This window comes from Trachypithecus francoisi, unplaced genomic scaffold (assembly GCF_009764315.1).
Source record: "Trachypithecus francoisi isolate TF-2019V2 unplaced genomic scaffold, Tfra_2.0 Lachesis_group10, whole genome shotgun sequence".
Classification (NCBI taxonomy): domain Eukaryota; kingdom Metazoa; phylum Chordata; class Mammalia; order Primates; family Cercopithecidae; genus Trachypithecus; species Trachypithecus francoisi.
Genome location: NW_022681455.1, coordinates 73,801,158 through 73,858,003, shown reverse-complemented (window position 1 = coordinate 73,858,003; position 56,846 = coordinate 73,801,158). Strand labels below are relative to the sequence as shown.

Here is a 56,846-nt window from a genome sequence, read left to right as displayed (position 1 = left end):
TTTTTGTTTTGTTTTATTTATTTATTTATTTATTTTGAGACAGAGTCTTGCTATGTCACCCAGGCTGAAGTGCAGTGGGGCAGAGTCTCAGCTCACTGCAGCCTCCACTTCCTGGGTTCAGCACCTAACCAGAAGAAAGAGGACCACAGGATAAGGTCATCATCAAAAACATGAGCTTTACAGATATCCCCCAGGATGGCCAATACAGGTAATTGAGGGACCTGTGTGGCACTTGTATAGGAATAGTGGGTCTCCACTGTGGTGATAGGGAAACAGGGATGGAGGTGTGAAGGGATGATGTGCATTTTCCACTTTGTCACTTAAATAAAGGTTCTTCCAGGAGCACATATGCCTCTCAAGCCTGCTGTTTGGGGATATCAGAGAAGTGGAAGATTCTATTAATGCCTTCTCCAAGAGCCCATGGGGCACTGTGGATTCTGAAATATGAAATGAGTACCCTGATCACTACAGTAATGTGTAGGACTTCCAAGAGTACACAGAATGCCATAGTGAGGACTTATATTATGGCCTTAGTGTATGTAGATGTAGAGATATCTTTTTTTTTTTTTTTAATTGAGACAGAGTCTTGCTCTGTCGCCCAGGCTGGAGTGCAGTGATATAAACTCAGCTCACTGCAACCTCCGCCTCCTGGGTTCAAGTGATTCTCAGGCCTCAGCCTCCCAGGTAGCCAGCTAATTTTTGTATTCTCAGTAGAGACTGCCACGTTGACCAGGTTGGTCTTGAACTCCTGACTTCAAGTGATCCTCCCGCCTTGACCTCACAAAATGCTGAGATTACAGGCGTAAGCCACCACACCTGACCATTTTAGAAACATGAGTTGTCTATTACCTTGGTTTATATTTTCAGTATTTATGAGGCAAGAGATTCCCAAAGTTCTTTATTAGCACAAAGGGAACAATTCTTAGACAATGGCCCAAGGGTTTGTTATTAATATGGAGATGGAGTCATTTGTTGGCTAGGGCATTGCTGTGGTCTGAATGTTTCTGTCTCCCTGAAACTCAAATGTTGAAATTTTAACTCCCAAGGTATTAGGATGTGGGGCTCTTGTGACGTGATCAGGGCACAAGGGCAGAGTTATCATGAATGTGATTAGCGTTCTTATAGGAAAGACCTGAGAGAGACACCTTGCTCCTTTGACCAAGTGAGGATACAGCAAGACAGCACCATCTGTGAGTCAGAAAGTAGGCCCTCACCAGACACAGAGTCTGCCTTGACCTTGGACTTGCCAGCCTGCAGAACCATGATAAATAAATTTCTGTGGTTTATTTTTATGTATGTATGTGTTTATTTTTTGAGACAGGATCTCTCTCTGTCACCCAGGCTAGAGTGCAGTGGCGCAATCATAGCCCACTGTAGTCTTGAACTCCTGGACTCAAGTGATCCTCCCCATCTCAGCCCAGTCCCAAGGCTGGGACTACAGGCACACTCCACCATACCCAGTTAGTTTTTAAATTTTTTTTTGGAGATGGGGTTTCGCCACATTGCCCAGACTGGTCTTGAATTCCTGAGCTACAGTGATCTTCCCACCTTAGTCTCCCAAAGTGCTGGGATTAAAGGTATTAGCCACTGTGCCCAGCCATTCTTTCGTTTATAAGTATAAACTTAGTTTACGGTATTTTGTTATAGCAGCCAAAATGGACTAAGATAGCCATTCAGTGCTTACTGCCTGAAGTGTAGCCACTTGTGCTGACATCTGGGTTTCATTCTTTATAAGAAACATGCTGGTTAAGGGACCGAAAACAGCAACATCGTGCTGAGCAACATTGCACTATTGTATAATGGTGGCAATGACATCCACAAAGAATATGGACTTTTGGCTGGGTGCAATGGTTCACGCCTGTAATCCCAGCATTTTGGGAAGCTGAGATGGGCAGATTACCTGAGGTCAGGAGTTTGAGACCAGCCTGGCCAATATGGCGAAACCCTGGCTCTGCTAAAAATACAAAAATTAGCCGGGCGTGGTGGCAGGTGCCTGTAATCGCAGCTACTTGGGGGGCTGAGACCTGGGAGGCGGAGGTTGCAGTGAGCCGAGATCGTGCCATTGCACTCCAGCCTGGGCAACAAGAGCGAGACTCTGTCTCAAAAAACAAAACAAAACAAAAAATTTCCTCAAAGGAGGACGCCATAAATGTAATGTTATACCTGTACTCTTGGAGAAGGGTGGATGCCATCAAGATCCTGCCTGCAAAGATTGTGTGTGATGGCAGAGGTGTTTAGATATCCTGTGGGAATGGTAGCAAAGTAAAGATATATTGGATCCCTTTGGAGGTCAAGGAAAACTGTGACTGAGAGGCCCTTGAAATAGACATAGCCAAAACTATACGATAGCAAAATATGTACCATATTTCAATTTGGTGGGATTCCAGGTGTCCAGGTGGTTTCTTCTTCTTCTTCTTTTTTTTTTTTTGAAATGGAGTTCCACTCTTGTCATCCAGGCTAGAGTCTAATGGCATGGTCTCGGCTCAGTGCAACCTCCGCCTCCTGGATTCAAGTGATTCTCCTGCCTCAACCTCCTGAGTACCTGGGATTACAGGTGCCCGCCACCATGCCTGGCTAATTTTTGTATTTTTAGTAGAGATGGTGTTTCATCATGTTGGCCAGGCTGGTCTCGAACTCGTCACCTCAGGTGAGCTACCCACCTCGGCCTCCCAAAGTGCTGGGATTACAGGCATAAGTCACCACGCCTGGCCGGATTCCAGGTGTTGTAAGGGTCTCCCCACCCCTATCCAAATTCTCTCAAGTTACAGGGGTTTTTTTTGTCATCAGATCACATGTGGTGTGAATCTTCTCAGAGGTTATGAGGAAAGGGAGACCAGCAGCCTGCTCTGTGGGTAGCCATCCTCCTCCTCCAGGGAATGCTAGTCAATCTATTAGTGTTGTGGTCCACACCCAGTAAATTCACTTTGTCTAGAGTCCAAGTAACCAAATTTCCCTGAATTACTAGCTGTTTTGAATCAAAGGCTCACCCAACAACAAAGGTGTGCCAATACATCTGCCTCCATCTTCTTCTAGTCACCTTCAGTCTCACCATCCAGACCTATGGGATTAACACCTTGTACTACTTACTGTTTGACGTTATCCACTAACACCCATGGAATGTAGACACTGCCAAGCTGGGAGATGATGCTTGCGCGTGGTTTGTATTACCTTTTTGGCAGGGGATGACTCCAAGAAAATGGTGTATTCAGCCCATTACCAATAGCCCTGGCAAAACTTCCTAACCTCAGCCATTCCCCACTGTCATTTCTGCCTTGACTATCAATGAGATCTTGTGCCGCCACTGAATACTAAGCAAGCATTTGCTATCTGATCTCACCCCAAGGTGTGTATTCTGGGTTTCTGTTATGTTGCTTTTTTTTTTTTTTAATTTATATAGAAAGCCAGTTTCATTGGCTTGTGGTTCTGCAGGCTTTACAGGAAGCATGGTGCTGGCGTCTGCTCAGCTTGTAAGCAGGGAAGCGAGAACACGCATATTTTACTTTGTGTTTCTGAGTCGTTTCACTTAAGATAATGGCCCCCAGTTGCAACCATGTTGAGTTCTGCATGGCTGGGGGCCTCAGGAAACTTACAGTTATGGTGGAAGGGGAAGCAGGCACATCTTATATGGCGGCAGAAGAGAGAGAGCTATTTTGCTTTTTTAAATGGGTGTGCGTGTGATTCAAAGTTCTTTTTTTTTGAGACTGAGTCTCGCTGTGTCTCCCAGACTGGAGTGCAGTGGCGCGATCACGGCTCACTGCAAGCTCCACCTCCCGGGTTCACGCCATTCTCCTGCCTCAGCCTCCCGAGTAGCTGGGACTACAGGCGCCCACCACCACGCCCGGCTAATTTTTTGTATTTTTAGTAGAGACAGGGTTTCACCATGTTAGCCAGGATGGTCTCGATCTCCTGACCTCATGATCCACCCGCCTTGGCCTCCCAAAGTGCTGGGATTACAGGCGTGAGCCACCACGCCCAGACTTTAAGAATAGATATTCTTAAAGTATATCCATTGCCTGTGTCCAACACCTGACAGATAATCAAATGGAATACAGAAGCATAGTTCTTCTTTCATTTATAAAATATTTTATAACAAAACTAGTAAAAAATATATGCATCTTGAATATGCATCATAATGGAACAGACACAGGTGAACTCACTCCCACCTGAGAAACTGAGAACGTGTCTATGTGCTCCTTCCCTGCCTCTCCCTACCTTCTCGTGTGCTACCGTCCCCACTCCCTAGAGGTCATCAATGTCCTGACTTTTTTTTTTTTCTCAAGTCTTGGCTTTTCTGTACAGTATTTTACCGTATATGTATGTTTCTCTAAACAACGTTAGTTTTACTTGGTTTGAACTTCACAAAAGTGTTGTTAGACTTCCTTCTTTCACTGAACATCACGTTTCTGAAATTCAGCCCTTGATGCTACCTGAGAGTTCGACTTCATTGATTTTTACTGCCACGTGGTTTCCCATTGTATTACTTTTCCACAGGCTACTCCCTTCACTACATTTCAAAGGCGATCATGTGTCCAAAGCTCTTAGCACAGTCCCTGGCATGGGTAGCACTTAACAAAGTTTTGCTAAACTGTTGAGTGACAACGAGTCCAGACTGAACGTAACAACTGACATTTGCTTCTGGCTGGATTCTCTGCCCTTAAAATTTCGTGACGAGTCAGAAGAAACCTGGTGGCCTCTCCAGGTACCTAAGACTACACTTCCCAGAAAGCATCGCGGTACTCTGCTACTGACTTTTAGTTTCCTTTTTCCATCAGCAAACTTCCGGGATGGGTGGGCGGGGCCAAAGGACTTACCCAATGAGTACCTTTGTAGGCTGAGAGGGCGGGATAAATGCCCAATGAGCGACTCGGAAGAGGAGCCAATAAGCGGAGAGGTTGCTGGGGCAGCCGGCGTGGGCGGTGTCACTGAACTGCGCCACCTGAGCCAGGTGGAGTCTTAACCTCCTCTCCTGCTTTCTGCCTGTGACTAGTGCCGTCCCCCGCCGCCCGTTGACCCCGCTTCCATGTCCCTGGCGGACACATCGCCCTGGGACCTCCATGCCCATGGCCACTAGGCAGAGGGAGTCGTCCTTCACCTCCTGCTCTTACACCTCGAGCTGCAACGCGGACGACGAGGGCATGCGCAGCACCTGCGAAGCTGCTTCCCGGTGCAAGAAGTGACTGCCAGGCGCGGAGTTCGGGGCCGGCATCGGGAGCGCGGGCCTGCGTCTGAAGAATGCGCTTGGAGGCTGGCAGGTTGCAGCCCCCGCCTCGCACGACCCTCGCTTCCCAATTGTGAAATGCACAGAACAGGGCTTCATTTATTTAACGAATCGTTTCTGAGCTCCTGCTGTGAGCCGGGCATGGAACAAGCCCCTGAACCAGGGAGATGGGGTCTTGGCGTTCTCGGAGCTAAACGCTGCTAGAAAAACAAACATGATGCACCTAACTACTGTCCCGGTAGATTATGAGGATAAGAGGTGCAGGTTCTCTCTCTTGTAGGTATGATCCCCGTTGTGCACCTGAAACTCAGGCGATGAATTTCAGTGAAGGAAATGACCTGTCTAGGGCCACATAATACTGTTTGAAAAGCCAGTACCACACTGAGTCTCCACTGTTAAGGGTGTGGTGGTGAGGGTGGGGTTGTAGGGAGCACAGGTGTCAGAGAAAGAGAAAACATGAAGCTTGAGTGTCCTCCATTTATTCACTCATTCATTCTACAAAAATTGAGAGCTTACTTGGTGCCAGGGTCTTATTTGGGCTAGTTGGTGGGGATTCAATAATGGGAATACGCCAAGAACAAGACAGACATGCTGCCTGACATACTGGAATGCACGGTTTAGTTGGGAAAGACTGACAGGAAATAATTATCCATGAGATACATAATTAAAATTTGGTGTTGTGCACTGAGAAATACCGCGGTGTCATTAGAGTTTGTAATTTAGTAATGTTTAAGCTGAGAGCAAAAGGCTTAATAGGGTTGTAGGCCGGGCGCGGTGGCCCACGCTTGTAATCCCGGCACTTTAGAAGGCTAAGGCGGGCGGATCACCTGAGGTCAGGAGTTTGGGACCAGCCTGATCAACATGGTGAAACCCCGTCGCTACTAAAAATACAAAAACTAGCCAAGCATGGTGGCGGGTGCCTGTAATCCCAGCTACTCAGAAGGCTGAGGCAGGAGAATCGCTTGAACCCAGGAGGCAGAGGTTGCAGTGAGCTGAGACTGCGCCTTTGGACTCCAGCCTGGGGCAGCAAGAGCAAAACTCCATCTCAATGATAATATAATAATAATAATGTAGGAGAGTGCTCAGACAGCACAAGGGAGGAGTATGAACTGTTAGAGGATCTCAAAGAATGCCTTCTAGGTGAGAGATGTAGGCTTGCCACATAGGGATTATAGAGTGGGGAAAACCAAAGTTTTGAACTAAGCCTTGCACTTTCTGTAGGTTCCTGGAGACTAAGTGTTGTCATTCAGAGCATGGATTCTGGAACCAAAGTCTGTCAAACTTAGTGCCACTCACTAGCTGTGTAAAATAGGGGAAGTTACAGCCCAGGTGCGGTGGCTCACGCCTGTAATCCCAACACTTTGGGAGGCTGAGGCGGGTGGATGACAAGGTCAGGAGATCGAGACCATCCTGGCTAACACAGTGAAACCCTATCTCTACTAAAAATACAAAAAAATTAGCCAGGCGTGGTGGCGAGCGCCTGTAGTACCAGCTTGGGAGGCTGAGGCAGGAGAATGGCGTGAACCCGGGAGGCGGAGCTTGCAGTGAGCCTGAGATCTCGTCGCTGCACTCCAGCCTGAGGATAGAGCGAGATTCCGTCCAGCAAAAGAGGGGAAAGTCACTAAACCATTCTGCGTCTCAGTTTTCTGATCTGTAAAATGGGGATGATGATACTACCTACTTCATAGGTGGTTGTGAAGGTTAAATGATATTTAATGTTAGTACAGCACTGCAGTAGTATCTGGCATGTTGTAGGCAGTGGTTGATTAAATAGATAAATACACAAATATTAAAGACAGTCCCTGGTGAAATTTGTGACCTTAAATGGATTACAATCAGCGTTATCTCTTCTCTAGTTTTCATTTATTATTGGCCACATCTATAGCACTGTTTATTTTATTTCAATTAATTAATTTATTTTTTGAGACAGGGTTTAGCTCTTTTGCCCAGGCTGGAATGCAGTGGCGTGATCATGACTCACTACAGCCTCAACCTCCTGGGCTCAAGTGATCTTCCAGCCTAAGCCCTCCAAGTAGCTGGGACTATTGGCTCATGCCACCACACCTGGCTAATTTTTTTATTTTTTTGTAGAGACGGGGTCTCACTTTGTTGCCCAGGTTGGTCTCCAACTCCTGGGCCCAAGCTGTCCTCCTGTGTCAGCCTCCCAAAGTGCTGGGACTACAGGCATGAGCTACTGCACCTGGCCTATACCACTGATTAATTAGAAATGATTTTTTTCCTGGCCATGTGCAGTGTCACATACCTGAAATCCCAGCACTTTGGGTGGCCGAGATGGGTGCATCACTTGAAGCCAGGAGTTCAAGACCAGCCTAGCCAACATGGTGAAACCCTGTCTCTACTAAAAATACAAAAATTAGCCATGCATGGTGGCACTCTCCTGTGATCCCAGCTATTTGGGAGGCTGAGACATGAGAATCGCTTGCACCCTGGAGATGGAGATTGCAGTGAACTGAGATTGTGCCACTGCACTCCAGCCGGGGTGATAGAGTGAGACCCTGTCTCCAAAAAATATAATAATAATAAAAGTAACAATTTTTCTCATATTGACTGCTATTTGTGAAGAGAATCTGAAGTGACATCAAAATTGTCAGAAATAAAATTCTGTTTAGTAGCACATTAGGGTTAGCACATTTGTTGGTAATATTTTTTGCAAACTTGCTTATATAAAAATAGTAAGTTATAAAATAGTTTAAACAGAAAGAAAAGTACAGAGAAACAGAGCATGCCCCTCCTTGACTCTCTGTTGGATAGTTTTGATAATTTCAGGTTTTCTCTGCATCAGTTTCTGATGCCCTCTGGGTCTACAAACATCTAAACATAATAGGGGAAGGTTTGGTTTGAAGCTGCAGAGAATATAAAGCAGCCCTTCCTAACCTGAACAGCATAGCCTGGGAGGCCTAAGAAAAATTCAGATATTCAGGGCCTACTGTAGCCCAGTGAATCAGAATCTTCTGGGTCGAGTCCAGGATAATAAAGACCACAGGTGTTTACCATCTTGGTGCATTTTACAACAGCTTTTTTTTTTTTTTTTTGAGACAAAGTCTTGCTCTGCTGCCCAGGCTGGAGTGCAGTGGCGCGATCTCAGCTCATTGTAACCTCCGCCTCCCTAGTTCAAGCGATTCCTCTGCCTTAGCCTCCCAAGTAGATGGGACTACAGGCGCATGCCACCACGCCCAGCTAATTTTTGTGTTTTTAGTAGAGACGGGGTTTCACCATATTGGCCAGGCTGGTTGGGAACTCCTGCACTCAAGTGACCCGTCCGCCTCAGCCTCCCAAAGTGCTGGGATTACAGGTGTGAGCCACCAAGCCTGGCTTTTTTTTTTTTCACTAGGTTTTCCCTCGCCTGAAAAAACATGCAAAGAGATTGTAAGAAGTTAATGGTTTAAGATATTCTGCAGGACTCCGTGTCTTTCAGGTTCTGTAATGTATTAAACCTTTAGATCTTGTCCAAAAGACATGATGTGAAATAAGGATTGCTTGCACGAATCACGGGCAAATTACTCTTTCTGCCTCTTAATCTTTAAGATGGGGATTATTAGAGTAACCTGCTTTTTGGGTATGAAGGTTAAAAGAGATAATTGATGCAGAGCAGTTAGCACAGGATCTGGCCCGAAGTGAAGCCCCCAGTAAATGATGGCATGTTTTCGTTCTCCTCCAGACCGAATATTATTTTGTTGAAGTTGCTGAATGTGCAGTAGATATGAGTCAGGCTGGTTCCTGCTGTCCTGAGGGAGTTACAACCATAAAATTTCTAAGATAACATTTTAAAAGCCAGTCAGTCTCTGAGGGCACTGATATTTCTGTTTAGTTTGCTTCCTCCTTTGGTACAGAGTCCTTCTGGGGATAAGGAGGGTGTTACCTGTCTCAGAGGGTTACTGCGAAGGTGAAACGTGGAGTGCTGGTTCCAGCAGTGCTTAGCATATAGAAAGTGTTCAGAATTGGTAGTTACTGTCATCACCACACCCATTGTCATCAAACCATTAGCAGCAGCAGCAGCAGCAGCAGCAGCAGCATTATGAACTTATGTGATGAGGTCGAGTTTTTCTCATTAGATACATTAGGTTTATATCCATATGACTCAGCAGATATCAGTAGAGTACTTCCCATGGTAGCTGACTTCCCCACCCTCCTCTCCTCTCCTTATGATGTCCATCATGCTGTGCCCCAGAGTTTTTTCTCCTCACTTTTGTTTACCTGTGACCCAACCATCCCACCACTCCCTCACTATGTCCTCTGCAATTACCACTCCATAATCAATAGCCGCCTCTGTTTCCTCAGCCTCTCCTTAGCCATTCCCTCCCTCCCTTTGCTGTCACCCTGACCCTTCCCCAGGAATATCCCGTTCTTGAAGCCCTCTCCTGTGGCTCCTCCTTCTTCTCATCCCTTGTGTATCTCAGGATCAGGGGTTTGAGCTTTGTGTCTCCCATCTCATTCCATGGAGATCCTTCCTGCCCAGCTGGAGCCCTCCTGGTTGCTGTTGTTCACCTTCTCCTGATCATTCACCTCATTCATGGAAGACTGGGGTGCCTGGTCCCTAGTGTCCTCTACCGCAATTCATGACATCACCCTAGGTGACCTCAGTGTCCACATGGAGCCTGTGCACAGGGCACTCGCTTTCTTGAAGGCCTGGTCTGCCGTGATAACCTCTCCACATCTGATTCTGTCACCCATTTTTTCCTTGACACCTGTGCTTTTATCCTGATGCTGCACTGCCTCACAGATGAGAGTGCAACACTCTCCAGCCCTGACCCCTTCTTCCAAGTTGCTTGACCAGTTCTTTCCCATTTCCCATGCTGTGCCCATTTCTCCTTAGCATCTTCTCGGTTTTCTGTGTTCTAATCCCAGCACTTTGGGAGGCCGAGGTGAGCGGATCACAAGGTCAAGAGATCAAGACCATCCTGGCCAACATGGTGAAACCCCGTCTCTACTAAAAATACAAAAATTAGCTGGGCGTGGTGACGCATGCCTGTAGTCCCAGCTACTCAGGAAGCTGAGGCAAGAGAATTGCTTGAACCCGGGAGGTGTTAAGCTCAGCTCAGTTGCAGTGAGCTGAGATCATGCCACTGCAGTCCAGCCTGGTGACAGAGCAAGGCTCTGTTTAAAGAAAAAAAAAAAAAAAAGGAATAAAAGCGTGGCTACTCGATAGGCAGAGCAGCTCTGCAAGATTATGTCCAACAGGAAAACACCCAGGCCTCACTGTGGGTGCCAGAACAAGGGCTTGCCAGGCAGAAGACAACAGCATGAGCAGAGGCATGGAGCCTGCAGCGGAACTGTGTGTTAGGTGAACCTGACCCAGGGTGGGGAGTGGGCACCAGGAGAGAGTTCCGGACAGGTTGTCACACTCTGAATCCCCAAGTGGAAGGTCCCAAGGAGTACAGGTTTTATCCTGAGGGATTTTAAGTGGGGAACTGACATGATCTAGATTGTGTTAGAAAAATCCCCAGCAGCTGTGTGAGAGAAGGGCTGGTGACAAAGGGGAAGCCTCCTTTTCTTTCTCACACCCACAGCCCCTGCACCTGCTGTCCTTGCTCATCTGATCTGCAACACATCCATATTCTACCTGCAGTGGGGGTGATTTTTCAGAATCACAAATCTTATCTCGTCACGTACTAAAACCTTTCAGTTCCCTATCAGCTACCAGTTAAAAATCTGTATTTTGTTACGTGACGTACATACTGTGCCTTTCATGATCTGGTCCCTCCAGCCTGATATCTGGCCACCAACTTGAAATCTCCACTTGGATGTCTCTGAATTATATCAAATTTACTACTTGCAAAACTATGCTTACCATCACCTCCCCATGTTCTACTGCCCCGTCCGAGCCCCAACTCAGTGAATGGTTCCATAGTTCATTCAGTTGGGAAGTTTAAAACGTAGGTGCCATCTTGGAACTGCCTTTTTTTTTTTTTTTTTTTTTTTGAGACAAGGCCTCGCTCTGTCGCCCAGACTGGAGTGCAGTGGTACAATCATAGCAGCCTCGACTTCCTAGACTCAAGTGATCCTCCCACCTCAGCTTCCACAGGTGCGCGCCACCTTGCCTGGCTAATTTTTGTATTTTTTTGTAGAGGCAGGGTTTTGCCATGTTGCACAGACTGGTCTTGAACTCATGGACTGAAGTGATCCACCTGCCTCAGCTTCTCAGAGTTCTGGGATTACAGGCATGAGCCACCGTGCCTGCCCAGGAACTGCCCTTTTAATTTCCGCCTTGTGCAATCGGTGACCCAGACTACTTATTTTATTTTATTATTTTATTTTATTTTTTTGAGTCAGAGTCTTGCTTTGTCGCCAAGGCTGGAGTGCAGTGGCACAATCTCCACTCACTGCAACCTCCGTCTCCCAGGTTCAAGCAATTCTCGAGCCTCAGCCTCCCGTTAGCTGGGATTAAAGGCACGTGCCACCATGCCCAGCTAATTTTTGTATTTTTAGTAGAGATGGGGTTTCACCGTGTTGGCTAGGGTGAACTGAAGAGCAAGGTGGCCTGACCTGATTTTAACAGCATCGCTTCAGCCTGTGTTAGGAGCAGACTGCAGGGGTAAGGACGGAGGCAGGATCAGTTAGTTGGCTATGGGGGTGTCTCCTGCGAGACAGGCTGGTGCTTGGATCAGGATAGTGGTGATGGAGGTGCTGAGATTGTGTCAGATTCTGGGTGCATTTTGAAGGTAGAGCTGATAGACTATTCTGGCAGAGTGGGTATGGGGTGAGACTGATGAGACCAAGATGACTCCAAGGTTTTTGGCTTAGCTGACATGTGGCTCACTCCAAGAGGCCTTCTGACACCCACAGACAAGACCTAGCTTCTCATAATACCTGTGAGTCTCCTTGGTGGTCGTTGGCCCAGTCGTAATTTAGAAAGTGCCTAGTGGGCTGAGCGCAGTGGCTCATGCCTATAATCCCAGCACTCTGGGAGGCCGAGATGGGCAGATCACCTGAGGTCGGGAGTTCGAGACCAGCCTGACCAACAAGGAGAAACCTCCCCCCATCTCTACTAAAAATACAAAATTAGCCGGGCGTGGTGGAGGGCGCCTGTAATCCCAGCTACTTGGGAGGCTGAGGAGGGAGAATCGCTTGCACCTGGAAGTTGGAGGTGGTTGTGGTTGCCGTGAGCCGAGATCCTGCCATTGCACTCCAGCATGGGCAACAAGAGCGAAAGTCCGTCACACACACACACATACACACACACACAATAAATAAATAAAAAGGAAAGCGCCTGCTGTTCATTTCTGCCACTGGAAGAGACACAATATTGAGCACAGACCATGCCTACCTTTGTGCCAAGTGCGCAAATAAATATTTGTCAGCTGGCCACAGTGACAGGAACTGAGCACACATGTTCAAGATTGTATTTCCTGATGAGGTCTTAACATTCTGGCTTTCTGTTTCATTGGTTCTGAATGGTCTATGTGTTCTAGAACGCAGACCAGGGCTTATAAGGCTGAAATTTCATTGTGAAAATTATGGTGCTTAATCTGATTTCTCAACTGAATGGAAAAATGTTCCCCCTTGACATAGAAGCAGGTCACAGGGTCACCTCTGGGGAAAACCGGCTTTTCCCCGAGGGCTTAGCCCGGGGCCTTTCCGGCACCCAGATCGCATCTTCTTAGCTGTGCTCCAGAGAATGAGGTCGAGATTGTGATCTGAAATATTTTCAAGGCAGGTGCTGCTTTTCATGCCCAGAAAAAGCCTGCCACTTCAGAGCTAGAACATTCTGTTGCACATAAATTAGCTGTGAAACTTGCTCATCAATAAAGTCAGATAAATCGTGGGGTTGTGCTTGTGTTTTTCTTTTTAAGGATCAAATTAAAGTTTGGAAAACATTCGCTAAAGATAATGATTTTATATCTGGACTATCAATCTGACATCTTTTTTTCCCTTAAATGCTTAATTTTTTAATGACAAAAATAACTTTTCCCTCCACTTATTAACTTAAACATATGTCCCATAGATCTGTCTCATTCTTTTTAGTGGCTACGGGGTGTTCTGCAGCATGGTAGTATTAATACTTTGTTTGGCCATTCTTCTATTGTTCATCATGTATGTGGCTGTGGTTTTGCTGTTGAGAATGCAAGGCTGGGTGTGATGGCTCATGCCTGTAATAGTCCTGGAAAGAAGTTGTGTCAGTTCCCATCGCCACCCACAGTGAATGCGATGCCAGTGTCGAGTATTCTCAATCTCTTTAATTGTTTATCACCTAGCAGGTGGAAAATAATCTCTCTTTAATTTTATCCTATAATCACTCTGGAGGCCGAACACTGTTTTAAAAAAAATTTAGGGCAGGGCGTGGTAGCTCACACCTATAATCCAAGCACTTTGGGAAGCCGAGGCAGGTGGATAACTTGAGGTTAGGAGTTTTAGATCAGCCTGGCCAACATGGTGAAACCCCGTCTCTACTAAAAATACAAAAATTAGCCCGGCATGGTGGGAGGTGCCTGTAATGCTGGCTACTCGGGAGGCTGAGGCAGGAGAATCGCTTGAACCTGGGAGGCGGAGGTTGCATTGAGCCAAGGTTGTGCTGCTGCACTCCAGCCTGGGCAACAGACCGAGACTCTATCTTTAAAAAAAAAAAAAAAAAAAGGCAAAAAACTTTTACGGGTACATGCACAGCTTTGTTGAATAGGTAAATTCGGGTCGTGGGGTTTGTTGTATGATTTTGTCACCCAAGTACTAAGCCTAGTACCCATTAGTTATTTTTTCTGATCCTCTCCCTCCTGCCACCCTCCAGAAGGCCCCAGAGTGTATTGTTCCCCTTTCGGTGTCCATGTGTTCTCATCATTTAGCTTCCACTTATAAGTGAGAACATGCAGTATTTGGTTTTCTGTTGCTGCATTAGTTTGCTAAGGATAATGGCCTCCAGCTCCATCCGTATCCCTGCAAAGGACATGATCTTGTTCTTTTTTATGGCTGCATAGTATTCCATGGTGTATATGTACCACATTGTCTTTATCTAGTCAGTCACTGATTGGCGTGTAGGTTGATTTCGTGATTTTACTATCGTGAATAGTGCTGCAATGAACATACACATGCATGTGTTTTAATGGTAGAATGATTTATATTTTGGGGTGTATGTTCCCACTAATGGGATTTCTGGATCAAATGGTATTTCTGTCTTTAGGTCTTTGAGGAATTGCCACACACTGCTTTCGACAATGGTTGAACTAATTTACACTCCCACCAACAGTGTGTATAAGTGTTCCCTTTTCTCCACAACCTCATCAAAGGCTGACCATTTTCAGTATGCTCACTGTCACTGATTTTTTTTTTTTTTTTTTGAGACAGGGTCTTGTTCTGTTGCCCTGGCTGGAGTGCAGAGACATGATCACGGCTCATTGAAGCCTCAATTTCCTGGGCCCAAGTGATCATTCTGTCTCAGTCTCCTGAGTAGCTGGGACTACAGGCACAGGCCCCCATGCCTGGCTTATTTTTAAGTTTTTTGTAGAGGCGGGGTATCACCATTTTGCCTAGGTGGATCTCAAACTCTTGAGCTCAAATGATCCTCCCTTCTCAGCCTCCCCAAGTGCTATGATTACAGGCATGAACCACCACACCAGCCTGATATTTTTTATGTGAACCCTCTCTTTATATCATTTCCCGTTGGGCTGTATGTCTTTTTCTTGTTTGGTTATTTATATTTTTATTACTAATTTGTAGGAAGTTTTTATGTTAGCATAGTATCCTTGGTCTTTGTATTTGTTGTAGTTTTTTTTTTTTTTTGTCAAACTGGTGATTGTCTCTTGGTTTAACTTCTGCAGTACGTTTCATAAGTCAGAAACTATGAATCTGTTTTTTTGAGTTGGGGTTTCACTGTGTTGTCCAGGCTGGTTCTCTCCTGGACTCAAGTGATCCCCCTGCCTCCACCCCCTGAGTAACTGGAATACAGGTACTTGCCACCACACACGGCTCCAGAAGTTGTACCTCTTTGATGCAAAATCTGACAATTTTTACCTTTATTTTTGTTTTGTTTTGTTTTGTTTTGTTTTGTTTTGAGACAGGGTTTCCCTCTGTCACCTAAGCTGGAGTGCAGTGGCACAATCTCAGCTCAGTGCAGCCTTGACCTCTGAGGCTCAAGTGATCCTCCTAACTCAGACTCCCGAGTAGCTAGGACTACAGGTGCATGCCATCCTGCCTGGCTAATTTTTATTTTTTGTAGAGATGGGGTCTTGCCTTGTTTCTCAGGCTTTTCTTGAGCTCCTGGGCTCCAGCGATCCTCTTGCCTCGGCCTCCCAAAGTGCTGGGATTACAGGCATGAGCCAGCCTCTCTCGTTATCTTTTTCTAGTTAGTCTCCTAACCCTACTTATTGCAGCCATTTCCTGATTTTGTCTACTATAGATTAGATTTGCCTATTCTTGAATGTCATATAAATGGAATCACACAAATGTATTCCTCTGCGTGTCTTTTATTCAAAATGTTCTTTGAGATTCATCTGTATTGTGTGTGTTGTGAAAGATAAAGCTGGACACTGAAGTGGTAAGGACCGATTTTCATCAGTAATAACAATTGCAGTTTAGTCAAATTCAGTCCCGTGTGAACTGAGCTTAACTTCAATTTGCATAGACAGGACTGGGTATTTTAAAAGGAGAATGAGAAAGGGGCTCAGTAGAGTCAGGGAAGTGAAAAATCACAAAAAGTCGGGAGGGAGGGTTGGTCCTGTGAAACCCATCTGGGTTTGGTAAGTGGCCCTTAAGGAAGTTAGGCTCCTGCCCTCCCGCAGAGAGTGGGAGGCAGGCCCTGTCTTCAGTGGTGTTGGCTGAAACACAGTAAATTCTATAGGCAGCCTTGAGTTTTCTCAGACAGGCAGCTTAAGGGGGCTTGGGTCATGCAAAGGATGCAACCTTGAACTCTTAGAAACCATGTTTTTAGGCTGGGCACAGGGGCTCACACCTGTAATCCCAGCACTTTGGGAGGCCAAGGCGAGTGGATTGCTTGAGGTCAGGAGTTGGAGACCAGCCTGGCCAACATGGCAAAACCCTATCTCTACTAAAAATACAAAACTTAGCCAGATGTGGTGGCATACACCTGTAGTCCTAGCTACTCGGGAGACTGAGGCAGGAGAATCACTTAAACTCGGGAGGTGGAGGTTGTAGTGAGCTGAGATCACACTGCTGCACTCCAGCCTGGGTGATAGAGCAAGACTCTGTCTCAAAACAAAACAAAAGGCCAGGTGCGCTGGCTCCCAGGACTTTGGGAGGCCAAGGTGGGAAGATGGATCACTTGAGCCCAGGAGTTCGAGACCAGCCTGGGTGACATAGTAATACCTCCCTCTCTACAAAATAAATAATTATTTTTATTTTTTTATTTATATTTTTGAGATGGAGTCTCACTGTTTCACCCAGGCTGGAGTAGAGTGGCACGATCTCGGCTCACTGCAACCTTCTTCTCCCGGGTTCAAGTGATTCTCATGCCTCAGCCTCCTGAGTAGCTGGGATTACAGGTGTGAGCCACTACAGCTGTAATTTTTGGCTAGTTTTTGTATTTTTAGTAGAGATGGGGTTTCATCATGTTTGCCAGGCTGGTCTCGATCTCCTCACCTCAAGTAATCGCCTGTCTCAGCCTCCCAAAGTACTGGAATTATAGGCGTGAGCCATGGCGCCCAGCCAGTAATTTTTTTTAAATAACAACAAGAAGAAGGAACTATGTTAGTGTTTGCTCAAGTCTTTTGTTTGTTTTTTGATTTTTTTTTTTTTTTGAGACAGAATCTCGCTCTGTCGCCCAGGCTAGAGTGCAGTGGTGTGATCTCGGCTTACTGCAACCTCTGCCTCCTGGGTTCACATGACTCTCCTGCCTCAGCCTCCCAAATAGCTGGGATTACAGGCTTGTGCCACCACACCCGGCTAATTTTCATATTTTTAGTAGAGACAGGGTTTTGCCATGTTAGCTAGGCTGGTTTCAAACTCCTGACCTCAGGTGATCCGCCTGCCTTGGCCTCCCAAAGTGCTAGGATTATAGGTGTGAGCCACCGTGTCCAGCCTGATTTTTGTTTGTTTATTTATTTATTGGCTTTTTTGATTTTTTTTTTTCTTTTTTTTTGAGACAGGATCTTGCTCTGTCACCCAGGCTGGAGTGCAGTGATGTGATGTGATCATGGCTCACTGCAGTGCTGACCTCCCCGAACCCAAGTGATCCTCCTGCCTCAGCCTCCCTAGTAGCTGGGACTGTAGGCATGCACAGCCACGTTCTGCTAATTTTTAAACTTTTTGTAGAGTTGGGGTCTGTCTGTGTTGCCTAGGCCAGTCTAGAACCCCTGGGCTCAAGTGACACTTCTGCCTCAGTCTCAAAGTGCTGGGATTACAGGCATGAGCCTCCATGCCCAACCTTGCTCAAGTCTTTATAGGCCAAGGTTAAGGCCTAGTTGAGAAGAGGGGTCAGAGGAGCTGGCTAACGTTTGGTCAAGGAGACAGTCTTTGCCAGTGGAAAGTCATTTGCTCCTTTTTGAGTTGTGTGAATATATGATTTGTTCATCTGTTCACCTTTTGATGAACATTTGGGTTGTGTCCGGTTTTGGACGAGTGTAAATGTGCTGTAATGAACATTCTTATATAATTCTCTTATTTCTCTTAGATGAATGTTTAGGGGTGAAAGTGCTTAGTCATAGGGTGGGGACATGTGTAACTACCACACTAATATCCAAAGTGGTTATCAGTTGACACTTCCCACCAGCTACATAGCAGAACTTGCAGTTCCTCCATATCCTTGTTAACGTTCTGTATTATCCATGGATGTGAAATAGCATCTCATGGTTTTAAGTCATATTTCCCTGGTGACCAATAAATGCTTTTTCATGTACTTATTGGCCATTCCCATGTCATCTTTTGTGAACTGTCTGTTTTCCACATTTTTGTTGGTGATACTGTTGTTTTATATTTGTTGGAGTGTACTATATATTCTGGATAGGAATTGTGTTTTCTCTTTTTGAGATGGAGTCACACTCTGTTGCCGAGGCTGCAGTACAGTGCTATAATCTCGGCTCACTACAACCTCAGCAATTCTCCTGCCTCGGCCTCCCAAGTAGTTGGGACTACAGGCATGCACCATCACACCCAGCTAATCTTTGTATTTTTAGTAGAGATGGGGTTTCACTATGTTGGCCAGGCTGGTCTTGAACTCCTGACCTCAGGGGATCCGCCCACCTCAGCCTCTCAAAGTGCTGGGATTACAGGCGTGAGCTACCGTGCCCAGCCTGGAATATTTTTATCAGCTATATACATATATATATGTTGTTAATACACACACATATACATGAAATGTGTGTGTGTGTGTGTATATATATATATATGAAAATGTAAAATACCATTTGCAATAGCATCAGGCCAGGCACGGTGGCTTATACCTGTAATCCCAGCACTTTGGGAGGCTGAGGTGGGAGGATCCCTTGAGCCCAGGACTTCGAGCAACATAGGCAACATAGTGAGACCTTGTCTCTACCAGAAAGTGAATCAAATTAGCTGGGTATGGTGGCGTGCACCTGTAGTCCCAGCTACTTGGGAGGCTGAGGTGAGAGGATAGTTTGAGACTGGGAGGGTTGAAGCTGCAGTGAGCTGTGATCATACCACTGCACTCCAGCCTGGGTGACAGAGAGAGATCCCGTCCCCAAAAAAGAAAAAAGGAAAAACAGCATAAAAACAGTAGCATCAAAAAGCATTAGAATAACTCTAATGAAAGACATGAAAACACCTTTACCAGAAAAGTATTGTGAGAGAATGCTTTTACTCTCTCACTAAAATATTGGTGAGAGAAATTAATAAACACTTAAATAAGAGGGGGTTACTTTGTTCATACATTAGAAGACCTGATATTAAGATTTCTGTTCTCCCCAAATTGATCTGTGGAGTCAATGCAATCCCAGTTAAAATTCTATTTGTCTTTTTTTAAAGAAACTAATAAATTGATTCTAAAATTTATATGGAAATGCAAAACATCTAGAATCGCAAAAAGAAAAAAAAAGCAAAGTTGGAGAACTTAAACTGCTAATTTTTTATACCACTTAATTTTAAGAATTACTGTAAAGCTATACTAATCAAAACATTGGTCTTGACATGATGATTGACAAATATATCAGTGAAACAGAGTCCAGAAGTAGACCTGCATATGTACTGTCCATTGATTTTTGCCCAGAGTGAGTAAGTCAATTTTCTGGTGGGAGGAAGGAAAGTCATCTATTTTTTTTTTTTTTGAGAGAGAGGGTTTTCCTCTGTCACCCAAGATGGAATGCAGTGATATGATCATGGCTCACTGCAGCCCTAGCCTCCTGGGCTCAAGTGACCCTCCCACTTCAGCCTCCCAAGTAGCTGGGATTGCAGGCGCGTACTTCCACGTCCAGCTAATGTTTTGTTGTTTTTTGTTTGTAGAGACAGGGTCTCACTGTGTTGCCCAGGTTGGTCTCGAACTCCTGGGCTCAAGCAGGACTCACACCTCAGCCTCCCAAAGTATTGGGATTGTAGGTATGAGCCACTGTGCCTGGCCAGGAAAGTCTTTTTAATGAATAATTCTAGATCAACTGGATATTCAAGTGAGGAAATAAATTAACCTTCACCCCTATCTCATGCCATACACACTAATTAGTTGGTAATTGTTTGTAAACCTAAACATAAAAGTTAGAATCATAAATCTTATACATGAAAACATGGGAGAATATCTTTGCAACCATGGAGTGGGCAGATATTTTGTAAGTAGAACACAAAATGCACTTACTACAAAGGAAAAATACATATATTAAGAAAATGAACAGGCATACAATATTCTTAATACGTGGTAAGGGTTTTATTTTTTTCTCAAAGTACTTTGGTATTACTCAGGTCTGTGGCATCTTGTCATGATATTCTTCTGTATTAACTGGCTTTTTGTTGAATTTGATACAGAACATTGATCCAAGGCAATTTTCTGATTGGGTTTCCCTATTTCTTTTACCTTCCTGTGAATGTTGCTCCCTTTGCCATTTATGCTTTGCCCAATATTCAGTGACTGCTTACAACAGAGACAGATTTTAGATCGTATTATTCCTTGTAAAGTAAAGAGACATTAGATGAAACCAAAAGGCAACACAGGCAGTCCCCTCTGAAAGGGAACTGCAGCCTATATGAGTCTTCCTGGTTATTGAGGATTGAGGCTCAGCTTTTTAGGTGACTCAGGATTTAAGTCCTGGCACATTAGCTATATCCTAGCAACAGCCCTGAAAGGAGTAAGGGAGTCGAACCCTAGCCCTGTTTCAGTACAGCATCTATTGCCCTTAAGACTTTGCTTCCTGGCCAGGCGTGGTGACTCATGCCTGTAATCCTAGCACTTTGGGAGGCTGAGGCGGGCGGATCACTTGAGGTCAGGCGTTCGTGACCAGCCTGGGCAACACGGTGAAACCCCGTCTCTACTAAAAATACAAAAATCAGCTGGGTGTGGTGGTGGGTGCCTATAATCCCAGCTCCTCGGGAGGCTGAGGCACGAGCATCAATTGAACCCCGGAGATGGAGGTTGCAGTGAGCCAAGATCGTGCCACTGCACTCCAGCCTGGACGACAGAATGAGAGTCTGTCTCAAAAAAACAAAACAAAAAAAGATTTTGCTTCCTGCCTTCCATTTATACACCAATAATAAAACCAACAGGAAATAGAAACTAACAATGAAACTAAAAGGTATAAAAGAACAATAGAATTAAAGTTGGAGGTGGTGCCATATCTTACAGATCACAAGCAGCATGCAGTTGAAATTCTAAATCTGAGATTTTAATGCTGAAAATTGTTGACTTTTGCAATCTCAAATACAGGTACAGTGATGCCTTCGGGTAACAGCTGCCCGCATATATGGTGGTGGCAGTCCCATGGGGATTTTTCAGCTCGATTATCTTATCACCCAGTGACGTAGCTGTCCTAATGTCTTAACATGGCACATTACTCACGAGTTTATGTGGATGCTGGTGTAAACAAACCTACCGTGCAGCCTGTCCTATAAAAGTGTAGCACAAACAATTATGTATAATACACGAAACTTCATCATGATAAACTACTGTGTTAACGATTTATGTATTTACTATGATATACTTTTTATTGTTATTTTATAGTGTACTCCTACCTATTAACAAAAAGTTAACTGTAAAAGGCCTCAGGCAGGTCCTTCAGGAAACATTCCAGAAGAAGAAATCATTGTCTTGGGAGATGTCAGCTCCATGCATGTTATTGTTCCTGGAGATCTTCCAGAGGAACAAGATGTGGAGGTGGTGGAGAGTGATATTGATGGTGCTGACTCTGTGTGGGCCTAGGATAATGTGTGTGATTGTGTCTTAGTATTTTTTTTTTTTTTTGAGACAGAGTCTTGCTCAGTTGCCCAGGCGGGAGTGCAGTGGCAAAATCTCAGCTCACTGCAACCGCCTCCTTCCAGGTTCAGGCGATTCTCCTGCCTCAGCTTCCTGACTAGCTGGGATTACAGGGGTGTGCCACCACGCCCAGCTAATTTTTTGTATTTTTAGAAGAGACAGGGCTTCACCATGTTGGCCAGGAAGGTCTTGAACTCCTGACTTCATGATCCGCCCACCTCGGCCTCCCAAAGTGCTGAGATTACAGGCATGAGCCACTGTGCCCGGCTAGCATACACTGCTTTTAAAGTTTACAAAGGGTAATGTCTCACGTCTTCACACTCACTCACCCCTCACTCACTGACCCACCCAGAGCAACTTCCAGCCCTGTAAGCTTCATTCACTGCAGGTGTCCTATAGAGGTGGATCATTTTTAGCCTTTTATACTGTATTTGTAGTGTACTTTTTATATGTTTAGCTGTGTTTAGATACACAAATACTTAACATTGTGTTACAATTGCCTTCATTATTCAGTACAGTAATGTGCTGTAGAGATTTGTAGCCCAGGGGAGCAATAGGCTATGAAATGTAGCCTGGGCGTGTAGTGGGCTGTACCATCTAGGTTTCTGTAAGTGTACTCTATGATGTTTGCACAATGAAATCACCTAAGAATGCGTTTCTCAGAATGCATCCCCATTGTTAAGCAACGCATGACTTTATGCGCACGAACAGATACACACACGTACACGTACACATATCATTTAAACAACTCAAGTGTTATGAGGGATAAAACAAGTGTTGGGGGCAGGGACATCTAAATCCAGGTGGGTATGTTTCAAAACCCACATTATGGCTCATGCCTCTAATCCCAGCATGGCAAGGTGCAGTGGATGGATTCAACACCAGCCTAGGCAACATGATGAAACCCCGTCTCTACAAAAAATACAAAAATTAGCTGGGTGTGATAGTGTATGCCTGTAGTCCCAGCTACTTGGGAAGCTGAGGTGGAAGAGACATCTGAGCCCAGGGAGATGGAGGATGCAGTGAGCTATGATCACACCACTGCATTCCAGCCTGGGCAACACAGTGAGATCCTGTCTCAAAAAAAAAAAAAAAAAAAGAGAGGGAAAACATACATGAAACCTTCAGTTACTTAGTTAATAGAATTAAGTTCCGCAGCTGAAAACCACCTCAACCTAGATCTCTAAAGCTGAGTCTGCCTTGTAGGGTCCTATGAGGTTTGTGTGTGTTCCTATTTGTCAAGCATTTGGAATAACGCCTGGCACATAGTAAGCACATGGTGAGTGTCAATTAAAGAAGTAAATGAGGCTCCAGCTTGATCCTTATAAGCTGGGTGAATGGGGAGGCACCTGTCTCATTCCCTGAAACCTCAGATGAGGAAATGGCTGTTGGTGGGGATTTTACACCTTGCAGAAGAAGGCTCCATTGTTTCAGTTGAGCTGGTGGAGATAGGGCTCAGTCAGTAAATGCTTCTTGAATGAGTAGGTGGTTGGACCAGATCAGGGTTTCCCGGGGGAGGAATGTGAGATGATTTGGGGCGGTACACAGATGTTTTGCGTGGTAATAGGTATTTATTACAGCATTGTGCCAGCAGAAAATACTGGGCAGCACATTTGACCTGAGTGTTTTTTAAAAAGTGACTGATTTAAAAACACAGTAACTTGAACAGGTGGCATGTGAATGTCATGGAAACTGAAAGCATTTGTGGATTGAAAGAAAACTGGGAAAATCTCTGAGGTCTTTCCAAATCTGAGATGTTTGGTTCTTTGAATCCGGGTTTTAAATATGAAATCAGGATATACAAATAGAAGTGATATTCTCTGGGTTTTTGTGAGCAGAGACATGTAATGGAAATGGACAGGCAGAACTGGACGTACAGCCTCATGGAGGGTGCAGAGATAACAGTGTAGTAACACTTTGGTGTCTGCTGTGGGCAGCCTTGTGTGTGTATATGTCATCTAACAAAATTGGGAACATCCTATACATACAATTTTGTAATTGAGTTTGTTCACCTGATACTGTCACTCTGTGTTCAGTGTTCCTGCAGAGAAATCTTTGTGCTTATTGCCGATTTTCTTTGGACAAAGTCTTAGATGGGATTGTGTGGTCAGCGTGTATGCTTGTCTTTCAGGCTTTTTTTATTTATTTATTTTTTTGAGACGGAGTCTCGCTCTGTCGCCTAGGCTGGGGTGCAGTGGCGTGATCTGGGCTCACTACAAGCTCCACCTCCCGGGTTCACGCCATTCTCCTGCCTCAGCCTCCCGAGTAGCTGAGACTACAGGCGCCCGCCACCACGCCCGGCTAATTTTTTGTATTTTTAGTAGAGACGGGGTTTCACCGAGTTAGCCAGGATGGTCTCCATCTCCTGACCTCGTGATCCACCCGCCTCGGCCTCCCAAAGTGCTGGGATTATAGGCGTGAGCCACCGCGCCCGGCCGTCTTTCAGGCTTTTTATACCTGTCGACGCAGTGCCTTGCAGTATGACTCTGCCAGTTTAAGCTTCGGGCAGCTCAAGCACCCTCTTCCTCGTCTTGACTAATGCCAAGTTAGATTAAACAATACTTTTATTGCCGATTTGATAGGATAAATATAGCTCTCTGTATTTACTTTCATTTCGGGTTTATTTGCATTTTTGATAAGGCTGGGCTTTTGGTGTGTTGATTGATCTGTTGTGTTTGTTTTGTGAACTGCCCTCAAGTTTGCCTTTTGTCCATTTTTTTTCCTCTGGGATTTTAGGGTTTTTTATTTGTTTTTAAGAGTTCTTCATATTTTGGGCGGATCACGAGGTCAGGAGATCGAGACCATCCTGACTAACACGGTGAAACCCCGTCTCTACTAAAAACTACAAAAAACTAGCCGGGCGAGGTGGCGGCGCCTGTAGTCCCAGCTACTCAGGAGGCTGAGGCAGGAGAATGGCGTGAACCCGGGAGGCGGAGCTTGCAGTGAGCTGAGATCCGGCCACAGCACTCCAGCCTGGGTGACAGCGCGAGACTCCGTCTCAAAAAAAAAAAAAAGAGTTCTTCATATTTAAAAGATATTAGTGTTTTGTGACATGTGAGTTATTTCTCCTACTTTATTTTAGAGACAGTCTCACTCTGTCACCCAGGTTGGGGTGCAGAGGCACAGTCCTAGCTCATTATAATCTTGAGCTCCTGGGCTCAAACAATCCTCCCACCTCAGCCTGCCGAGTAGATATGACTACAGGTGTGCATGCACTACCATGCCTGGCTAATATTTATTTATTTATTTATTTTATTTTTTGGTAGCAAGAGTCTTGCTATGTTGCCCTAGTTGGTCTGAAACTCTTAGACTCAAGCAGTCCTCCTGCCTCAGCTTCCCAAAGTGCTGGGATTACAGGCATGAGCCACCATGCCTAGCCTATGTTTCCTGGTTTAATACGTGCTTTTCATGTTTGCTTGTGATATTCACACTCACTGTTTTCTTGTTGTAAAGGCAGTACTATATTTGATTCATTCTGTGACACACATGTTCTTCCGTTTAATTTGTTTAAGGCTAATCAACCATTTAACTTCTTATAAACTTGATTTATTTGTTTATTTATTTATTTATTATTTTGTAGATGGAGTCTCACTCCCATTACGCAGGCTGGAGTGCGGTGGCACGATCTCGGCTCACTGCAACCTCCACCTCCCAGGTTCAAGCGATTCTCCTTCCTTAGCCTTCTGAGTAGCTGGGATGACAGGTGTGTGCCACCACGCCCAGCTAATTTTTGTATTTTTAGTAGAGATGGGTTTTTGTCATGTTGGCCAGGCTGGTCTCGAACTCCTGACCTCAGGTGATCCATCTGTCTCAGCCTCCCAAAGTGCTAGGATTACAGGCAAGGGCCACCATTCCCGGCCTTAAACTTTATTGTTATTTTTTTGAAATGGAGGTTTTACTTTGTTGCCCAGGCTGGACTTACATTCCTGGGCTCAAGCAATCTTCCTGCCTCAGCCTATAGAGTAGCTGAGACTACAGGCATGTGCCACCATGCCTGGCCCATTTAACTTCTTTGAAATCAGATGTGATTGATTCTCTGTGTCCTGTAGTCGCTGTCAGTTGTCATTACCTGTGCATGCTTATGTAGTTGTTATTCCTGGTGGCATGGCTGGGCAGCTGTGACCGCAGCCCCTGGATGCTTTAGTCATACCACTTAAGGACCATTTGAAGAAGAAGCACAAATCCTGATTGCTGTTCGAAAACCATCTATTCATTACTTCTGATGAGATGAAGGAAGAGCCAGCATTAAAACTTACAGAGCGAGGGCCGGGGCTCAGAAGACAATCTCAGAGAAGATGGTAAAGATCTCTCTCTCTTTTTTTAAAACAATTTTTTTGAGATGCAGTCTCTCTCTGTCGCCCAGGCTGGAGTGCAGTGGTGCGATCTCGGCTCACTGCAACCTCTGCCTCCCGGGTTCAAGCCATTCTCCTGCCTCAGCCTCCCGAGTAGCTGGGACTACAGGCATGTGCCACCACGCCCAGCTAATTTTTGTATATTTAGTAGAGACAAAGTTTCACTATGTTGGCCAGGATGGTCTCAATCTCTTGACCTTGTGATCTGCCCACCTCGGCCTCCCAAAGTGTTGGGATTACAGGCATGAGCCACCTCGCCTGGCCTAAAGATCTCTTAAGAAATGCCACATTGGCCAGGCACGGTGGCTCAAGCCTGTAATCCCAGCACTTTGGGAGGCCGAGACAGGCGGATCACGAGGTCAGGAGATCAAGAACATCCTGGCTAACACAGTGAAACCCCGTCTCTACTAAAAAAATACCAAAAAACTAGCCAGGCGTGGTGGCAGGCGCCTGTAGCCCCAGCTACTTGGGAGGCTGAGGCAGGAGAATGGCGGGAACCCGGGAGGCGGAGCTTGCAGTGAGCAGAGATCACGCCACTGCACTCCATCCTGGATGACAGAGCCAGACTCTGTCTCAAAAAAAAAAAAAAAAAAGAAAAGAAATGCCACATCACCAAAGCCCTTGAAAGCACAATAGTCCATATTTTATGGAAACTCAGACATCCTGAAACTGAAGACAACCACCTTTGCCATTGATCTTTTCCTTTTCATATGTGTGCAAGAGAGAGAGGCGATGCCAGTCTGTTTAAATAAGTCCAAAAGAACTTTTCCAATAAACTCCCAGTCACAATTATTTGGCAGTGTTTTTTCTTTGTTTGTGGTACATCTTACAATTGATGCCTTCTTATTTGATGAAATACATCACAGGGTTAGTGTAGGAATTTTAGAAAATATAAATTAAACCCAGAAATCAGAGAGATAATCATTTTCAATATTTAGACATCAATCTACTAGTAATTCTCTGTGTAATGCAGATACATATGTATGTATTTATGGGCACATATGGTACATGTATTTTTGGCCTTACCTCTTTCTCTTAACAGCATATCTGGAATGTTTTGCCATGTCCGATTTTCTAGTTTACTTTTTAAATGATGGGTTAGTATTTCAGTGAATGGATACACTGTAATTTGTCCAGTTATTCTCCAGCTGATGTCCTGTAAATGCTGAAACTTGCTGCTTGTCTCCCTTCAGAACTCCCATCAGCAGCGCTCGACAGCACTCTCCTCCTCACTGCCCGACACTGGGTGGCAAATCTTTTCATCTTGGCCACTCTGATAGGCTGGACAGTGAGATCCTTTTTCCTAGGGTGCATGGAAACCTGTTGCAGTCACCTGGGTTTGCGAAGTGGGAGGAGGAAAGTGTTAGGGGCACTAGGAGGTAGGAGCCGGTGGGAGTTGCTGACTGGGTGTGTTTGTATTATGGACCCATGCATCTCACCACTCTCTAGCACTGTGCACCCCTATGAACATGGACAAGGTGCTCCTGAGGTCAGTCTCAGATGCCCACCAGGCCCTGCGTCCTGAGCCTGCTTCTCCCTCTGGCCTCCTCTCCACTTTCTTGCTGTCCTCCGGCCTCCCTGCCTCCTCTCTGTACTGGAGGCTCAGGTGTGTTCCCCGAGCCTTTCTGCCTGCCCTTCCTCCTGTCTGGAATGCCTTTTGAACACCTGACTCTCCCATTCTCCAGGGCTCGCCACGGCCATCCCCTTCAGAGAGAGGCCTTCCCGTGTCACCTTCATCCTCTCTACGAGTCACAGCCTTCATTCCTCATCATCTTGTAATTATCTGCCTCTCTCCTTTCTCTCCTTGTTTACTGCTGTATCCCCAGTGCCTAGCACTTGACAGACACCCACATGTTCCTTGACTAAACTTCAGTATTGAATAGTGTGAAGAATCCGGAGGTGAGAGGATAGAACCTGCTCTTTTTTATCTGAGTCCAACAAGTTATGGCTTCCAGAGGGAGGCAAATTGTTCAGCTCTTCAACAGAGCTGCTTAGCAGTGGGGTGAATGCCTTCCTCAGGGGAGTAGTCACCTAGTGATGTTGTTGCAATAGTTCTTGCACTGGATGCTGGGGTTGGCTAGATTAGGCTTCTTCCAACCCTTAGAACTGTGGGGTGTGTCTCGTCTGTGGGTTTCAACTGCAGATAAAATTGTTACCACTAGACGGCCCTAGAGGAGCCATTTGAAATCTGTTTAAGGCCAGGCAGGTGGCTCAACCCTGTAATCCCAGCACTTTGGGAGGCCGAGGCAGGTGCATCACCTGAGGTCAGGAGTTCAAGACCAGCCTGGCCAACCTGATGAACACCCCCCTCCCCCACCCCTGTCTCCACTCAAAATACAAAATTAGCTGGACCCTGTGGCGCATGCCTGTAATCTCAGCCACTTGGGAGGCTGAGGCAGGAGAATCGTTGAAACTGGGAAGTGGAGGTTGCAGTGAACCAAGATCACGCCATTGCACTCTAGCTTGGGCAACTAGAGTGAAATTCTGTCTAAAAAAAAAAAAAAAAAAAAGAAAGAAATTTGTTTATTAAACTTCCACCTTGGGAGGCCAAGGTGGGAGGATCACTTGAAGTCAGCAGTTCGAGATCAGCTATAGCAAGACTTCATATTTACAAAAAAAATTAAAAATTAGAATTAAAAAGAAACAAAAGTTCACAAATGTCTTAACATTTACTATGTGTGATGCATCTTATTTTTTATTTTATTCTATTCCATTTCTTTTTTCTTTCTTTCTTTCTTTTTCTTTTTTTAGCTGGAGTCTCATTCTGTGGCCCAGGCTGGAGTGCAGTGGTGCAATTTCGGCTCACTACAACTTCCACATCCTGGGTTCAAGCAATTCTTGTGCCTCAGCCTCCCAAGTAGCTGGGATTACAGATGCAGACCACCATGCTCAGCTAATTTTTGTATTTTTAGTAGTTTCACCATATTGGCCAGGCTGGTCTTGAACTGCTGGCTTCAAGTGATCCACCTGCCCTGGTCTCCCAAAGTGCTGAGATTACAGGCATGAGCCATCATCCTGGCCTCACTTTTTTTTTTTAATGTGGGTTTGCAAACTAATCGATCTTATGATATTAATTGGTCACAACTTACTGTTTGAAAAACACTATTTTCGATAACTGAGTAAGTGTATGGTTATAAAACTGTGTGAGGATGCTGTTTTCCTCGGACAGTCTGGGCTTGCATAGCAAATTGTGCTCATTAGTGAATATTTCACGTTTCCGTTGTGAGTTGCTGCATGGGACACCTGAACATGTGCTTCCTTTTGGGTGTCTATGGATGAGGGAGATTGGGAGATGTGTTTGTACAGAATTCAGCACCTATTGTAGTCAAGGCAGAAGTAAGCCTTGGCAGTAGATATCAAGAAAAGGTATATTATCTGCTTCTAGGAGCTCAGAGACATAACACATACGTTCCCTAAATTTTACCTTAGCAGGCAACAAGGAAATGGGGGTATTACTCAGTGTATCATTAGGATGCTTTAGGCTGTAACAGAAGCCTGACTCAAATTGTTTTAAAGGGTAAAGACACTTATTATCTCACAAAATATATGTTCAGAGGTAGAGCAGTCTGCAGGCCCAGAGCAGCTGAGCATGGCCTTAGGGATGCAGGTTCTTTTCATGACTCCTCAGTCGTCCTAAAGCTGGTTCTACTCAGGGTTGCAAGAAGGCTTCCTGTGCTACTCAAGGTTTCAGCTCCCAGGCTTGAAACACGAAGCCTTATCTCCTTGTACTGTAGACCAGAATAGAGAGAATTAAGGCTCCCGTGGCATTTCCCAGGTTGTACATGTGTTGTTCATTTGTTCTTGGTTTCCCCACTCTGACCTCTCTAAGGGGAGTAAGAGGACGGCACCTAATACAGAGTCAGGAGAAACACTTGGGTTAATTCATGCTGTTTGTCGAGTGTTTCTGAGTCCGCCTTCCTCTGGGCACAGGCCTTTTCATTTAGTGGAATTGACTGACTAGCTCTGACCGTGAGTTTGCGGAGTGAATAAATGGCTGCACATCTTCAGTATGAAGCATGAAATGAGGTTATTTGCTATGTAGGGTCCTGGGCAGTGAATTAGCAATATGAGGAAAGGGAGTGAGAAGGCCTACTGTGGGCAATGTGATGGCTGGTGTAACATGAACATAAAGATGAATGGATGGCTGCGTCTTCACATGTGTAACGGGGCACTAAACGTGCACTTGGCCTTTTGAGGTGGATGGTTGGTTTTCATCGAGTTTCTTGACCTGGTTCCTGGGAACTTGGCAGTGGACCTTGGTCTGAACCTACTCAATCTCTACTCACCTTCCTCCTTTTTCCTCCCTTCCAGGTTTGCAGTAAGCATTGGCTACTGGCATGACCCTTACATCCAGCACTTTGTGAGACTGTCTAAAGAGAGGAAGGCCCCCAAAATCAAGAGGCAAGTTACCTGTCTCCCTCCCCAGCAACTCCTTATCAGCCAAGAGACCTGAGGTTTCAGGGGTTCATTCATGTTTTTTGTTGTTGTTGTTGTTGTTGTTTTGCTCACTTTGTTACCCAGGCTGGAGTGCAATGGAGTGATCTTAGCTCACTGCAACCTCCGCCTCCTGAGTTCAAGCGATTCTCCTGCCTCAGCCTCCCAATTAGCTGGGATTACAGGCACGCACCACCATGCCCAGCTAATTTTTTGTTGTTGTTGTTGTATTTTAGTAGAGAGAGGATTTCACCGGGTGGCCAGGGTGGTCTCGAACTCCTGACCTCAAGTGATCTATCTGCCCGCCTCAGCCTCCCAAAGTGCTGGGATTACAGGCGTGAGCCACTGCGCCTGGCCCAGGTATTCATGCTTGAAGGCAGTCGTGGTGTGCTCCCTTTCCAGCTGTGTGCAAAAGTGCTTATTTCCCCACATCCTCACCCCCAACACGGTGTGTTATAAAACTTGTTAATCACCAGGCACGGTGGCTCATGCCTGTAATCCCAGCACTTTGAGAGGCTGAGGCAGGCAGATCACCTGAGGTTGGGAGTTCAAGACCAGCCTGACCAACATGGAGAAACCCCGTCTCTACTAAAAATACGAAATTATCCAGGCGTGGTGGCACATACTTGTAATCCCAGCTACTCAGCAGGCTGAGGCAGGAGAATTGCTTGAACCCACAAGGCGGAGGTTAAAGTAAGCCAAGATCGCACCATTGTACTTTAGCCTGGGCAACAAGAGCGAGACTCTGTATAAAAAAAAAAAGAAAAAAGAAAAACTTGTTAATCTTTGTTAATCTTTTATATGAAAAATGGTATTTAATTGTAATTTTATTTTCTACTGTTCCTATTTATAGATGGTTGAACATCATTTTCGTATGTTTGAAACCCACTTATATCTTTTTTACTCTGAACTGTCTGTTCATATCAGGAATCACTTTTTTCTGTTAAAAATACAAATAAAGCATTATTTTCCACACGTGTACTCCTGTACTAATTGGAATCAATATGGAGAAACTGCTTCATAATACTGGTATTTGGAGGAGAATCTCTTAGAATTTACTTTAGACTCTTCCTTCGTTTTGGTAGAAGGAGAAAGGGCTCTGTTTTGCCCATGGCTCATCTAGGTGTGTGGACTAATCATGTGGATTATTATTATCATTTTCAAGACAGAGTTTCGCTCTTGTCGTCCAGGCTGGAATGCAGTGGTGTGATCTCAGCTCACTGCAACCACCGCCTCCACAGTTCAAGCGATTATCATGTCTCAGTCTGTAATCATGTGCATTTAATTGGGTTCTTCTATGAGGAGACTTTCCAGAGGCTTTTGTCTATTTCAGGCTGAGCATATCTGAGTTTTCACACCTTGTCTGTGTTTCTGAATCTTCCCTAAGGATGGAGATTGAAGCTTTCTGCCCAGCTGCCCAGCTTGAGGGTTGTAATTTTAGAGGACAGGGTTTTCTACAGCTTTGTTGATATCTCTCACTGTGGGCAGGAGGGAAAGTGGTAATTCTTAGATGAGGGAGGTCTCAGAGGTGCTGACAGCGGTAGGCCCACCAGGCTCAGAAGATTTGGCTCTTAACATTCTGCAACACAGTGGTAGGAAGTGAGGCTGGGGAAGTAGACAGAGCAGGTGGGGCCCTATAGACTGTGTAAGAAACTGTGGTCTTTTTGTTTTTCTTTTCTTTTCTTTTTTCTTTTTTTTCTGAGGCGGGGTCTCACTGTGTCACCTCGGCTGGAGTGCAGTGGTACGATCACAGCTCACTGCAACCTTGACCTCTTGGGCTCAAGCAATCCTTCTGCCTCATTGTTTTTTTTTTTTTTTTTTTTTTGGTAGAGACAAGATCTCACTATGTTGCCCAGGCTGGTCTTGAACTCCTGGCCTCAAGTGATCCTCCTGCCTCAGCCTCCTAAAGTGCTGGGATTACAGGTGTGAGTCACCACATCTGGTGACACTCTGGTCTTTTCCCAACAGCAACAGAAAGCAGTTGAGCTAGGGAGTGACATGAGTAAATGGGCCTTTTACAAACCTCTGGCTTCTGTGTGAGATATGGATTTGGGGAAAGTCAGAGTGATTGGGGGAGCTCACTTGGGAGACGAGTACTGTAGCTCACTTCACAGATACCAAAAGGAGAGGTGGAAGAAGAGAAGTAGATTCCAGAAGTACTTAGTGGATAAAATCAACGTGTTTGGGGGACTGATTGCATAAGGGGAAAGAAAAAGGGTAGTTCCAAGATGACGCCTACCGTTTTTACTTTTGAATGGAATGAGCCATGGCACTATTTGCCAAGTTGGGAGGTGGAGACAGCAGGGAGGAGACTGGGGAGGTGATCTTGAACCCAGCTTTGGAAATAGTGAATCTGAGATAGTACTGAGATCCCCAAGTGGAGATGTTGAAATGTAGTCCCCATTGTTTTTTTTTCTTTCTTTTTTTTTTGAGACAGAGTTTCTCACTCTGTCGCCCAGGCTGGAGTGCAGTGGCCTGATCTCGGCTCACCGCAACCTCTGCCTCCCAGGTTCAAGAGATTCTCCTGTCTCAGCCTCCCGAGTAGCTGGGATTACAGGCACCCACCACCACACCTGGCTATTTTTGTATTTTTTGTAGCGATGGGGTTTTACCGTGTTGGCCAGAAAGGTCTCGAACTCCTGACCTCAGGTGATCCGCTCGCCATGGCCTCCCAAAGTGCTGGGATCACAGGCGTGAGCCACCGCGCCCAGCCTGTAGTCCCCACTGTTGGAGGTGGGGCCTGGAGTGGTTGGATCATGGGGGTGGATTTCCCATGAATGGTTTAGGACTATCCTCTTGGTGCTGTTCTGATAGTGAGTTCTCAGGAGACCTGGTTGTTTAAAAGTGTGCAGCACTGTACCCCTTGCTTTCTCTGGCTCCTGCTCCCACCATGTGAGATGCCTTGTTCACCCTTTGCCGTCCCCTATGATTAGAAGCTTCCTGAGGCCTCACCAGACGCAGAAGCTGCTATAATTCCTGTACAGCCGCAGAACTGTGAGCCAGTTAAACGTTTCTTCTTGGCTGGGCGTGGTGGCTCATGCCTGTAATTCCAGCACTTTGGGAGGCCGAGGCGGGAGGGGAACACCTAAGGTCAGGAGTTCAAGACCAGCCTGGCCAACATGGTGAAACCCTGTCTCTACTAAAACTACAAAAAATTAGCCAAGTGTGGTGGCAGGCACCTGTAATCCCAGCTACTTGGGAGGCTGAGGCAGGAGAATTGCTTGAACCTGGGAAGCAGAGGTTGCAGTGAGCTGAGATTGCACCATTGCACTCCAGCCTGGGCAACAAGAGCGAAACTCCATCTCAACAACAACAACAACAAAAACACAAAACAAAACAAAAAAAACCACACACACATTTCTTCTTTATAAATTACGCAGTCTCAGGTATTTCTTTTTAGCAGTGCAAGAATTGACTAATGCAAAGCCAGATATCAGGCTAGAGGGACCAGATTATGAAAGGTACAGTATGTATGTCAGGCAATGAAGTGCAGATTTTTAACTGGTAATTTATTGGGACTCAAAAGGTTTTAAGGAAGTTACAGGAAAAGATCTGTGATTCTGAAAAATCACCCTGGCCGAAGGTAGAATAAGGATGTGTTGCAAGAGATCAGAGGAGTAAGGACAGCAGGTGCAGGGGCTGTGGGTGTGGGAAAGAAAAAGAGGCTTCCCCTTTGTCACCAACCCTTCTCCCACACAGCTGCTGGGGATTTTTCTAAAATGCAAACCTAGATCATGTCAGTTCCTCACTTAAAATCCCTCAGGATAAAACCTGTACTCCTTGGGACCTTCCACGATTCATTGTGTGACAACCTGTCCGGAACTCTCTCCTGGTGCCCACTCCCCACCCTGGGTCAGGTTCACCTAACACATAGTTCTGCTGCAGTCTCCATGCCTCTGCTTATGCTGTTGTCTTCTGCCAGGCAAACCCTTGTTGATCTCTTTAAGACTCACCTCCTCCACTGTGAAAAAGAGAAAAGCAAAACTGGCCTCTAGGAGCTGGCCTGGTGCTGTGAGCCAGGCCCTATGTTGTTGGAAACTGGCTGGCATCCACAACAAGGCCATGTGGCTCTGCTGTTGGACATAAACAATCGTGCAGACCACTCACACAAGGGCACTCTGCATCACTGATGACAGGAGACGACACAAGACCACATCATTATTCTGTGTGAGAACAGACAAAAGCAAGGTCAGCGTGCCACCCACAGAATACCAGACATTCCCTTCTCCCAGCTGGATAGAAGTGACTGCGGCTTCTTTACACATTACAGCTTTAGCCCTACTCCAGCCAAACCTCCTTCTGGAAAAGATACAGCTACCAGATGATAAAATTTTCCCACCTCCTATCAGCACTCAATCCAGAGCAAACCCCTGGACCCTCCCCCAAATCGCCCAGCCAAAGCCCAGATCCTAAAGGTCTAACATCCTCCTACTGATATGCCCCTCGCGGTGTGAGTCTTCCCTCCTTGCAACAAGCCATAAACCCAACTTGCTTAACTACAGAGTGTTTCTGGTGGTCTTTACTGGAGGACATTCACAACTGTAACAGTAAAAAAAGATGGTTAAGTTTCTTGGGGGAAGTTAAGGGAGTCTCATTCTGAGGGCTCCCATTTTCTATGTTAAGCAATAGGTGAAATTATCTTTTTTATTTAGTTTTTGAGACGGGATCTCACTCTGTCACCCAGGCTGGAGTGCATGCAGCAGCATGAATATGGCTCAATGCAGCCTTGACCTCCTAATCTCGAGTGGTCCTCCCACCTCAGCCTCCCATGTAACTGGGGCCACAGGCTCTGATCACCATGCCAGCCTCCCATGTAACTGGGGCCACAGGCTCTGATCACCATGCCAGCCTCCCATGTAACTGGGGCCACAGGCTCTGATCACCATGCCTGGCTAATTTATTTATTTATTTTTTGTAGAGATAGGGGATTACCATCTTCCCCAGGCTGGTCTCGAACCCCTGGCTCAAGCAATCCTCCACCTTGGCCTCCCAAAGTGCTGAGATTACAGGCATGAACCACTATGCCACAGTTGAGTTTAGAATGTTTATTAAAAACCTTGTGACACTTAATGATTAGTTCTAGGAAATCTTACTTTTTAATAGTGTATTGTGGTATAAGGCCTAAAATTAGAATTCATATCAAATTCTGTCTTTATATCTATTTAAATCAAGAGGGCCTCAAATGTCTGAACTCCAAGCCCCACTCCCTGTCTGCTTCTGCAGATGAAATTATCTGGCTAAACCCTCTCCTTATTTTAGGGATCAGACACAGTGCCTGCTTATCCCCAGACAGTAGGCGTCAGTTCCCTGCCGGCTCAAGGACAAATTATTCAGACAAGCCAGTCACACCCTCTTGTGGGAACCAGGGTTCACTCCGCACTTTTGTTACTACAAAGCCTGCCTCCAGCAGTGCCTCCTTGTTACAGTGTTCCGGAGTGCAGCCTCCACATTGCCCTGCATAGTGTGCAGGGTCCTTCTCCCCCTGACTGGAGTATCTGTGACCAGTCAGCTGCTGTCGATTGCAACTGTCCTGCATCAAGTGTTGTGTGTTCGGCCATCCCCATATCTCTGGGGCGGGGACAGGCGTGAGGACAGGAGGGTGGGGGGAAGGAATCCCCCTTTCATCAGTGGAGTAAATAGTCTGTCAATAAGGCTGGGCGCGGTGGCTCACGCCTGTAATCCCAGCACTTTGGGAGGCTGAGGCGGGCGGATCACGAGGTCAGGAGGTCGAGACCGTCCTGGCTAACATGGTGAAACCCTGTCTCTACTAAAAATACAAAAAATTAGCCGGGCTTGGTTGCAGGCGCCTGTAGTCCCAGGTACTCAGGAGGCTGAGAAAGGAGAATGGCGTCAACCCGGGAGGCGGAGCTTGCAGTGAGCCCAGATCATGCCACTGCACTCCAGCCTGGGCGACAGAGCCAGACACTGTCTCAAAAAAAAAAAAAGAGTCTGTGAATAAAACAATTGACATCACAAACAGTATGGCCCATCCTTGATTGAGAACCCCTGGTTAGCTTTAACTAGCTGTTCCTTTACTAAGCAGCTGGTTTTATTTATTTATTTATTTATTTAGAGACGGAGTCTTGCTCTGTAGCCCAGGCTGGAGTGCAGTGGCGTGATCTCAGCTCACTGCAACCTCCCCCTCCTGGGTTCAAGCGATTCTCCTGTAGTAGAGACGGGGTTTCACTATACTGGCCAGGTTGGTCTTGAACTCCTGACCTTGTGATCCACCCGCTTCGGCCTTCCAAAGTACTGGGATTACAGGAGTGAGCCACCGCGCCTGGCCTAAGTAGATGGTTTTATGAGGGCAAGGACTGTTGAGAACATCACTGCCAGTTGCTGGCCAGTTCGCCCTTCAGCTAATGAGTTTTGTTGCCCCAGTAGGTGTTGCCACTTCTTCCCACCCTGATGAACGTTAATGGACAGTGTGTCCTTGTGAGGTCCCAACAGGTGTGGCCTGTGTCGGCCAGGTGGTTTCCCAGGCTCCCACCTAGGGGCAGCAGCAACAGGACATCCTAACGGGTGGGTGCTTGAGTTCCACTGGGACGAGGCTCTGTAGCTTTGGTCTAGCCTCATGACCGTCGCTCCATCACTGGCTGCTTGGGACAGCCAGGCAGACACCGTTTGGAAAGTGTGCCCCAGCATAGTCCTGGGGACAACCCTTTTTCCTTTCAACAAACACCAGGCTTTTTTGAGCCATCACCCGGGAAGATTTAGGAATGGCTCCCTGGTGGTCTCCTAACAGCCTGCACATCCCTGGGCTTTGCTTGGCGGTGTTGCTTATCTGCATGCCAAAGAACCAATCCTGTGGGCAAGGGGCTGGATGGCCCCACCTGGACCCTAGACAAAATTAACGTACTTGGGGGGATCCCAGCACTGGGGAGATTTGCCTGGCCTTCCTGGGGGAGGAGTATGGCCGCCCACGGAGCAGGCTGCTGGTCTCTCTTTCCCATAACCTCCCGGAAGATCCACACCACGAATGATCTGATGGGGACAAAAACCCCGGGACCTGAGGGACCTTTTGCGGCGGACCCTTAAAACACCTGGCAATCCCATTAGATTGAAACATGGTACATATTTTGCTATTCTAGGTTTGGCTAATACGTTTTATTTCAAGGGTCTCCCGGCCACAGTTTACCAGCGGGCGGGCGGCGCCGCAGGTAGCGACGGGGCAAGAACGGGCGTCGCCGCGGTCTCTGCACCCTCGGCCTGGGGCTCCGGGCCACACTGGGAGGCTGTCCTGGGCGGGCCCGAAGGGGGCGGGCGGGGCCCCAGAAGTGACGTGAGGGCGGGGCCAACGGACCGCGGAGGCGGAGCCGCTACAGTCTGGGCCACTGGTGGAGCTGTGGGAGCGGCGCTCGTCCGCCGTTGGGGACCCCAGCCCGCGCGCGTAAAGCAGCCGGCCGACCAAGCCCCGGAAGGCGAGTGCCTGAGGGGGCAGGACACCTCCTCTGGGGCCAGCGGGCAGCAGGCTCGGGGCTGAGGCCCCGTGGCCCGAGACAAGCTGGGCGGGCCGAGGCACCCTCCCCGCCAGCTCTGGGGTCCGCTGCACCGGGGAGCAGCTCCCTTCCGAAGTCAGACTCGGGCTTCAAACTGTCTTGCCGCGCGCTCAGCGGTTTTCAACTCTCACTGCCAGGATTCCTCCAACCACCCAGGATAGCAGGACCGAGATACATGGCCACCCATGACCCGGAGCGTCCACTTCCAGGGACAGGCGGTAGTGATTGCCTTCTGTTGTCATCTGTGGAAGTCCATGGTTCGAAAAGCTGCTGTTCACGTTTTGGGGAGGATCATGGTTTGAGGGCTCCCGTGGTAGAATTTGGGGAGTTCTCATAGGCAGAAGGCTGAGAAAGTTGGTGCTGTGGGAAGTCAGCTGGCAGCCGATGGAGTCAGGACCCGGGAGGAAGGGAAAGGGAACCCAGGTAGGAAGCTACTGCAGTAGGCTCAGCAAGGGGATGACGGCGGGGCTAAGACAGCGGCCTTGGGCGGTGACTTGGGGAGAACATTGAACACCGTATTTGGCTTGAAGAAAAGAGCAAGGGAAGAGGTGAGGAGCTTCAGGTGCGGGTTGATATGGATGTTACTTACACAGGTAACAGAAGTTCTTCACCTTTTCATTATTTTACAATGATTCATTCTCTGTCTCACTCTCTAACAAATAATTGTGATATTTTCACCTGTAGTCCCAGCTGCTCGGGAAGTTGAAGCAGGAGGATGACTTGAACCCAAGAGGTGGAGGCTGAAGTGAGCCAAGATCGTGCCACTGCACTCTAGCCTGGGCGACAGGGCAAAACCCTGTCTCTAAAAAGAACTTTGTAAAATAAGCACCTGTAGATTTAAGCACATAATAACTACACTTCTGTCTGTTTTATTATGATATCAAAGTTAAATTTATGATGAATGACTTACTGGAAAAAACTGAGAACAACCAGTTAATATACTGAATGTATAACACTCTTTAATAATTTTAAGAGGCTGGGCGTGGTGGCTCAAGCCTGTAATCCCAGCACTTTGGGAGGCCGAGACGGGCGGATCACGAGGTCAGGAGTTCCAGACCATCCTGGCTAACACGGTGAAACCCTGTCTCTACTAAAAATACAAAAACTAGCCGGGCGAGGTGGCTGGTGCCAGTAGTCCCAGCTACTCGGGAGGCTGAGGCAGGAGAATGGCGGAAACCCGGGAGGCGGAGCTTGCAGTGAGCTGAGATCCGGCCACTGCACTCCAGCCTGGGCGACAGAGCGAGACTCCGTCTCAAAAAATAAAAAAATAGAAAAAAAAAAATATATAATAATTTTAAGAACTCCTCTCTAATGAGCAGATATCACAGACAGAAACTTCTCAGATGAAATACCGATGACCAGGAAATCTGTGAGACGATTTTAAAAAATTCGAAGTCATTGAAGAAATGCAAAGCTTCCGGGCTCCACTTTTCACTCATGAAATTGGCAGAGTTGGAGACAATGAGATGAGTGCTGATGGGAGCTGTGTCCTGCGCTGCCGGTGGGAATGTGCACTGACATTCTTGTCCAGAAAGACATTCGCCACTGTGGTTTAAGAAGCACCTCAAAGGTCTTCACCTTGGTCCCTTGTCCACCCTCTGCCCACGGTCTCTCCTTTCCCATGCAGTCACTCCCGCCCTGGCTTGGTCCCCTTTCTTCTCTAACTGGGTCAGGCATGTGGGTGACTCTTTGACTTCCAACCCTCTGTCTACCTGACATTTTTCTTTCACCTGTTCTGCAGAATAGCATCCTGATTCGTTCCTCTTTTTGGGTTCTTCACTTCCATACCGGTGATGCGGGGCGTGGCCCAGAAAGATCCTGCAGTTATGCAGTGTGGGGCTGCCAGCACTTCATGGCCTCCAAGCTCAGCTGGGCTGAATGAACGCTGCCGTCCAGCGCTTGGCTCCGTTTTCTGTCCTGTTTCCTGAGTGCTTTTGCCAGACTTTCACTTTTCTGAAACCTACTCCACCCTACTCCAGACACCCACCCTCTCTCCTTGGATGACCTACCTCCTAATTTCCAGAGAAAACTAGACATGGCCACCTTTTCCCAGTGTCCGAGGCCCAGGCTGACCCATGGTCATGGTTGCCGTCACCACCCACCTGCCTGGACCCCACCCTCTGTCCAAGGCCCTGCCACCTGTGCCGCTGTCCTGGGCACGGCCTTGCCAGCCTCTCCTCTGTGCCACGCACCTTTCACCTCCCTCCCTCTGCTGCCTGTTTCTTCTTGGCTGCTCATGATGGTCAGGCTTCTCTCCGCTCTCCTCTTCCTTCTGGGGCTTTGCCTCTTCCTCTGTCATCCATGCTCTGCGTCTTGGCTTCCCGTGGCCCTCTCCTTTCACTCTCCTGTCCCTGCTCTCCCTGTGCCTGGGACCCAGTTTGCATCCTCAGCCGGTCCCTCATCCGTGCTTCGCCCGCACCTCGCTCCTGGCTCCTTCCCAGCCCTCCTTAGGGACTCCTTTCCTGTCTCCTGCCCTGGCTCTCCTTCCACTGTGTCCCAGGGCCTCCATCCTCAGCCTCCGTCTTCTCTGCAGGGTCTGCTTCTGCATGAACTTCCCCAGATCCGTGTTTACTGTTGGTCCTCACAGCAGGCTGTTCGGTTCTGGTCCAGACACCTTTTCTGTGCTTCAGAACCATCTAGAAAAAAAGCGAACTGGATATCTCCACCTGAATGTTCAACAGGTTCCTTCACCCATCATTTCCAGAGCTGATCTCGTTGTACCTTCATATCCTGCCAGTGTTTCTCTCAGTGAGGAAAAATGCCTATAGTCCAGCCAGTCCCTCAAGGCAGAAAGCTGGTGGTCATCCCCAGCTCCTCCTCTTCACTTCCTGTCCACCCCCAAGTCACCGAGTCCTGTTCCTTTCTCGTTTGCAATGGCTCTGTGCGCCCTTCTCTACCTACCCACTGTTTGGTGTGGGCCCTCCTCCGTCTCACTTGGATCTCGTATTGTTGGGACTCTTCAGATTCTCCCCCTTGGCTTCCCTACCCGGCAGCATGTCTTTCCCCCACATATTCCACACTGCAGCCAGAGGGATCTGCCAAAGAAATAATTGTGATAATGATAGAGAATATGGGTCTGGGTGTGTACCGGACACCTTGCACTAGTCCAAGTGCTAATGATAGAGAATATGCATCTGGGTGTGTACCAGGCACCTTGCACTAGTCCAAGTGCTAATGATAGAGAATATGCGTCTGGGTGTGTAATGGGCGTCTTGCACCAGTCCAAGTTGTGTATTGACTGGTTTAATTTTATTTTTTTAATGTTGGTTTTTTTTTTTTTATTAAATAGAGATGGGGTCTCACTGTGTTGGCCAGGCTGGTCTCAAACTCCTGACCTCAAGAGATCTACCCGCCTCAGCCTCTCAAAGTGCTGGGATCATAGGTGTGAGCCACTTCACTGCTTGATTTATTTAATACCTGGCCAACCCGTTGAAATCAGTGCTGTGTTATTCCTTTTATAGATGAGAAAACAGGAAAGGCTGAGCATAGTGACTCATGCCTGTAATCCCAGCACTTGGGGAGATTGATGCAGGAGGATCTCTTGAGGCCAAGAGTTCAAGACCAGCCTGGGCAATGTAGTGAGACCTTGTCTCTACAAAAAATAATAATAAATTAGCCGGGCATCGTGCCATGTGTCTGTAGACCCAGCTTTTCAGGAGACTGAGGCTAGAGGATTGCCCACGAGTTCAAGGCTGCAGTGAGCTGTGATTATACCATGACATGCACTCCAGCCTGGGCAACAGAGCAAGACCCTGTCTTTTAAAACAACCAAAAAGGCCAGGCACGGTGGCTCACAGCTGTAATCCCAGCACTTTGGGAGGCTGAGGAGGGTGGATCACCTGCGATCAGGAGTTCGAGACCATCCTGCCTAACATGGTGAAACCCCGTCTCTACTCAAAATACAAAAATTAGATAGGCATGGTGGTACGCCCCTGCAATCCCAGCAACTCGGGAGATTGAGGTAGGAGAATCTCTTGAACCTGGGAGGTGGAGGTTGCAATAAGCCAAGATCACGCCACTGCACTCCAGCCTGGGCGACAGAGTGAGACTCTGTCTCAAAAAAACAAGAAACAAAAAACAAAAAATACCCCCCTAAAAACACATTTTTTGACCTTTCTAGATATTAGCATTTTGCTTATCTCTTTTAATCTTTCCAATTCTATAAGTTATTCCTAATATCTCCATTTTTACATGAAAGAGAATAGAGACAGAGATGTTAAGTAGTCTGCCCATAAGTCCCCAGCTCTTAGGTGGTGAACTGGGCTTTGACTCCCTGCATACTTGCTGCAGCCTCTCACTCTGAGCCACTTCAGCCACCCACAAGGAGCCAGCACCTTGCTGGGTGTTCAGGGCACCTTTTGAACATATTTAGTGGGTGTTTTTCTGTTCTGCCTTCAGAGTTGTGGGTGGCAAAGGAATGTGCATGTATAAAATGTTCTCATTAATAAGAGTGCTCCTGATAATACAAAAAGATCAATTTCCTTGTTGACCAGTATCCAGATACAATGAAATGCTAGATTTGCTCAGGAATGCTGGAGAAGTTCTGTTGCTAGTTTGAAATACTCTATCCCTTGAACTCGCCCTCCGGCCAACGAATCAATTAATTTCATAATGAGTGTTGATACTTTCTTAGGAATACAATGATCATAATAACATGTTCCAGCACAATAGATTGAATTGTTACTCCACTGGTAGGTTCATGAAATTATTGAAAATTTCAGTAGGAAATTCAGAGTAGGAAAATTCTCCAGTGGGGAGAGGGACGTAATATATTTCAAGAGGCATGTTAGTTTAAGATGGGTAGCTGAAGACATGCTTATTCTCCCCGCTTAAAATCCATTGAAATGTTAGCTAATTTATTTTTTTTAAGCTCTTAGAAATTAAACACAATGGTACTGAAAGCCATTAAGAAAAAGTCCCTCCCCATGTCTTAATGAGAGGGCGAGCTGGTGTGCTGACATCTGCCTGTAGTGCTGGTGACTCAGAAGGCTGTAGCAAGAGGGGTTTTTGAGCCCAGGAGTTTGAGGCCAGACTGGGCAACATAGCGGGACCCCATGTCTTATTTTAAAAAATAGTAGATTTATAGAGAACTAAAGCAAACGCACTTTTATTTATTCACTCATTGTCCAAAGCAAGCCTGTTTTTGTTTTTAATACTCTTTTAATATGCAAGTTTATTGTATGTCAATTATACCTTAGTAAAGCCTCTTTAAAAAAAAAAAAAAAAACTCACAGTTTAGTTCTGGGCTCTGTACTTGGGCTCTGAAACGCAGTCCTGAATCCCCACACCCACTGGAGCCTGGGGAGAGGATCATTTTCAGTGCCTGCCATTACCTGAGAAAAGAACACCAGAAAGGGAGACGCTGGGGAAAATGCTAAGACTTCTAGTCAGGCACAGTGGCTTATGCTCGCAATACCAGCACTTTGGGAGGTTGAGGCAGAGGATCATTTGAGGCCAGGAGTTCAAGACCACCCTGGGCAACATAGTGAGACCCCATCTCTACCAAAAATTTTTTAAAAATTATCTGGGCATGGTGGCATGCACCTATAGTCCCAGCTACTCAGGAGGCTGAGGCAGGAGGATCCCTTGGGCCCAGGAGTTCAAGGCTGCAGTGAGCTATGATCAGATACTGCATTCCCAGCCTGGGTGACAGAACAAGACCTTGTCTCAAAAAAAAAAAAAATCGTAGACTATCAAGAAGGACAATGAAGAATGTCTCCTGGGGGCTGGACATGGTGGCTCACTTCTGCAATCCCAGCACTTTGGGAAGCCAAGGCAGGCAGATTGCTTGAGCTTAGGCATTCTAGAGCAGCCTATGCAACATAGTGAAACTCCGTCTCCACAGATAGTACAAAACTTAGCTGGGCATGGTGGTGCGTGCCTGTAGTCCCAGCTACTTGGGAGGCTGAGGCATGATAATTGCTTGAGCCCAGGAGGTAGAGGTTGCAGTGAGCTGAGATCATGTTAATTTACTCCAGCCCGTATGACAGAGTGAGACCCTGTCTCAAAAAAAATTAAAAGTATGTCTCCTGTTAGGCTGGGTATAGTGGCTCATGCCTGTAATCCCAGCACTTTGGGAGGCTGAGGCAGGAGGATAGTTTGAGCCCAGGAGTTCAAGGCCAACCTGAGCAACAGAGGGAGACCCTGTCTCTACAGATAATTTTGTAAAATTAAGGCAGGGCATGATGGCTCATGCATGTAATCCCAGCACTTTGGGAGGCTGAGTCAGGAGGATTGCCTGAGCCCAGGAATTCAAGACCAGCCTAGGCAATGTAGAGAGACCCCCATCTCTACAAACAATTTTTAAAAATTAAGGCAAAGTATGGTGGCTCATGCCTGTAATCCCAGCACTTTGGGAGGATGAGGTAGGAGCACAGATTCAGCCCAGGAGTTGGAGACTGCAGTGAGCCATAATCACACCACTGCACTCCAGCATGGGCAACAGCATAAGACCCTATCTCAAAATACATAAATAAAAAGTTAGCTAGGCGTGGTGGTATTTTCTTGTGTTCCCAACTACTCAGGAGGTAGGACAATCACCTGAGTATGGGAAGTTGAGGGTGCAGTGAGCTGTGATGGTGTCATTGCACTCCAGCTCCGGTGACAGCCAGACCATGTTTCCCCGCCACCAAAAAAAAAAAGTCTCCTGTGAAAAATGACAATTTCCAGTGGAACAAGTATGAGGAAGAGATGGGATCTTCCTGGGCTCTTTCAGTCTTTTGGACAATCCAAGATTCCTCTAGCTAATGACTTCACAGTTGGTAACAGCTTATTAGCTTTACGGTGTTTCTTTAATGTTTGTTATAATAGTTCCTGGGATACAGGTACCAGATTACAATTCACACCAGTTGGGAGGGACAAGGGACATTTATTTAGGAGGCTTGTAGGTCCCTTGGGCCTAGGGCACACAACCTTTTGGGACATTTGGGAGAAAAAGGAGTATTTTATTTCCCTCTCCCCGGGGTTCCAGATGAATGTGTCATCTTGGCCAGTGCTCTTATGAACTCTAAATGAAACTGAAGTCACACCTTTAACATTACTTTAAGAAAGAATCACAGAAGCCAACCTTAAATCATTTAAAATGAGAATGAAACTTGAAGCAATAGATAGGAAGAACCATTATCTGGTCTGTCCTGAAATTATTGGAAGTGTTAAAGGAGATGACATTTACAATGGCTGGGAGTAATGGCTCATGTCTCTATTCCTCGTGCTTTGGGAGGCAGAGTGGGGGAGGATCCCTTGAAGGAGTCTGAGGCTGCAGTGAGCTATGATTGTGCCACCGCACTCCAGCTTGGGTGACAGAGCAAGACACTGTCTGCATCACAAGAGAGCCCAGCAGCTGCCCAGGCCCTGGCTGGTCCCCACGGATGTGGAGCTGTGGCAGGTCATGCAGAACCATGTGGATTGTGCCCTCCAAGCCCGACCGTTCTTGGATTCCTCCATAGTGGATATATGGTTGCTGACTTCTCCGATGGGGAAAACATTCCGTCTTCCCCTGCTTCAGGGATGAACACCTCCTTGCCATTCACACACTCTAGTTCAATGGTATCTACTTTGGCACTGCTAACCCCCCAGAAGACGCTGTTCAATCAAGTCTAAATCAGCCTTCCAGTAGTTTCCATCCGTTGGGTCCCACTATACTCTCTCAGTGTGGGGTGACCATGGTTTGCTAAGCCTGGTTTTCCTTTCTTTAAATGGATGTAACAGCCTTTCTGGAGATTCCTTTTTTTTTTTTTTTTTTTTTAACGTTTGCTGCCTGGTACTCATTTGGAGGCCCGGAGTCTGAGAGTTCCTTTCCGTGTTTTCCGCAGTCCTTCAGTGGGGTTTGCACACCTGATGGCCTAGAATTGGGCTGGCCTTTGGCAATCCTGCCCACCCTGGTGGTAGAGTGCTGCTGCCTCCTATTCAGCACAAGGTCCAGATACTGAAAGCTTTCACTTAGTCACTTATGTATTCAGCAAATACGTTTGCTCATGATCTTCAATAGAATATGTTCCTGAGCTTAGGTACATGTACCCATGTACCTAAGCTTAAACGGGGTGGGGTTCTCCCCCCTGCCCCCGCCACATCATCTATGTCTGCTCCTCGCTGCTCTCTCTTCCCTCTCTACTCCCTGCCCTGGGTGCTCTTGTACTATCCAGCCTCCGGGTTTCCAACTCATCCAGTAGGTCTCAGAAGCCATCATCAGTTTCAGGATCTCTTTCTGGTATCCCGGGTCTGCATTCAGGGCCCCTCCTGTCATGTCTGTAACCCGCAACAATTTAATGAGCTTCTCTGTGCCTAGGTTTCTAATCTTTAAAATGGATATAATAGTAGTATCAGTCTCATAGTTGTCTTGAGGATTAAGTGGGTTAATATTTGCAAAGCATGTATCAGGTAGGTTAAGAACAGGGTGCCTGAAGCAATACTGCCCAGATTCAGAGCAGAGCCAGGAAACCTTGGGCAAGTCACTTCTCTGTGCCACATCTTATCCACATCTCTGTAACATGAGGATGATAACATAGAGTTATTGTGAACTTTTAGGCAATTATTCCTTGCAGAGCACCTGGAACAGTGCGAAGCACGTGATACGGGCTCAATAAACATGAGCCATGGTGATGGTGACAACTCCTGGGGAACCCTGAACTTCCCATTGTGCTGGAGTCTATTGGCTTATTTTCCTCAATAGTTCTCAAGCTCTGTCAGAGCAGGGGATGCTCATCAGTATCCTGACTTCTCTTTTGCTTGAGCTCCTGGATAGTATCTGGTGTTTGTAGTTTGTAGATTTCATTTTCATCAAAACTAGTTGTTCCTTCTACTTTAGAAGTCTGAGCAATATGCCTTCAGTGGCCAACTGGAGACTTGTGTTTTAAAACTTCGTTGGACAATCTGTTTATTACTGTGATGAAATTACATCACAAAAACCCATGTACTCATCGTGGAACACGGAAGCACGATGGGTACCACCCGAATGGAGGGGATGCAGTGTGGATGGGAACCTCTAGCCTCCCGAATGTGCTGACTCCAGGGCTGGCTGCCCGTCCTGCAACGCATCCTGCAGTGCTTGCTTTCTTGCTTTAGGAACGCTCATTTCTGCCTTCCTGTTGTAATTGATGCCAATAGCTGCCAGTCCTGCAACGCATCCTGCAGTGCTTGCTTTCTTGCTTTAGGAACACTCATTTCTGCCTTCCTGTTGTAATTGATGCCAATAGCTGCCGGTCCTGCAACGCATCCTGGAGTGCTTGCTTTCTTGCTTTAGGAACGCTCATTTCTACCTTTCTGTTGTAATTGATGCCAATAGCTGCTGGCCCTGTGACTGATCCTGCAGTGCTTGCTTTCCTGCTTTAGGAACGCTCATTTCTGCCTTTCTGTTGTAATTGATGCCAATAGTTGCCCGTCCTGCAACCGATCCTGCACTGCTTACTTTCTTGCTTTAGGAACTCTCATTTCTACCTTTCTGTTGTAATTGATGCCAGTAACTTGTAGTTTGCTGCCATATCTGAAGCTCTGATGCTTCCTACGTCTCTCCCAGGTCACTACAAAGATTTTGAAGTCTCTCATTCTCTGATATTAAGAATTTCATACTGGCTTCAGTCTCCTTTATCTCACTGTTAGGGAACTCTTCCCCTTTTCTGTGCCATTTATGAGCACACTTGAGATGTGGCCACATTGCTGCCCACTTGCTCCAAGGAACAACTTAAGCCAGAGTCAAGGCCACCAAACCAGGAAGACATCCCTGTGGTTCATAGAAGTCATCTGGTTGGTTCCAAGAAAAACATCCAGCACAGTTGGATCCGACTTCAGCCTGTGGAGGTCCTGTCTCTAAAACAAAGGAGAGAAACTCACAATGAGATGTTTCTAGGCAGCGCCTGCTCAGAGGCCCACCCAGGGTAAGGCACTGCCGGGAAATGCAGAGGCCTGGCCTAGGGCCTCATTAGGGCTGGTCTTTGGTGACAGCCCTAATAACAGGGCAGGCCTCTGTTCTTCCCTACACCTTCCTCCTCTCTGGGTTGGCCTCGTCTCCCTCTGCATTAGTGATTTTCCCCAGCACCATGTGTGGCTCCTGCCAGCCTGATCCTGGCCACCAGGACACCCACTCCAAAACAGCCACCCCCAAATGCCTTTTCTTGAGTGTGTGTGAGTGCGTGTGTCAGGGAGAACATTCATGCCCTTCAGTTTTTTTACCAAGTGGTACCATACAGTTCCTATGTGTCCTGCAGCTTGTGGTTTTCACACAATTGCTTTTTTAAATGCGGGTAAAAATTACACAGTGAAACACATTCATCTTGAGTACAAATCGGTGGGTTATAACAAATGTCTGCACCTGTGCCTAAGCAGTATCCTGAGGAGGACACTGAACGTTTCCATCATCCAAAAAGTTCCCCATGCCCTTTGCCATTTGCCCTCACCCTGTGGCCCCAGCAAGCCCTGTTGAGTCTCATCGGAGTTCCTCCCTCCACCAAGGGATAGAAACTCACCTGATGGCTTCATGCAGACACGGAGACTCCAGACCCTCATTCATCACAATTGATCCCTTACTCCTGCCTGATTGCTGTCTTCCTGCTCATAATTAAATTCCTTCCCCCTGCTATATAATGCCCCCAGCTTTAGTCAGCTGGAGAGAGGGATTTGAGACTGATCTCCTGTTCTATTGGGCTGATGTTAACCACAATATGATAAAGATTTCTTCCCCAGCATTACTTTTCCTAATGATTGGCTTTCTGTGCAGGACCTATACTGAACCTATACTGAACCCCTGGCATTTCGGTAACATATTTTGGTCCCCTAATCGGGAATGGGTTGCCTCTGGCTGGTGGCCGCAGATGGGGAGAGTCTCAGAGGCCCTCCTGTGCAGCTGCCTGACCCTTTTTTGGCCAGAGGTGGATTTCTGTCTGTCTCTCTTTGTCCCCACTGCTGTTGACTCTGTGTTCCTGATTGTCTAGGAAGAGCAGCTTTGAAATGTGACATATGCATCTGACAGGTGTCTTTTGTGGGTACCAGATGGCAGGATCTGCTTCTCTCAATTTGGCGAATTGTGAAGGAATTTCCATTTGCAGGTTGAACAAGCCCAGCTGACTGTGAGAGGGAAGCACCTCAACTGTTTTGGCTTGGATGGTCTTGGGGGCTTGTTAGTCGCTACTGCGGTTAGATTGTATTTTCGTGATTATTTATGTGTGTGGGTGGATATAGTCATGAGAAATCAGAATTTGATCTTAGAATGTAGCCCACCGGGGTGCATTCTTTAGAATTAGTCTGAATATAGTTATGAGCCAATGGAACAAAGGAAAATGATATTCTTTTGCAACACTGTTTGGCTCCAGTGTTCTTTGAGGACTGGGGAGGTTGGGACTCTCTATGGGTCTTTGAATTGTACTGCTGTCTTCTAATTGCGTTCATTTTTCTGTTGGATGGGAAGGCGGGATGGAGTCCCGTGTATCCAGGCTTTTCCGCTGCTGTCCTAAGCAAGGTCGGGCCTGGCTGATTGTGATGTTCTTCAGTGGTATTGTTTGGTATTCTTTAAAGTCTGGGGAGGTTTGGCCTTTAAAAATCAAACTGCCATGGAAAGTGATTTACCCAAAATTTTGGTTCACAGCCTTCGCTGGATTACCTACTGGGGCAAACAAAGTTTAACCATGTGAACATGCCCGTAAACCAGTGAGTTTGCATTGCTATCTAATGGCTAGAATTCCAGGGTAAAAGCTGTTGGATCTTTGTATGTGTATGTATGTCTCCGGATGTTCTGTATCATTTTCACAGGGTACCAAATTGGCTTATAAATAAAAAAGAGTGTGCATAAATTAGGTAAATAAGTCCAGTCATTTTCCAAGTTCATGTGACTTAAGTAAATCTTTAATAAATGGGCTTTAACATTATTGGTAAAATAGAAATGTCTTCAGACTTGTCAGCCTACCTTTTTATCTGGGTTTCGTATTTGCTGGATGTGTTAAGGGTCTGAGTTTGACGAAAAAGGTTATAAGACTATAAACCCAGCCATGAAGAAAATGATCTTTGTGTGTGTGGGTTTTTTTTTTTTTTTGATAAATAAGACTAATGTTGTCATTTAATAAAAACAGCTGAATTTTCTGAGTTATTGGCAAATATACCCGTGTGTTTTAATTTTAAAGTTCTTACTTAGGTAAACACCTGATATTCATAGGTTATAAAAATGATTATCAAGGAAGCAATGACTGGCTTTGTCTGGTATCTCAGTTCTCATAGTTAATGTAGAGAAACGGTTAAACATGCATAAAATAGAAATGGGGTAAATGTAGGCGAACTTTTTCCGTAATTTAAAATCTTGAGATTTTGGCTGCTCATTAGATGTCTGAGTCATGTTAAATTAAGAAAGGGTTATGATACAGGGAAAGATTTTTTAAAAAACTATGGAAGGGCCGGGCGCGGTGGCTCAAGCCTGTAATCCCAGCACTTTGGGAGGCCGAGATGGGCGGATCACGAGGTCAGGAGTTCGAGACCATCCTGGCTAACATAGTGAAACCCCGTCTCTACTAAAAAATACAAAAAAACTAGCCGGGCGAGGTGGCTGGCGCCTGTTGTCCCAGCTACTTGGGAGGCTGAGGCAGGAGAATGGTGTAAACCCGGGAGGCGGAGCTTGCAGTGAGCTGAGATCTGGCCACTGCACTCCAGCTCGGGCGACAGAGCAAGACTCCGTCTCAAAAAAAAAAAAAAAACTATGGAAGGTTGTCATCTATAAAATGTTAATATCTGGTAAACAGTTCAGGATTTCTTGCTTCCTAGGTTTTTCATTAAAATGTAAGGTTACTAAGAATTCTAGTTAATATATAATTCTGTATATAAAATGTGTCACAGAATTTATATCTTTGCTGAGAAAAAGAATAATAACTAATTCAGAAGTTATCTAAAAGTTGATTCAAATTATGGAGTTGGGCCGTGCACTGTGGCTTATGCCTGTAATCCCAGCATTTTGGGTGGCCGCGGTGGGGGGATCACCTGAAGTCAGGAGTTTGAGACCAGCCTGGCCAACATAGTAAAACCTCATCTCTACTAAAAATACAAAAATTAGTTGTGCGTGGTGTTGAGAGCCTGTAAGCCCGGCTACTTGGGAGGCTGAGGCAGGAGAATCACTTGAACCCAGCAGGCAGAGGTTGCAGGGAGCCAAGATAGCACCACTGCACTCCAGCCTGAGCAACAAGGTTATCTAAATGGGCTTCCCATAAGGAGAGGTACACTGCAGAAGGTCTTTCTTTGCCTTTTGGTAACTGGCTTAATGAACAGATTTTACATTTTATTGATAATTCCTAAGTCATCATTATTAGTTTTTATATTGCTTAAAAATACATCTAAAAGAATTAAGGTTTTTATATCCATGTAACTTTCTATATTGCTTCTAAAGTCCTTCCACTGTTTAGTTACAGGGCTTTGACTCCTGAGTCTGAAAAAGGCACAGATTCCTGCTAAATCTTGAACACTGACGCCAGTCAAAGCCTCATCTTCAGACCTGGGAGAAGGCGACAATCGAAACGAAATGCTTTTATGAGACGCAGGGCCAGCAATTACAAGTATTCAATCCCCCTAGGCCCAGGGACTGTCGCGGAAGAGGTGGGCGTGTGAGATTGTAAGGGCCGACTTTGAGGGATAAAATTGGAGTTTTTCTATAAACATTAATATCAAAGGCACACTGATGCCAGGCAAACGTCTGGGTCCCTGTGTCGGAATAACAGTTTTCCTAGACCACTGATCTACTCTCTAACAGAAAATTGTAAAAGCTTATACAAAGTATATGGAAATATTACTTCATGGTCAAACTGATTGAAATTACATTTGTTTACAAGGTTTTATTAAAATTAGCTTTAACATTAATAATACCCCTAAAACATTATTAATCAGAGATCAAAGATTTTTGTTTACCTTTTAAGTAAACCACAGGAAAAAAAAGGAGAGAGTCAGACATTTAGTTGGCTTCCTGCTGTCTTGGGTGTGTCTATTGGGTCTTAACCATTGGGGAAACTGAGTCTCCACATCAATGAGTAAAGGGTTTTGGTGCGTTGGTTTTTTTTTTTTTTTTTGAAACCTTTGAATTATCATTTTGGCTGAATGAATAACTCTTTTATAATGAACTGTGATCCTATTTTGTGGCATCAAGTGTTTTAAACTTTTGATATTCGACTGATGAACTTCTCAACATCAAAATTTCAACTTCTGGCCTGCTACAGTGGCTCACGCCTATAATCCCAGCACTTTGGGAAGCCGAGGCCAGGCAGGCAGATCATTTGAGTTCAGGAATTTGAGACTAACCTGGCCAAAATGGTGAAACTCCACCTCTACTAAAACTACAAAAATTAGCCAGCTGTGGTGGTGTGTGCCTGTAATCCCAGCTACTAGAGAATCACTTGAACCTGAGAGGCAGAGGTTGCAGTGAGCCAAGATTGCACCACTGCCCTTCAGCCTGGGTGACAGAGCAAAGCTCTGTCTTAAAAAAAAAAAAAAGAATAAAAAAAGTTCAAGTTGTAAATTCAGTCTCTTTGACCTTAAGCTAACTTAATAAAAGGCTGGCCATGGTGGCTCACATCTGTAATCCTAGCACTTTGGGAGATCAAGGTGGGTGAATCACTTGAGGTCAGGAGTTTGAGACCAGCCTGGCCAACAAGGTGAAACCCTGTCTCTAGTAAGAATACAACAATTAGCTGGAAATCACTTGAACCCAGGAGGTGGAGGTTGTGGTGAGCGGTGAGCTGAGATTGTGCCACTGCACTCCAGCGACAGAGCGAGACTGTATCAAAAAAAAAAAAAAAGTTAGTGCTGGATGCAGTGGCTCACACCTATAATTCCATCACTTTGATAGGCTGAGGTGAGCAGAACACTTGAGCTCAGGAGTTTGAGACCAGTCTGGACAACATAGGGAGACCTCGTCTCTACAAAAAAAAAAAAAAAAAACCCAACCAAACAAAAAACCCAACAACAACAACAACAAAAATCTGGGCAAGGTGGCATGTGCCTGTAGTCCCAGCCACTCTGGAGACCGAGATGGGAGTATTGCTTGAGCCCAGGAGATCAAGGCTTCAGTGAGCTGTGCTGTGACTGCACCACAGCACTCCAGCCTGGGCTACAGAGTTTTGGAGATCCTGTCTCCAATAGCAACAACAAACAAAAATAATGTATATTTTTAAAAGATATTAGGTCCCCTAGCTGGGGTAGTGGCTCACGCCTGTAATCTCAGCACTTTGGGAGGCCAAGGTGGGTGGATCACGAGGTCAGGAGATCGAGACGATCCTGGCTAACACGGTGAAACCCCGTCTCTACTAAAAAAATATAAAAAATTAGCCAGGCGTGGTGGCGGGCGCCTGTAGTCCCAGCTACTCGGGAGACTGAGGCAGGAGAATGGCATGAACTGGGGAGGCAGAGCTTGAAGTGAGCTGAGATCGTACCACTGCACTCCAGCCTGGGCAACAGAATGAGACTCTGTCTCAAAAACAAAAAACAAAAAACAAAAAAAGATATTAGGTCCCTGAAGTCCAAAAGAGACATATTAGGCTTATTTGGTATGTTAAAATTATACAGGAAGCATTGTCAAATACAAAATGGTGTTTAACTTTCTTTGGGTTATATTTATATACATGTGTTATTAAGGTGTGCCAAAATTACATGGCATTCCTAAAATCCTGACATGTCTTAGTATATGTCATCAGTAATATGTTTATTATGTTAAATTGTTGTACGCCACAGAAATAACCAGATTTCCTTGACAATTGTATCTTTAATATGTCTTTGACTAGGATGTCTTAAACATTTTATCATCCACAATTATTGTTTTATTGGATTCTTCTCAAAAAGTGGCTTACAGTCAACTACAGTCCAAAATTCGCTCCTTGGAAAAGACTCCTGAAAGCAGGTTTCTGATGATGTTGGAGAGACTGAGCTGTTGGATTAGACAGAAGACTTCTAGGACTCTAATTAAAAGGCTGACATGGTCATAAAGATTGCTAACCCAGTATGAAACAGAACAAGAGTTAATTGCATGGACTGAGCTAACAGAGAACTGAACTAATTCTTTTGTGGCTCTTTGGGTTTGAAACATTGCTGATTCTTTTTGTTATTCAGTGTCAATTTTTTTTCTCTTCAGCTGTTTGTAGCCCTTAACAATTGAATATACTCTTGTAAATAAAATTTGAAGCATGTTTCTTGCTGTCTGCCTGGTTTCTCCAGAATTCAAAAACTATTTGCAAATATTCTTAACTCATGGCAATGTAGTTATTTGCATAAATTCAATAAGAATCTGTTTTCTTTTATAACAGCACATAATTGGAGGTACTGGTCTTTTGACCAAGGGTTTAACTGGAATGACATTTTTAGAAATGAGCAGACTGCTTTGAGGAATTGAGATTGACTTTATAGAGCTGATGCATGTCCCTTGGAAAGACTGGCGTCATACCTCTCTACATAGTTCCTTTGCAGGATTCCTGACCTGGGCTAAGTAAAGAATGTCACTTTCTGACAGGCCCGGAAACCTAAAGTTATTTTGAGACCTTGAGAGGAAAGGAATTCACCCAATTTGTACAGGTATCTGCAGGCACAGATACATTCTTGGCTGAGCTTGAGAGGCCTTTAGAAGTTGAATCTGAGATTCCTTTTGAAAAGTTCCAGCAAAGCCAACTTAAAAGAGCCTATATGGACAATAATTATTGCTGTACTTTATGCAAATAATCTGGCCAAGTATAATAAGACTAAAACGTAATTTGCAAATAAATTGGTCTTACCATGATTTGTCTTTGGTAGAGGTGGGGAACTGGCCAGAGAAAAATTATGTTTCAGAAGAAAACTGTAGTATACCTGTTATTACATTAACCTATGGTTCCTGGGTGGCAACGTGGAGCTGCAGCTGTGCTGCGTTCAGTTATTAAAGGTAAAATTCACCAGTGGAATTTAAAAAATGTTTTTTACTCTTTTTTTTTTCTTTTTAATAGAAAGCCATTGCAAGAACCAGTGGAATTTAAAGATGGATCCAATTCCTGGGGAGTTGGATCACTGGATGCATAAGGAAATCCAAACTAATAAGGAAAAAGTGAAATATTCATTCCCTTCGTTATTGTTATCTATAATAGCTAAAATTAAAGTAAGAGTGCTGGGTTGGGCCTTGAGGCTGGACCAAGCTCAGATGTGGGTCTGTCTGAGTTTAGATCACTAGCCTCAAAGAAACCCACAGAAGAGGTACTTTCTGGTGCCTCTCAGACCTGTGGTTTCCAAGAAGGTAGTCAAGGCAGGGAAAGGCAAAACGAAGTAACTACTGAAGCCAAATGGTATGATGTGAAGAAAATGTTCCCTTTTGTAGACTGGTATCATCAGCTTCTTGAGGCACCTTTCCTAAAATGGATTGTGAGAATAACTAATTTGGAAGCAGTGTGTTTGGTTTTAAATGCTGCAGAGTGGAAGAGCATGGCTGGTTAATGTAGGGCCCACAGCTCACAACTGAACAGTCGTAGAAGGATATGTAATTCAGACCCACAGGAGGCTATTCCTGAACGTGGTCTGGATAAAAGTCACTGTAAGATCTGTTTACCCCAGGTAAGTGGAACTGCCCAACTCCGCTTATCAATGCCACCTGGAGCACCTCAGATGAAGCAGCTGATATGCTTTGTATGCTAGCCATGGGGGCCTGGCTTTGAGATGACAGGAATTTTAATCTCACATTTTGCTTTTTGACCATTGTGTTGCTTAAAAGGTTTTCGGGATTAATGAGTGCCTACCCACCTCCATTTCTATCTGCCCTAGAATGTTTAACTGAAAGTCAGTCTTTTGATTGACTCCCTTGGCCATAGAAGTCCCACTGAGGGATAGGATGGACCCAGAGCAGGCAGCCACACCACCCCAGCAATGATATGGGACAAAATAAAAGCTTGGCCATTGATGCTGCCTCTGGCATATCTTGACCAAAAGAGGTCAAACTAAAAATAAAGTCCTAAGCCCATCACTGACTGAACGGACCCATTTGTGGCCAAAGGGACCCCAGTTGCCAGGAGACAAATCTTACCTGGGGAAAAGTCTTGCCCCTTGCCCTGCTGAAGATATGAATATCCCAGAAGTGGGTTGGTGCTTAGCCCCTTTGAAATACTTACAGGAGACCATTTCTCCAGATTCCCTGATACATGAGGATTGTCCCTCTCCCGAAACAGAAGTTAGTTCATATATAAAATAATTAGGAAGTATGTTAACTAGTCTCTCTCAGTTTGCTTCTAACAGGTTCCAATTCCTTGTGCCTCTTTACTCTTTGAAACTGGGGAGCCAGCTCATGCTGAAGACCTGGCAGTCCCACCAGGCTAGAGACCAGCTGCAAGCACAGTGGGTCGGCTCCTCTGCGGTGCTGCTGACCACCCACTTATCTGTCCAGTTTGCCAGTGTTACCCATGGACTCACCATACTGGGGTAAAACCAGTCCCTCTGGGATCCCTCCAGAGGAAACAGTCATGGTCGTGTGAACCCTCCTACGGCCTTAAGTTAGAATTCAAAGACCAGCCAAAGACCTGAAATAAGAAACCACACAGAGAACACAGAGCTCTGAAGAGTCTTCTCTTGGATTTCCCAAGGGATCCACTCCATATTCTGTGGTATTTTTAAAATTTTTGTTATCTATGTTTTTTTTTTTTTTTATTTTTTGAGATGGAGTCTCACTCCCATTGCACAGACTGGAGTGCAGTGGTGCAATCTCGACTAACTGCAACCTCCCAAGAAGCTGGGATTACAGGAGTGTGCCACCACACTGGCTATTTTTTTTTGAGACATACTCTTGCTCTGTTGCCAGACTGGAGTGCAGTGGTGCGATTTTGGCTCACTACAACCTCCACCTTCTGGATTCAAGTGATTCTCCTGCCTCAGCCTCCCAAGTAGCTGGGACTACTACAGGCACATGCCACCATGTCCAGCTAATTTTTGTATTTTTAGTAGAGATGGAGTTTCATGTGTTGGCCAGGATGGTCTCGATCTCTTGACCTCGTGATCCACCCGCCTCGGCCTCCCAAAGTGCTAGGATTACAGGCGTGAGCCACTGTATCCGGATGTTATCTATGTTATTAATCATCTTA

At 45.9% G+C, this 56,846-nt stretch overlaps 1 protein-coding gene and 2 long non-coding RNA genes across 3 annotated transcripts; all 3 read left to right on the top strand.

The window, feature by feature from the left end:
• Positions 1 to 5,060: 5,060 nt before the first annotated feature.
• Positions 5,061 to 38,876, top strand: LOC117088562. The gene is made up of 4 exons (XM_033219831.1): positions 5,061 to 5,173; positions 30,194 to 30,242; positions 37,604 to 38,072; positions 38,500 to 38,876. The coding sequence occupies exons 1-4, from the start codon at positions 5,061 to 5,063 to the stop codon at positions 38,532 to 38,534; spliced, it is 666 nt and encodes a 221-aa protein (XP_033075722.1). The 3' UTR covers positions 38,535 to 38,876.
• Positions 38,877 to 44,305: 5,429 nt separating this feature from the next.
• Positions 44,306 to 53,956, top strand: LOC117087474. Its single transcript, XR_004438824.1, has 3 exons — positions 44,306 to 47,684; positions 51,183 to 51,372; positions 53,547 to 53,956. It is a non-coding gene; the product is annotated as an uncharacterized LOC117087474 (long non-coding RNA).
• Positions 53,957 to 54,236: 280 nt separating this feature from the next.
• On the top strand, positions 54,237 to 54,924 carry LOC117087475. The gene is made up of 2 exons (XR_004438825.1): positions 54,237 to 54,330; positions 54,735 to 54,924. It is a non-coding gene; the product is annotated as an uncharacterized LOC117087475 (long non-coding RNA).
• Positions 54,925 to 56,846: the final 1,922 nt, after the last annotated feature.

Bases quoted from the DNA above. Each gene is read 5' to 3' on its own strand.
- LOC117088562 (XM_033219831.1), top strand. From the start codon at position 5,061: ATGGCCACTAGGCAGAGGGAGTCGTCCTTCACCTCCTGCTCTTACACC. The intron at 5,174-30,193 runs GTGACTGCCAGG...CCTCCCTTCCAG, and splicing joins GCTGCTTCCCGGTGCAAGAA to GTTTGCAGTAAGCATTGGCT. The intron at 30,243-37,603 runs GTGAGACTGTCT...AAGTGACGTGAG, and splicing joins ACCCTTACATCCAGCACTTT to GGCGGGGCCAACGGACCGCG.